General features: G+C 42.4%; 1 protein-coding gene and 2 long non-coding RNA genes across 4 annotated transcripts; all 3 read left to right on the top strand.

The window, feature by feature from the left end:
* Window positions 1-10,394: 10,394 nt before the first annotated feature.
* On the top strand, window positions 10,395-17,622 carry LOC105948546. 2 transcript variants are annotated; one of them, XM_031893446.1, is made up of 4 exons: window positions 10,395-10,425; window positions 14,586-14,903; window positions 15,037-15,090; window positions 16,747-17,622. In XM_031893446.1, exons 2-4 carry the CDS (start codon window positions 14,621-14,623, stop codon window positions 17,544-17,546), a joined length of 1,137 nt encoding a protein of 378 aa, XP_031749306.1. In that variant the 5' UTR covers window positions 10,395-10,425; window positions 14,586-14,620; the 3' UTR covers window positions 17,547-17,622. The 2 variants fall into 2 exon arrangements, with proteins under 2 accessions (XP_031749306.1, XP_031749307.1); XM_031893447.1 differs by lacking the exon at window positions 10,395-10,425 and having other exon boundaries at window positions 14,534-14,903.
* Window positions 17,623-24,146: 6,524 nt separating this feature from the next.
* LOC116407711 lies at window positions 24,147-37,132 on the top strand. The gene is made up of 3 exons (XR_004220515.1): window positions 24,147-24,180; window positions 30,667-30,756; window positions 36,671-37,132. It is a non-coding gene; the product is annotated as an uncharacterized LOC116407711 (long non-coding RNA).
* An 8,002-nt stretch (window positions 37,133-45,134) lies between these two features.
* LOC105948445 lies at window positions 45,135-53,442 on the top strand. The gene is made up of 3 exons (XR_001171859.3): window positions 45,135-45,168; window positions 51,656-51,745; window positions 52,956-53,442. It is a non-coding gene; the product is annotated as an uncharacterized LOC105948445 (long non-coding RNA).
* Window positions 53,443-60,948: the final 7,506 nt, after the last annotated feature.

Below are 60,948 nucleotides of genomic sequence, written 5' to 3'. Positions count from 1 at the left end.
GTTGTCCCGGTTAACTAGCACCAACCAGTGGCCTAGTCTAGGGGTGTCTGTCCTAAGGGCCCATTTTTGGTAAACCCCTACATTCTACCCCTGCTGGAAATTGTCACCTCCTGGCTGACACATCCCATCACAACCCAAAAATCTTACACAATGTTTTTACCATACTGATAACATCACGCTTCACAGTTCCTCCAGGAGACTGCCAGGGTACAATGGATGATCTGGAAAGGAAAAGTGAGACATGACAACATTCCCACCCTCCAAAGTCTTGGTGAAAGTCCCCACAAGAGTCTCTGTCCCTTTTAGACATTTCACAATCAAAGAAACAAAAAGGACAAATTATTGCCCAAAAGCAGCATTTCTTTATTACACAGCAAAAAATATGATTTTCTTGAACCCCCCTCCTCCTCGAGGGAGTCCGTTTCCCAAGGTGATCCCACCTTGGGCCTTTTCATCCACCAGCGGGTGGATATCCAACAACTTTGCCCCAAGATGGGCTAACTTCAGCGACTCCCGGCCGGAAGCCATGACAGGAGCGGTCCTCGCCTCCCAACCCGCCGGCTGGCTGTGGTGTGGGTTAGCCTCACCCACCTCCGACAGTTCCTTCGTGGAAGAGAACAAGTCCCTCCTGAGGGTGACACCAGAACCGTAGGTTACTCACCCTTTAACCGATGAACTCCCCTCCTGGGGTAGACAAGTCCCTTAGGAGACACACACTCAGACCATATAGGCAAACCTCATCTGTACATCAATATATGAGGCATAATAATTAGGATGTGGCTTTTCTACTGTGACACCCGCTGGTAACTCTACCTCGGTGCTGAAGTAGCGTGGCTTGGGATTTTTTCGTCCGCAGCTGTATACGGTATGGCGTAAGACTGTACGGCCCCACCACCATTCTTTTTCCAGCGCACGAATGAACTTCCACACTGCCATTTTCTTTATGGAATCGGCTTTATGCAGACACTTTCCTGCCCATTTTTCTTTAGCAGCTATTTCGGCCACAACCCAATCATCCATTAAGGTCTCCATCTTGTCATATACCCATAGAGGAGCGTAGGGCATATAGTACCCCCATAATATAAAGATCTTATAGTTCATGACTCGCTGTATGCGAGACACGCGGCAAAAGATGTCTGGGTCACCTCGACCAGGCAATACCCAAAACTCCTTTTCCTCCTCCTTGGGAATTTTCCGGGGAGCTAGGAAACCATTGGGCAATTTAAACACGGGAGGGCTATAGGCATCCTCCTCCTCAGCTTCATCCATTGGTTCCCACCCTGGGTTGGAGTGGCTTGCGGCCCCGGAGGCCCCTTCAGAGGCTTCTCTGCGCTTTCGGAGAACCTCTATATAATGGGGTGGGTGCTTAACTTCGGTCTTCTCTCTATCATCACCATCATGCATGGGACCACACTCTGCCACTTCTGAACAGTTCGACACCCCTGGGGGTTCTATCTCACAGGCAGATGAGACCGGGTTGGGGCATGTGGCATCGGGTGGCATGGCGGCTGGCCCAATTTCCTCCCTCTCGGTTGGGAATACCCCGCCCTGTGGCTGATCACTTACCCCTTGAAGTTTCTCGGCACTCTCGGCACCGCCGGCCACGGACCCTGAGGTCTCCGCTTTCCACTGACACATCTGCAGGGGTCCCGATACCAAGGAAAGCTCGCCTTCCCCCTGGTACCATCCATACAAAGCTGCACTTGACTTGTCAGCATTCAGCATGGTCATCATGGTAATCGTTGCACCGGGTCCCCGGTTCAATCTCTCATCCCTCAATGGGCCCATCCAACATAAGTGTCCGCAACCTATGCAGCGTCCCATGGCCTGCTTCAGAGCTAGGTAGGCCTCAGCTCCGCAGTCGCCACAGATGGGGACCATGGTAATATCTCCTTGTGATGTAGATCTCTCAGCAAAGGATCCCAACCACAGATATCGAATTCCATCCTCTGGATTCTCATACAGAGATAGTACACTGCCCTGCCCAGGTCCAGACTTGGCAGACATTTTGGCGGTTATCAAACAGAGGAGCTCACTCGCTTGACTCATGCCAAAGGCTAACTGGGAATTTCCCAAGATGGCCGCCGTGACTTTAACTGGCCACGTCACTTCCTCAGCTCTTGGCACACTTTCTAACATTTCTTATTGGCCAAGCCACCTCACAGGGCGGTCAATATGCAAAATAGGTAGGCGTCACCATCTGGCACACCTCAATCTCAGGTGTAGTCCAGGCTGACTTTTGGTGCCAGCTATCCTGCAATCCAATTGGCTAGGAGCTGCCTTGCTCCTCTTTCGTGCCAAATCCCAGTTGGGGATGTGGATCAGGTTGGCTCAAATTTAGCCCGGTCGGAAGAAAAGGTCCTACAGACATTCTAGGCCACAGTTCCCTTAGGGCCCTGTCTGGTAACCAATTCTCAAATGATCTCAGCAGTGCCTCCAAATGTAGCCCACTTTATGAACGGTTGTGGCACTACCCGTTGGAGCACGATACTTTGGCGCTACAGGAGTCCTGAGCCCCCGCTTACTATGGGGGTTTACAGGGATTTCTCCCCTTAATGGCGTGCCTCCACCCAGGGATGGTGTTGTGGAACTATAATCCAACCCCTGGGAAACGATCAAGATGCTATGCCCCTTTGGGACCCACGTACTCCCGGTTTGATGTACTCACTCTTTGAGTTATTCCTTACCAGCGGAGTAGTGGTCCTCTGGGCTAGGTAGATATTCACAGCAGACGCAGTTGTATATGAAAGGAATGCTATGGTTTATTCAGGCAGAAACCTCTCCAGGAGCGGCATATCATTTATACACACGGCAGGGCATATCTCCTTACTTCTCATTGAGAACCTTTTCCTGTTGGTACTACCTCACGGGTTTCCCAGATGTGCTCCCATCTAGGTGCTATCCCCGGTACTATCGGTGAGACCCTCCCCTATGGAGTTCTCAGTACCCATGCTAGGAGTTACACCACAAGGACCCACACCGGTACTAACGTATGGCACCCTCAGATCCAGACTCCTGGACTAGCGGGGAATTGTCCACCTACCTAGCCACTTAATGCCCTGCACTCCAGCAGATGTAATGCTGGGGGGTCTTAACCCCACTACCACTCCTGGAGGGGCAATATCCGCCCATTCTAGCTTGGTGTCCTACATGACACTCCTAGAATGTCCTATTACATAAACTACTATCTAGTAACACTATCAGGGGAAGCTCCTGGTCCCAGGAGCTATCCCAGCCTAAGGTGGCTCAAGATGGCCCACAGCACATGGCTGCAACCCTTTATATGGGCCTATGCACCACCCGGTGGCCATAACCCGAACTACAGGTATCCTCCCTGTTAACTATGTAGAACCCAGTCATCCCGTTGTCCCGGTTAACTAGCACCAACCAGTGGCCTAGTCTAGGGGTGTCTGTCCTAAGGGCCCATTTTTGGTAAACCCCTACACTTACGATCCAAAAGTTCCAAAATTTTTGTATTGAAATGATCGTATACACAATTTTCGTATCCCAACGACATGAAAAACCTTTCTGACTTTGAAACTTCAATGCATGATTTGTGAAGCCTCCCATAGGGCTCAATGGCTCTCCAGCTCCAACCTGGCCCAAGGAAAGTCTCCCATAGGGCTCAATGGCACCCTGCAGCTCCAACCCGGCCCAAGGAAAGTCTCCCATAGGGCTCAATGGCACTCTGCAGCTCCAACCTGGCCCAAGGAAAGTCTCCCATAGGGCTCAATGGCACCCTGCAGCTCCAACCCGGCCCAAGGAAAGCCTCCCATAGGGCTCAATGGCACTCTGCAGCTCCAACCCGGCCCAAGGAAAGCCTCCCATAGGGCTCAATGGCACTCTGCAGCTCCAACCTGGCCCAAGGAAAGTCTCCCATAGGGCTCAATGGCACTCTGCAGCTCCAACCCGGCCCAAGGAAAGCCTCCCATAGGGCTCAATGGCACTCTGCAGCTCCAACCTGGCCCAAGGAAAGTCTCCCATAGGGCTCAATGGCACTCTGCAGCTCCAACCCAGCCCAAGGAAAGTCACCATACCCAAGCTTGAATGAATCCGAAACTTTCGTACTCGTGTCAATTACGATTTTGTTGCATAAATTGTTGCACAAATTGTCGGAAAGCATGAAAAAGTCATGGAAATTAATAAAAAAATCGCAGAAAAGATGCACAGTTCTAAAAGTTAGAAAAACTACAATTTTTTTGTAATCGTACATTGATAAATGTAAGCTGTCAAGGGTATGATTGGCTATTTGTACCTTTCATATAATATGTAATACAACTCCACACAATAAAGATATTTTGTTATCACCTTGGTGAGTGGTACTTTGACCAGAGTACTTACATGAAATTGTATAATAAATAATTGCTGTTTTTCATGATATAGGGATTTATACCAGAAAATTATTTTATTTCATGTACAAAAATCAAACTGATGTAGAAAGGCCCTCGTCTCTTGAAAGTGCAAATAGCAGATATGTATAGTTTGGAAAGATTTATGACATATATAGATCAAAAACTCCCAGCAGTATATTACCAAATTCTCCAAGCACTACAGCAGAATACAATAAACTTCCAAAGCCAAAAAGTCCTGGGACGGTAGGTTTACCCCCTGTTCTACCGAATTGCATTGCAGTTTGAATTATTTTGCTTGCTAGATTCTACTTATGTGGCACTTAAATGGTTAATATATTGAAACCTTTGTCTTGGTGGAGAATAAAACATGTATCCCCCGTGCATAAAATGGTTCCACACAGACCCACAGAAGAATATCCATCGGCTCCCTCAGGTCAGTGAGACACGTCTCTGGGAACTTTCCTTTAGTAAAACACAAGCAAAGCATCTGAGGCCACAAAGCCATAATGGAATTATCAGACGTATCTTTCACTTTCATTTCTGCTCATTCTCTGTCTCCTGTTACGGATTTCCTGAGAGTCTGAGCCCTGTGTACATTGCCACCTATTATCTACAGAAAAACTGGTTCAGCAACAACAAGTTCAGATGTCCTGAACTTTCTGTCAACAGGAAGAAACGTTCTGGGAGTCGGATTTCTCAAGGACAAGTTGAAAAAAAGTTTTGAATTTTATTAGAAGTTAGAAAATAAATTGTTAATAAGGTTATTTATTATTTTCTGTGGTTTCTAATGATGAGGTGAAGTAATTTTGTGGGTTTAATCCTGCTGTATTTATTTTATTTCTGGGTGAAAGCTTATAGATGGGGAATGATTGGCTTGAAAGGTAGGAAGAGAACCAGGAAGCACCTTGATTTTGGATACCAAGAGGACTGAGATTTTGCTTTAGAAATAGTGATGGGCGAAAGGTTTCAGCAGGCATGGATTCCCAAAATTGTTGCCTGCGTCAAAAGAATAGTTGCGCGTCAAAAAAGAATAGTTGCAGGCGACAAAAGAATAGCCGCGCAACAAAAGAATAGCCGCGGGTGACAAAAGAATAGCCGCGGGAGACAAAAGAATAGCCGTGGGCGACAAAAGAATAGCCGTGGGCAACAAAAGAATAGTCACAGGCGAAAAAAGAATAGCCGCGGGCGACAAAAGAATAGCCGCGGGCGACCAAAGAAAAGCTGCGTGACAAAAGAATAGCCACACGACAAAAGAATAGCCGCGGGTGACGAAAGAATAGCCACGTGACAAAAGAATATCCGCAGGTGACAAAAGAATAGCCGCGGGTGACAAAAGAATAGCCACACGACAAAAGAATAGCCACGGGCGACAAAGGAATAGCTGCAGGCGACAAAAGAATAGCTGCGGGCGACAAAAGAATAGCCGTGGGTGACAAAAGAATAGCCGTGGGTGACAAAAGAATAGCCGCGGGCAACAAAAGAATAGCCGCATGACAAAAGAATAGCTGCGGGTGACGAAAGAATAGCCGCGGGCGATGAAAGAATAGCCACATGACAAAAGAATAGCCGCGGGTGACAAAAGAATAGCCGCGGGAGACAAAAGAATAGCCATGGGCAACAAAAGAATAGTCACAGGCGACAAAAGAATATCCGCGGGCGACAAAAAAATAGCCGCGGGCGACCAAAGAAAAGCTGCGTGACAAAAGAATAGCCACACGACAAAAGAATAGCCGCGGGCGACGAAAGAATAGCCACGTGACAAAAGAATATCCGTAGGTGACAAAAGAATAGCCGTGGGTGACAAAAGAATAGCCACACAACAAAAGAATAGCCGCATGACAAAAGAATAGCCGCGGGCGACAAAAGAATAGCTGCGGGCGACAAAAGAATAGCCGTGGGTGACAAAAGAATAGCCGTGGGCGACAAAAGAATAGCCGCAGGCAACAAAAGAATAGCCGCATGACAAAAGAATAGCTGCGGGTGACGAAAGAATAGCCGCGGGCGATGAAAGAATAGCCGCGTGACAAAAGAATAGCCACATGACAAAAGAATAGCCGCGTGACAAAAGAATAGCCGCAGGTGACAAAAGAATAGCCACACGACAAGAGAATAGCCGCAGGTGACAAAAGAATAGCCACATACCAAAAGAATAGCTGCGGGTGACAAAAGAATAGCCACACGACAAAAGAATAGCCGCGGGCGACAATTTTTTTGACGCGCAACATTTTCGCCGATTCGCAAATTTTTCAGCAAAGTGAAATGGGACAGATTCGCTTATCACTAATGGTCATCACTAGAAAAGTCCAGTTAAAAAAAAAAAAAAAAAACTTGAGTCAGGCCTGTATGAATAAAGAAGGAAATGGTGATAACCATGCGTTTACTCCGAATAACTAAAGGTTAAATATTAACTATGTCAAGGTTTGAATTGTATGTCTTCCAATGTCAGTTAATGTCATAAATGAATTTACACACTGGTGTAGAGTTTCCTGCTTTGTATAAAGGAAGGACGGGCTGCCCTGTGCCACGTCATAAATAAAAGGTTTGTTGTTTTTTCTCTATAGTGCTGTGTCAGTTTCAGGGAGGGGTTAGTAAAAAGGCGCGAAGATACAAAGAAAACTAAAGCAATCATATTATAACAGCAGTCTTGAGAGAGACGGAGAGAGACGGAGAGAGACAGAGACGGAGAGAGACAGAGAGAGAGACAGAGAGAGAGACAGAGAGAGAGACAGAGAGAGAGACAGAGACAGAGAGAGACAGAGAGAGACAGAGAGAGACAGAGAGAGACAGAGAGGGAGAGACGGAGAGAGACAGAGAGAGACGGAGAGAAGGGGGTCTGCTGTGCTAGGGGAGAGAATGGTTAAGAGGTTGGAGGAGTGTTTAAACTAGACAAGGGGGGGGGTGAGCTAGAATTCCATGGGAAAATTAGTGTAGACGGGGTAGGGGGACTAGCAAAGGGTTGTGGGGGAGGAGTGAGGGGGGCATATAGTTTATCAGATAAGGAGCTTCCGTTACAAGGAAAGCAGTCTCATAATTGCCTTAGCTCTAATTCTCCCTTAGCTAATGTAAACATCAGAGGGAGAAGTAAAAATCTCCGCTGCATGCTGGCTAATGCGCGTAGCTTGTCGGGTAAATTAGGGGAGCTGCAAGCTATTGCATGTATTGAAAATTATGATTTAATAGGTATCACTGAGACCTGGTGGGATGATAAATGTGACTGGGCTGTGAATTTAAATGGTTATACACTTTTTAGGAGGGACAGAGAGATTAAAAAGGGTGGAGGGGTTTGTCTTTACGTAAAGTCAGACTTAAAGCCATGTAATAAAGACATTACCAATGAAAACGTCGAATCTCTTTGGGTAGAAATTTCAGTAGGGCTGAAGGTCACAAGGAAAATGATCATTGGTGTATGTTATAAACCACCCCGTATAGATGAGGGGGATGAGGCCCAGCTATTGTTGCAAATGGAGGAGGCTTCAAAACTGGGTCAAGTTGTTGTTATGGGGGACTTTAATTATCCGGACATTGACTGGAGTAATGGGGTGGCTAAGTCAGAAAAAGCTAGTAGGTTTGTAAATATGCTAAATGACAACTTTTTATTTCAGGCAGTTCAAGAACCCACTAGGAATGACGCTATTTTGGACCTGGTGATTTCTAATAATAATGAACTTATCTCTAACATTTGTGTGGGTGAGCATTTGGGGAACAGTGATCACAACATGGTCTCCTTTGAGATAATGCTGCAGAGACAGCGCTATAAGGGAGTAACTAAAACGCTCAATTTTAGACGTGCAGACTTTGCCAGTATAAGGGCATCTCTGCAATGTGTCAGCTGGGAAAGGCTTTTCATGGGGTTAGACACAGAAGGAAAATGGAACATCTTTAAAACATTGCTTTGTAGGTATACGCAACAGTATATCCCCCTTGTAAGCAAGGAGAGGCAGCGCAAAGCAAAACCTTTATGGCTGAATAAAAGTGTTATTGTCGAGGTTGGTAAGAAAAAACATGCTTTTAGGGCATTCAAGTTAGCTGGGACAGCAGAAACTTTCATCAGGTACAAGGAAGCAAATAAAGCAGCAAAAAAGCTATCAGGCAAGCTAAAATAGAGATGGAAAGGGATATTGCTGCTAGGAGTAAAAAGAATCCAAAATTATTTTTTAATTATGTGAATAGTAAAAAAATGAAGCAAGAAGGGGTGGGAACTTTATTATCACGGGGGGGTACGTTGGTTGATGAAAACGGGGAAAAAGCTGAAATTTTGAACTCTTATTTTTCATCTGTCTATACATCTGAGGAGCCAGATAATGAAGGCTTCCCTTGTAATATACCCAGTGCTAGTAATTTAGCTACTGACGCATGGGTCACTCGGGAGGAAATTCAAAAGAGACTTGAACATGTAAAGGGAAACAAAGGTCCAGGGCCGGATGGGATTCATCCCAGGGTATTAAATGAGCTGAGCGCTGTGATTGCCAAACCTCTTCACTTAATTTTTCAGGATTCATTGAGGTCTGGCATGGTGCCGAGAGACTGGCGGATTGCTAATGTGGTGCCGTTATTTAAAAAGGGATCCCGTTCTCAGCCTGAAAACTATAGGCCTGTTAGTCTGACATCAGTAGTAGGAAAGCTTCTGGAAGGGGTAATAAGGGATAGGGTACTTGAATACATTGCAGTTCACAATACTATTAGTTTGTGCCAGCATGGTTTTATGCGTAACAGATCTTGCCAGACTAATTTAGTCACCTTTTATGAGGAGGTGAGCAGGAACCTTGATGCTGGAATGGCAGTTGATGTCATCTACTTGGACTTTGCTAAAGCGTTTGATACAGTACCTCACAGAAGGTTAATGATCAAATTAAGGAATATTGGCCTAGAACATAATATTTGTAATTGGATAGAGAACTGGCTGAAGGATAGAGTACAAAGAGTGGTGGTAAATGGAACATTTTCTAATTGGACCAGTGTGGTTAGTGGGTACCGCAGGGGTCAGTCCTTGGTCCTTTGCTGTTTAACTTGTTTATTAATGACCTGGAGGGGGGCATAGACAGTACTGTTTCTATTTTTGCTGATGACACTAAATTGTGCAAAACTATAAGTTCCATGCAGGATGCTGCCGCTTTGCAGAGCGATTTGACAAAATTAGATAACTGGGCAGCAAACTGGAAAATGAGGTTCAATGTTGATAAGTGCAAAGTTATGCACTTTGGTAGAAATAATATAAACGCAAACTATCTACTGAATGGTAGTGTGTTGGGGGCATCCTTAATGGAGAAGGATCTGGGGGTTTCTGTTGATAACAAGTTGTCTAATTCCAGGCAGTGTCATTCTGTGGCTACTACAGCAAATAAAGTGCTGTCTTGTATAAAAAAGGGCATTGACTCAAGGGATGAGAACATAATTTTGCCCCTTTATAGGTCCCTGGTAAGGCCTCACCTTGAGTATGCAGTGCAGTTTTGGGCTCCAGTCCTTAAGAAGGATATTAATGAGCTGGAGAGAGTGCAGAGACGTGCAACTAAACTGGTTAAGGGGATGGAAGATTTAAACTATGAGGTTAGACTGTCAGGGTTGGGGTTGTTTTCTCTGGAAAAGAGGCGCTTGCGAGGGGACATGATTACTCTGTACAAGTACATTAGAGGGGATTATAGGCAGTTGGGGGATGTTCTTTTTTCCCATAAAAACAATCAGCACACCAGAGGTCACCCCTTTAGATTAGAGGAAAGGAGTTTCCATTTGAAGCAGCGTAGGTGGTTTTTCACGGTGAGGGCAGTGAGGTTATGGAATGCCCTTCCTAGTGATGGGGTAATGGCAGATTCTGTTAATGCCTATAAGAGGGGCCTGGATGAGTTCTTGATCAATCAGAATATCCAAGGCTATTGTGATACTAATATCTACAGTTAGTACTAGTGGTTGTATTTATAGTTTATGTATGTGAGTGTATAGATTGGTAGGTGTGGGTTAGGTGTGCTGGGTTTACTTGGATGGGTTGAACTTGATGGACACAGGTCTTTTTTCAACCCTATGTACCTATGTAACCTACCTATGTAACCTATACAGAATCTCCCCAAAGAGCAACAAGCAGGTAAAGTCTTTGCCCCTATTCTCTGGGTTTCTATCAGCTCTGATGTTTCAGGGGAATGTGCAATTAAATAAGCACAAGCTTTTCAAAGAGAGGAGAGAAATCCCTGCCTGGGGAATGAAAGATTCACTTCAGAGCTGCTCCTAAATCATTTCTTCCTTACGTTTTATACATTTACTATTAAAATATACACTGTAATTGCCCCCCCCCCCCCCCGGTAATTAATGCGGGCCACGTGGAATTGAGGTGACCGGCCAATACACTTATTGTAACAAATACAAACTGTGCGTCGGTTGGATGGAAGTTGTGAGCCCTTTGCTGCTTTGGGTACACAGCATGGGGGTGGGCAGAAAGCTGTAGGGCAGCGAATTGGGGGACAGGGACCAGGCTGTGTGTTGGTTATCTTACAACTATCCTAATGTGTCTGGAGTTGCTTATTTCTCTGCCTGAGGGATTTTTCTACTCCCGGTACTACTTGTAATTTGAACTTTTTGATGTAAATAGATATACAATCATGTTCAACTTAATGTATTTCCCCCCCTTCCCGTCTCCTGTGATTAGGTGTAAATAGATGAATGAATTTGGCACTGACGCTCCTGTATAGCGGACTTTCTGTGTGAAATAAATAACTGGTTATACGAGTAATTGACTAACCTTATATATATATATATATATATATATTGTAAGCGAGATCAGACATACAGACAGTCCTTTAGGTGAATACAGTCCATTTTATTATGTACAATGACTGACTCTGGTATCCAGCAGGAGCATAAGCAAAACAAAAGTAAACAAAACCCTTGCCACACTGGGCTCTAACTAATACACAGGGTGCTTCCCTCTCTATTACCGGTCCCCTACTGGGATTACCGGCTAAACCAAAAACACAACTCCCCAGAGTCACAATACCTTTTGAGAGTCCTTCTGTTTGGGAGACAATGCTCCAAGCTGCTTCCGGCAGGCACAGACCCTCACACAGCAAGTTCAGTTCACAGTCTCAGCTCCAGCCCCTCACTCTCTCTGACTGCAGGCATATCTAGCCTGCTAATTATTCCCCAGGTGAGACTCCCTTGGGGAATTAACCCACTCAGCACCGCTATACATGAGGGAGTAGGAGATGAACCTGGGGGAAATATATCTCCCTTCCACCTGTTTACCTGTTACCGGTTCACAATATGTAGCCCACTTTTTAAACGCTTGTGGCACTACCCACTGTTTTACTTGTACTTGGCGCTACAGGAGTCCCGAGCCCCCGCTTACTATGGGGGTTTACAGGGATTTCTCCCTTTAATGGCGTGCCTCCACCCAGGGATGGTCTTGTGGAACTGTAATCCACCCCCTGGGAAATAATCAGGATGCTATGCCCCCTCTGGGACCCACGTACTCCTGGTGTAATATACTCCCTCTTGGAGTTATTCCTTACCAGTGTAGTAGTGGTCCTCTGGGCTTGGCAGATATTCACAGCAGACACAATATTGTATGTGAAATGATGCAACAGTTTATTGGACGGTCACCTCTCCAGGAGCAGCATATCATTTATACAGCATGCAGGGCATATCTCCATACTTCTCATTGAGAACCTTCTCCTGTTGGCCTACCCAACGGTACTCACGCTCATGTGCTCTTCTCTAGGGGCTCTCCCCGGTACTCTCGGCAGAGACACTCTCTCATAGAGTTCTCCCCGGTACTCACGCTAGGATGTTACACCACAGGGACCCACACCGGTACTCTCACTGGGCACCCTCAGATCCGGCCTCCTGGACTAGCGGTGACCTGTTCCACCTACCTAGCCACTTGTGGCCCTGCACTCCAGCCAATGTAATGCTGGGAGGTCTTAACCTCACTACCACTCCTGAAGGGGCCATATCCACCCATTCTAAACTATGGTGTCCTACATATCACTCCTAGAGCGATCTATTATAGAACTTCTATCACTAAACTGTTCCTGGGGTACTCCTGCCTGGAGCAGTCCCCAAAATGTCTGCCTCACAGCACATGGCTGCAATCCCTTATATGGGCCTATGCACCACCCTGTGGCCATAACCCGAACTACAGGTATACTCCCTGTTAACTATTTAGCACCCAGTCATCCCAGTGTCCCTGTTAACTAGCACCACCCTGTGGCCTGTCCTAAGGGTGTCTGTCCTAAGGGCCCATTTTTGGTAAACCCCTACATATATATATATATATATATAAAGGAAATAATCATGTTAACACAGTATAGAAAATATCCGCTTTCGTTGAATCAATAGTTGAATTAAAAGTTATATTTTAATGCTAAAGGCACCAAATGAACTTTGTATATATTTATTTGTAATGTTGGTAGAAAATACCAAGGGGCCGATTTGTCAAAACACGAGTTCAAATCCCGAATGGGAAAAATTCGTATTGGAAACGAAAATTTCTGAAGATCGCAAATATCACAAAAAGGCTTACGAAAAAATCATATTAGTCACTATAATATCGTATTGGCGATCCGAAAGTCACAAAATTTTCATACCGAATGATTGTAAACAGCGGCAGAGCTTTTCCAAATATTTCGCGCGGACGTTCGAAAAAGTCGTGTAAGCGCGAAAAAATCGTCGAAAATACAATTGGATCGTTCGTGTCTTGATAAATCTCCCCCAGGTGTTTGGCAAAAGGAACTACATATCCCTCTTTTCTGTTATTAAACTTATAACTCAAATTCACTCAAAAAATCTAAAATATCTATGGACATGGCTCACTGTGATTCCAGATGAGCTATTGTTAGTGATGGGTGAAATAACTCACCAGGCATGGATTCGCTGCGAATTTCCGCATTTCGCCATTGGAGGATTTTTTTGTGAAAAGCGTGCGTAAAAAAATGATACTCGTCAAAAAAATTACACGTGCGACAATTTTTTTGACGTGTGTCATTTTCAGTGAATCGCTAATTTTCCGATGAAGAGAAACGGGACCAATTAGCTCATTACTTGCTATTGTCTGCCACTTTAGAACAGTGATCCCCAACCAGTGGCTCAGGGGCAACATGTTGCTCCCCAACCCCTTGGGTGTTGCTCTCAGTGCCCCCAAACCAGGGAGTTATTTTTGAATTCCTGACTTGGGGGCAAGATTTGGTTGAATAAAAACAAGATTTCCTACCAAATAAAGCCCCTGTAAGCTGATAGGGTGCATAGAGGCTGCCTAATAGCCAATCACAGCCCTTATGTGGCTCCTCCATGAACTTTTATGATGCTTGTGTTGCTCTCCAAGTCTTTTTACATTTGACTGTGACTCACGAGTAAGAAAGGTTGGGGGCCCCTGCTTTAGAATGTTGCATTAATATCAGATTGATTGCTGGTTTACACAGGAGAGGCTCCTCTAAAATTGTTCAGTTTGTTGTGTTTTTCCATAGTTGTTTTAGGCTAAACCATAGTCACGAGTGAAAAATTTGTGAAACTGCCGAACACGCAACTTTTTTTCATGCCACCATGATGTCTTTGGCTTGACCGTGACTTATTTGGCACAATCATTTTGACATGTGACTTTTTTTTACATGACCGCAACATTTTTGTTTTTAAAGTACGTTTCAAACTCCAAAAACATAGCAGTAGGCAATAAAGTTTAACAACAAAGCAAGCTACTGCCTTGGAGCAGCTAAAATCCTGGATGAACCTGGATATGGATAAGTTTATGGAAAATGTTTCCCCATTAATTTCTCCTAGTAGTGATGAGCGAATCTGTCCCGTTTCATTTCTGCATGTTTTTTTGTGTCGCCCAAGTCTTATTTTGTTGCCCGTGACCCACGCAACCCACAACTTTTTTCATGCGCAACGAATTTTCCGGTGTTGAATTTTCACGAAACAATTCAGCAATGGCGAAATGTGGAAATTCACTGCAAATCTATGCCTGGCAAAAAAAATGTGTTCATCGCTACTCCCCAGATCATGTGAGCATCATCACAGACTCCCAGAGAGCACAACCTACTGTCCATTCACTGTTTACATGGCACCACCAGAAAATACTTTTCTCAACATCCCCTCATCTCTGCTCGGCTCTTGCTACATATAAACTGCTTATTCCTGGATTAAATTTGTCTCCCCGGGGTTCCTCCTGTTATGCACCAATAGGATTTTTGGTAAAACAAGTTTTTGTTCTTTTATGTGTCTGCATTAATCCCAGTTTTTCTTTGATCCAAACAGATCCCCTAGACAGAGAGATAAAGATTGGATAGAAGATGCCTGCGAAGGGCGAACTGGTAAAAGTACTGGAGGCAGCGCTGGAGAATTTGCAGAGAAGCAGCTTTAAAGCCTTCAAGCACAAACTCAAGGACTGTGAGGTGCCCAAAAATCACAAAAGGATTCCATGGAATGAATTAGAAGAGGCAGATGCACCACGCGTGGTTGATCGCATAATCAATTGTCACACGTATAGGCACGGACCATCAATTGTTATAAAAGTGCTGGAAGATATCAGTGAAAGGCAGGCCAGTCTAGACTTGAAGATAGAATTAAAGAAAAGTGAGTACAATCTTACGTGGTAACGATATTATAACACTTTTTGTACTCTGAGTCTGTGGTTTTAAGTGCATGAAGCCTTGATCCTCTATAAACTCTAGCACTTTGCTCTAAATTGTCTCTCATGTATTTTCAGTTAATAGTAAAACAACAAGAAGTGAGAAGACCCCTGGAAGCCAGAAGAAAGCAAGTAAGTAGGAGGAGAAGACATAATTTACATAGAAAAGTGTCATTAGATCTTGGGTGGGATGAGATTATTGGATCAGTTCTTGTGATTTGGTCACTTGGCAGTTTTGGGAAGCTCAGTGGAGGGCTCTCCAGCTTCTCGTGAAAACCTTTGGGTAGTTGTTAATAGAAGTCCTTAGGCCAATAGATACGTCTGCCAAACTATACAACATATATTGAATGTGTATCCTGCTTACTGGTCTTACAACCCCAAAGCTTTCTAAAATAGCAGAAACTTCAGGATCATCAAAAGTGTTTGAATTTGATACATGAACTTATTGCAGTCAGTTGGTGAAGATATTGTGACTGTGACAATACTACAGTGACAATGAAGAAGGGCTTTGTCTTCTTCTGGGTATGAATTCCCTCATAAAATTAAAAAATCAAGAGAAAGGATAGCTCAATGATAGACATATAGATAGATGATTAGATAGATCAAAGGACTAAAAGACAAATAAATGCATGTATCGTGATGAGTAAGCCACAAGAAATCATGGCGTGCCATTGTGCACAGTTATCAGGGACCCCATATGGGGGGCCTAGTTATTATACCAACACCTTTCTGGGCCCCTGGGTTATGGGCACTACCCCCAAAGTATAATTGGACCCCAATAAACTATAGAAAACTCCCACAATCCGCCCAAACCCTGTCTGCTCTCCAGGCAGAGACATTCACATCTTTTGGGCCCCCCCGCTGCCATGGGTCTCCTAATTGAGTTCCCCCGCTGTCCTTCCCCTGATGGCAGTCCAGCAACCAATAGATACACAGCACAGAGCATACAAGAAAACTAAAATTGTTTGGAAAAAAGTGACACATTGCAATGTGAAAAAGATGAAGCAAATTTGCACAGACTTGAGTAGACTAAATTCTAAATATGCTTCATTCAGACATACAGATGCAGCCAGGTTCCTTTACCATGTTGTCATGATATGTCTCTTCCAAAAAAATAAAACTAAATTCACCACAAGGTGGCGAATGGTCTATTGCATTTTCTATTGTGTTTAGCTGGAAAGTCTTTCAATTCTAGCACCATCTAGAGGCAGAATTTAACACTCAAAAAATGGTGTCTGGACAGGGTGAGACAAAATGTGTAAACTTGCTGGCTGCATCTGTATGTCAGGTTTCATTGGATACTTTTTGGAAGCATTGTTAGTTTGGAAGACTGATAAATGGCTGTGATGGCTTGTAGCATCCATCCCATACTAATAAATTAGGATATTTAAGCGTTTCCATAAAAAGCTTCAGTTTAGCATGCAGACAGAAGCAGCACATTGCAATTCTCCATGTGACATACAGCATAGCAATTGAATTGGACTTACCAATGCCATTTGTCTGTATGGGAAGAATAAATATCCTTTGGGTTGTGTATGTTCTGACTAATAGATAACTAAGTAGGATCATGTACGTTCCTGAACCATACAAAAAAGAAAGAGGGATTGATCAATGCACATTCCCTGGTCCCCTGTTCATCGTGATCATAAGATTGGTAAGCCCCCATACAATGTCAAGGAAAACCCCATATGGTGGTCCTAACTGTCATATTTCTCAAAGGCTGGCTTTTCCTGTAACATACTCTGCCCTGTGATAACACATTACATTGCATTTTTATCTTTTCTTTAGAAAAATGTAATTTACCAAGTACAACTTCGAAGCAAGAACATCATAAGGAACAATGTCAAACAACCATTTCTGAGGGTCCCTTCAATGAGGAAATAGTGGAAAGAAGTAAAATAAGCAGCTGCAAAAGCACTACACACAATTTGGAAGGGGCTACCCTGGGTGCTCAGCCAATCACAGGCCATAAAAGTCATGCAACTACACAGGCTGAAGAAACAAACCTGAATGGCCCTCAAAAAGTTGAAGTTGGCATTGGACCTGTCTTGCAATCATCTGACAGTGTTGGGCCTTCAACAGACTCTACCAGCATATTAAAAATGGAAAGTTTGTGTGTCCCAGTAGATGCGATGGTATCCAGCGAACATAACAACCAGCCAAGTGGAACCAATGGCAAATCCATACATTTCAGGCAAAAAGGCAGAAATGGATCTGTAACAAATCGTACTAAAAAATCTAATTTCAATCGTATTTGCCCAAGGGGAATGCCACTGCAAGACCTCAAACTGCCAACGCTGACGAATCCTAAACGTAAACTTTTTTTAAAACGCTGCAATAACAAGCCGGATATCTACGCCAAACTTCTATTCAAGCACTTTGTGCAGTATAACACGTATATAACATGGTTTAAAAACACTAACTTTGATGGACACGGAGGTAAAAATGCCATTCCAGAAAACCTGCGTGTTGCTATAGACGAGGAGGTGCTAAAGAAATTTGCATCGGAAAACAAGGTTAATAAAGAAATAAAAAAGGGAATTAATGGTATTCTGTCAAAAGCTAGAGGCTGGGGTGATCTCATGTAGCCACCGGGCATCTTAAAGGGGAAGGAAAGTCATTTTGGCATTTTACTGCCAATAGATTTGCTACATTAGTGCCACCTAGAACAATATACTTACTCTGCAGAAAGCTTTACCCTACCTGAGTAACAGCCCTAGAAGCTGCCATTTTAGCTTGGTCTCAGTAGCTTCCTGCTGCAGTTGTAGCCGTTGGAAGCTCAGATCACACATTCCTAAGGGTGGGGGGAATGAGTTCTTATGCACTCTTATGGGAGGGGGGAGCAGGAGAAGGGAGGGGGAGAGAGGAAAGAACTGAGCAGACTCAAGCCCAAAACCTGAAGGAGCCCGATTGTATGTTCTCTATCTGTGCCTCACTTTTTGTTTTGTTCTTCTTATTATAATTAATAAAATACATTGTAATAAATTATCACCAATTTGTATTATGATTCGTTTGAAGTTGCTTTATTTCTGCCCCATATACTTGATATGATAATGATTAAAAAGTGTTTTGGGGAACCCCAAGGACCATGGGACCCAGAGACGCTTTAGACACCAGAACCAACCAAAGTTGAACGTAGAGCATCAAGCACTCCGGACTCATGAAAACTGCTAAAATCCAAAGTTTATTCCTTCATGTTTAAAACAATAGACGCCTGACGCGTTTCGTGCCCTCTAGGGCACTTAATCATAGAACCAACCACTTTACTTCCCTCATGGACTATTCTACCCTAGGTGCAGTTTTAGTTTTGCTTTTGTTTTGTTTCCCTGTTCCAAGTACACCCTCCCCCACCCCCTAACAACCCCCCTCCCCACCTCCCCCACTACCACCACCCCCGCCCACTACCTCCCCCCCACCCCCCTCTCTCCCTCCCCTTCCCCTCTTCTCCCCCCTTCCCCTCCACCTCCCTCCCCCCTTTTGTAACATGTTTACAAAAATAACTGCAATCTGAAAAAAATTGTGATCTCAAAAAAATCACATTGTTACAATTATTTTTGAGCCTGAGTATTTTTGTGAATTCTCATGAAAATTGGGGGCAGGGTATATTGGGTAAATAGTACATACTGTTTTATGGCTAATTCACTCTCTACACCTAAAGGAACACTAAACCCAACTGTAAAGCTGCCCCACTGCGCCCCCTAGTTCTCTATAGAAGTTGATGAAAAACGTAATTACACATGGAAACCCATTCCCCAATGAGAATTCTACTGACCCAAAACTTAATTATAGATGCAAGAGAAGTGACCAATGAGAATGCTGATTCCCAGCACTGTGTCAGGCCCCTTGCTGGTACCTTACATATAGAGATAATGATGTCATTTTCCCGTCATTATATGGCACAGGAATCAGACATGGGGATAAAGGGACAGACTTGTTCAGTGCTGGGAAACTGTGCTTAATGCTCCCAACTCCAATTGCAGGAACAGAGAACAGGGAGCCAGATTTATACAGATCAGCTGGGATTCTCATTGGAGGATTCTTTTGCATTTCAATGCTGCCAATGCGGGCCCTAGAGAGCTGGGAAAGTTTAATTGTGCAATATTGCTTTAAGAATACAGCCCTGATGTTGCTGGACTACAGCTCCCAGCATGCCTCACCCTTCAGTATATGTTACATTATTCTGGGATTTGTAGTCCGGCAACAGCCGAGTAACGTTTGGTTGAGCAGCGCTGTGCAGCAGGGTTTAGTGCCCCTTTACCACTAGAAGACTGTATGATAAAGTAAATAACTTTAGTATGGAAGGTTCTAGAAGGGGTGGTTCCTCAGTGCCAGGGGGAATGGATTGCTATGAGTAGGACATGGGTTTCCCTAGGTCCCTTTGGTCAATACACTGCAGGAAAGCTATAAGCCAAAAGCTTGCAAACAGCATCTTTGTTGGAGATGTCCAGGTGAGAGCCAGCAACACCATTACACCCAATAGCTTGGTCAGCTTTCATAAGAACAGGCCTTGTTTAATTGAATGGAACATAATATTATTTACTGGTCATCTTGAGACAGGGTGTGGATGGGGTACTGGCTTATAATCGGCTCATCTGAAACTGTCTGAGCTACGGGGGCTTCTCTGAGATGCAGGCTTTGCATGTTGCTAGGGAATAATTGGGTAAATTGTAGGATTGTTGTAAGGTTTATTCAGTTCCTATATTTGGCCACTAGATGGCCATAGGCTACAGGGAATCATTTTAGGACAGAAGCTTCTGAAACAGCTTCAGCTTCAAGGGGTGAGGAATATTAGTGGATTGTATTCAAACCGTATGTGGGAGGGGCTTCAGCTGACCTGTAACTGCCAGCTGTGGGGGCTGCTCTGAGTTGCAGGCTTTGCATGTTGCTAGGGAATAACTGGGTAAATTGTATGGATTGTTTTATGGTTTATTCAGTTCCTATATTTGGCCACTAGATGGCCATAGGCTACAGGGAATCATTTTAGTACAGATGCTTCTGAAACAGCTTCAGCTTCAAGGGGTGAAGAATATTAGTGGATTGTATTCAAACCATATGTGGGAGGGGTGTCGGCTTTAACTGCCAGCTGTGAGGGCTGCTCTGAGTTGCAGGCGAGTTCCTAGTGAATAATATTCATACAAACTCCAGAGAGTGAAGAGGATTTATTTTGTGCTGCAATAGCAGACCCTGCTGAGAAGCGCCATTTTCTATATAAGTCTGGCAAAACAGGCAGAATGACAGCTAGGGGGCAGCTTCTTATGGTTTCGTGCCTGGCCTGTTATTCTCTAGCAAAAGCTTATTCTGCCCAATCATTATGCGTTACATGAAAGAGAAAATACGTTTATTTAATTCTAATTTCTTTGCTACAGAAAATAGAGGGAGAAGAGACCAGTTTAGGGGTTAATAGGGAGAGAGCACATCTGCTAAATGCAAAGCTGACCCGCAGGCTCCCCCTTATGTGCAAGTGAGTGAAAGAAGTATCTGGTCGACCCATTTTACCCCACTTTATTAATATTATTGTTGCTGGATTAAAAATCCCAATGTATTATCAAGATTAAGGCTGGGAGCTGTAGTTCAGCAACATCAGGGCTGTATTCTTAAAGCAATATTGCACAATAAAACTTATCCTCTGTACTGAACAACAATGTCTTTTATCCTCATGTCTAATTCCACATATAATTATGATTATTAATGATGGGAAAAATGACATAATCCTCTCTATATGTAAGGTACCAGCAAGGGGCCTGAAACAGTGCTGGGAATCAGCATTCTCATTGGTCACTTCTTTAAAGGGAAACTAAACCACACTTTGCTCAGCTGTTGCTGGACTACAAATCCCAGAATAATGTAACATATAATGAAGGGTGAGGCATGCTGGGAGCTGTAGTCCAGCAACATCAGGGTTGTATTCTCAAAGGGACACTAAACCCAACCGTAAAGCTGTCCCACTGCGCCCCCTAGTTCTCTATAGAAGTTGATGAAAAACGTAATTACACATGGAAACCAATTCCCCAATGAGAATTCTACTGACCCAAAACTTAATTGTAGATGCAAAAGAATTGACCAATGAGAATTCTACTAACCCAAAACTTAATTATAGATGCAAAAGAATTGACCAATGAGAATTCTACTAACCCAAAACTTAATTATAGATGCAAAAGAATTGACCAATGAGAATTCTACTGACCCAAAACTTACTTATAGATGCAAAAGAATTGACCAATGAGAATTTTACTGACCCAAAACTTAATTATAGATGCAAAAGAATTGACCAATGAGAATTCTACTAACCCAAAACTTAATTATAGATGCAAAAGAATTGACCAATGAGAATTCTACTAACCCAAAACTTAATTATAGATGCAAAAGAATTGACCAATGAGAATTCTACTGACCCAAAACTTACTTATAGATGCAAAAGAATTGACCAATGAGAATTTTACTGACCCAAAACTTAATTATAGATGCAAAAGAATTGACCAATGAGAATTTTACTGAACCAAAACTTAATTATAGATGCAAAAGAATTGACCAATGAGAATTTTACTGAACCAAAACTAAATTATAGATGCAAAAGAATTGACCAATGAGAATTTTACTGAGAGAATTTTACTGACCCAAAACTTAATTATAGATGCAAAAGAATTGACCAATGAGAATTCTACTAACCCAAAACTTAATTATAGATGCAAAAGAATTGACCAATGAGAATTCTACTAACCCAAAACTTAATTATAGATGCAAAAGAATTGACCAATGAGAATTCTACTGACCCAAAACTTACTTATAGATGCAAAAGAATTGACCAATGAGAATTTTACTGACCCAAAACTTAATTATAGATGCAAAAGAATTGACCAATGAGAATTTTACTGAACCAAAACTTAATTATAGATGCAAAAGAATTGACCAATGCTTGAGCTGCACTGCCGATGACACAGTACTGGTGCCATATGCATATACAGAATTATATACAGCTAATGCAGGTACAGCAACTCTCTGGAAAGCTGATCTGGAGTATAGCTGATCACATTCATCTGAGGCTACTAAGCTACGCTTCTCATTAGCCAGTTCCCAGAGGTATCTACACAACAGTGCGCTGGCTACTGTTACACAATGCAGAGTGGCTGAAGGGAATTAGTGCATTGCCCAGTATAGCAGCAAGTAGCCATAACACAAAGCTTGAACCCATAATCACATTCACCCGAGGCTACTCAGTAATGCATCCCACCTTATGGCGCAGAGCAGCATTGTAGATATCCCATAGGAATGCATAAAATGTGTTTTTTGTTTATGTATTGAGCTCTAATAAATCTGCCCCTATATGTGCCATACATTTCATTTTTCCTGATCAAATTAAAAAAATAAATAATTAGCCTGTTGTTTTCTAGCAGAAGGACGGCTTATTTTTGATTTATTTGCTACAGAAGAAAACGGAAGAAGACAGAGAGCACATCTGCCAAAATGCAGAACTTCTCTTACCCACAGGCTTCCTGTTATGTACAAGCGAGAGAACATTATTGCTGCAACTACATTCTCATCCAAATTACATTTATCAATGTTAATGCATGCTGAAAGTTATGGCTCAGTAAAATCAATGTAGTGTTTTTCAAAAACAATATTATCAATAAACATATCTCCTGTATCAAACAGTATTCTTTTATCCCCATGCCTGATTCCTGTGCCATATAATGACGGGAAAATGACATAATTATCTCTATATGTAAGGTACCAGCAAGGGGCCTGACACAGTGCTGGGAATCAGCATTCTCATTGGCCGATTCTCCTGCATACGTAATAAGGTTGCATCTCAGAAGAATTCTCTTGCATTTTGGGAGAGTTATAGTTGGTTATAAGCAGTTAACAGATCTTACTCTCTGTGCTGATGGGCCATATCAATTATGAACTTGTGCCTAGGGGAGGCTCTCCAATTATCCAATGAGAATTCTACTGACCCAAAACGTCATTATAGATGCAAGATAACTGACCAATGAGAATGCTGATTCCCAGCACAATGTCCAGCATCTTGCTGGTATCTTATTTTTTTATTCTGATTTTCAAGTTGTTTTTCTTGTTGTTGTTGTTGTTATATTCTTGAAAACAATATTTGCAGATTGTATTGAGCCGGGATGTGGCTGAATTGTCAGCTTGTAATGTGCTAAACGGAAACTGAGTCAGCTACGCGGGCTCTTTGCTGGAGGTGTGGCTTGCTGCTGCTGCTGCTAAATATTTGGCCAGTAGATGACTGTATAATACAGTGGCTTAAAGGGACACTAAACCCTGCTGCACAGCGCGGCTCAACCAAACGTTACTCAGCTGTTGCTGGACTACAAATCCCAGAATAATGTAACATATAATGAAGGGTGAGGCATGCTGGGAGCTGTAGTCCAGCAACATCAGGGTTGTATTATATTAGACTCATATACACGCCCAATGCAAGATTTATTTAATGAAGAAAGTGGAGCAGTCAATATAATAACACTGAGCCCAACTACTCACCAGAACTGCCTTTATATGCATCAAACACATATGGGGGGGATTTTCCAATATTCAATTTGAATTTTTTGCTGCATAAAATCTCCCATATTCCAATGACATTTTTCAAAAACTCAAATGTCTGGTACTTATAATAGTGACGAGCGAATGTTTTCTGCCAGGCATGGAAATTCCATGTTTCAACATCAGTGCCAAAAAAGTTGAGAGAAAAACAACAGAAAATAAAACGACCGTTCACGCCCATTGACGTTAGTGCGTTGCCATAGTAACCGTTCTAAAAGGAGAACACAGGAAGGATGTGGTCAGCCTCTGAGATCATCTCAGCGAAACGCGTCAGGCGAGGGGAGATGCGTTACTGCTGGCGGAGCAGAGCCACGAGGGGGGGAGAGAACAACAGCAATCCCTGCTGTGAACCCATATTGCTTCTATTGTGTATATATATATATATAGATATATTTTTTTTGCCATTGTCTAATGTGCTTAACAGAAACTGTGTCAGCTATGCAGGCTCTTTGTTGGAGGTGTGGCTTGCTGCTGCTGCTGCTGCTAAATATTTGGCCAGTAGATGGCTGTATAATGGAAGTTTCTAGAAGGGGGTGGCAACCCATGATAGGGGGTGGGGCTGTAGAAGGGGAGGGGATTCGTGGGTAAGATATAAAAGCTAGGGAGCCATTTCTTAGGTCTCTTTCTTTGAAGAACCAGGGAACACTTGAGAAAAAAGTTGCCCAGGTAAGAGCCAGTCTAATTGCTACACCCAATAGCTTGGCAGCTTCTTTAGGAGCAGCTCTGAGTTATTTGAATGGAAAATAAAATTATTTGTAGACTTGAGACATGTCTATGTCTATGTGAATAGAGTGGCAGCTGTGGGGGCTGCACTGATTTGCAGGTGAGTTCCTAGTGAATAATATTCATACAAACTCCTTAGAGTAAAGAGGATTTATATATATATATATATATATATATATATATATATAACTGGGGAGATTGGGTTTTGTGAAAAACTCTCATAGAATTTATATTCACTCACAAACGGGCAAAAAATGATGTGACCGCACCCATTTTGCAGCAGCCACGCCCATTTTGGAGGAGCTCATTTCAGAGCCAGCACCATTTGTACACCCAATAGCTTGGCCAGCTGTTATAAGAGTAGGTCTTGTTTAGTTAACTGATCGGTAATATAACTTAACTTGCAGCTCATCTTGATACAGGATGTGGTTGGGATGTCGGCTTATGATGGGCTGATCGGAAACTGTGCCCCTATGGGGAGGAGATGGAGAGAAAGAGCCTGCTAAAACTTCTGGCAGAACTAATCTAACCAAAAGGCTTCCTGTTAAAGGGAAACTAAACCCTGCTGCACAGCGCGGCTCAACCAAACGTTACTCAGCTGTTGCTGGACTACAAATCCCAGAATAATGTAACATATAATGAAGGGTGAGGCATGCTGGGAGCTGTAGTCCAGCAACATCAGGGTTGTATTTTGTGTTGCACAAAATCTCCCATATTCGAATGACATTTTTCAGAAACCTGAATGTTTGGCACTTATAATAGTGATGAGCAAAGGTTTTCCACCAGGGATGAAAATTCCATATTTCGACATCAGTGCCAAAAACAATTGAGAGCAAAATAACAGGAAAATAAAGCATCCGTTCACCATTTGGAGTGAGAAAAAAAACGCCCATTGACGTTAATGCGACGTTAGTGCGTTGCTATAGTAACCGTTCTATAAGGAGAACGCAGGAAGGATGTGGTCAGCCTCTGAGAGTAGCTCAGCGAAACGCGTCAGGTGAGGGGAGATACGTTACTGCTGGCAGAGTGGAGCCACAAGGGGGGGGAGAGAACAACAGCAGTTTTCATTGTCTGTTGCAATCTATTGAAACGAATGGTTTCCATGATGTTGCCATGCTTCCTCAAAATAAAGTTGTGCGTGCCAAAAACTTTGTGCAGTAGTTGCATTTTGCAAATTTTGTGGTGAAGCAAAACAGGATAGATTCACTCATCAATATTAGCAAGTTAACACGTCCCACAGTGCCATCTATTGGCTAACAATGAAATTACAACCTCCATTATTAAATGCCCAATGCTGATGCTTGAAGGAGACATTTTATATAAAGTTCATATTCAGTTATAATATTCATCCTTCCTCAAAATGTGAAATGATGCAGAAAAAAAAGATGTTTTGAAAGCATTTTACCTCCTAAAACTGTCATTATATGAGAGCTGCAAAGACAACCTCTCAAGTCAGAAGCCAGAGTGGAATGAAAGGTGGGCGTGTCCCTTCAGTCTCCCACAGGAAGTGGTCAAAGCACTGATTGACAGGCTTAACGCAACAGTAGCAGGGAAAGCCCCTCCCTGTTTCCTCCTTCTGTGTCTCTCTGCTGCCTGGCTGCATAGTTTTGCTTGTGCTGCTGCCAGAGCAATAATAATAATAATAATCTTAGTTGTAAAATGTAAAAAAAATATAATAGTAACATTTTACTTTGTTTATAGTGGAAGGGTATTTTTCAAAGCAAATGTGAATGATTCACAAATGAACGTGGGGGGAACCAATCTGAGCACAGAGAGGGAGACAGAGGGAACCAATCAGTTGGGGGGAGGGAACAAGCAGAAAACAGAGAGAGAGGAGGGATCATAGCAGGCAGGCAGGGAAGGGAGGGGCATGAGCAGAGCAGAAATGACTGCCTCTGACATCACAAAGCCCCACCCACTCTATGCATATTCACTGCACTTTAAGTAGATGTTGTGGCTCCCACCCACATACTGAAGAGTCCTAAACAGGAAGCTTGCAAAAAGGGGATGAGTAGCACACAGTTTTCTAGCAGTTATGGACAAATTTGAACCTAAAGGTAGAACAATAAAAGCACTTACTTTTATTTTACATTATTTTACATGGTTTAGTGCATTGTAAAACTTTATGGTATATATCCCCTGGACTACAAATCCCAGAATAACGTAACATATAATGAAGGGTGAGGCATGCTGGGAGCTGTAGTCCAGCAACATCAGGGCTGTATTCTTAAAGCAATATTGCCCAAATGTCTGGGCAATGCGACCACACCCATTTTGCAGTGACCACGCCCATTTTGGATGAGCTCATTTAAAAGCCAGCACCATTTGTACACCCAGTAGCTTGGCCAGCTGTTATAGGAGTAGTCCAGCAACATCAGGGTTGTATTACATTAGACTCATATACAAGCCCAATGCAGATTTCTGCATGTAGCCGGATAGTGGAGCAGACAATATAATAACACTGAGCCCAACTACTCACCAGAACTGCCTTTATATGCATCAAACACATATGGGGGGGATTTTCTAATATTCAATTTGAATTTTTTGTTGCACAAAATCTCCCATATTCGAATGACATTTTCAAAAACTCAAATATTGGCACTTATGAATTGCATAAGGCATGCACAGAAATTCCATGTTTCGGCATCAGTGCCAAAAACAATTGAGAGAAAAACAATGGAAAATAAAACGACCACTCGTCACTGTATTTGGAGTGAGAAAAAAACGCCCATTGACGTTAGTGCGTTGCTATAGTAACTGTTCTAAAAGGAGAAAACAGGAAGGAAGTGGTCAGCCTCTGAGAGTAGCTCAGCGAAACGCGTCAGGCGAGGGGAGATACGTTACTTCTGGCAGAGCGGAGCCACGAGGAGGACAACAGCAACCCCTGCTGTGAACCCATATTGCTTCTATTGTATATATATATATATATTATTATTTTTTGCCATTTTTTCATTTTCTGTTGCAATATATTGAAACTAATGGTTTCCATGGTAATGCCATGCTTCCTCAAAATAAAGTTGTGCGTGCCAAAAACTTTGTGTGGTAGTTGCGTTTTGCATATTTCGCGAAACGGGATGGATTCACTCATCATTATAACTAACTACTACGTTAACAAGTCACACAGTGCCATCTATTGGTTAACAATGAAATTACAACCTCCATTATTAAAGGAGAACTAAAGTCTAAAATAGAAAATCATTAGAAATGCTGTATTTTGTATACTGAACATAAACATAAACATTATGAACTTACTGCACAAGCCCAGGGATTGAGAGGCCTAATTAAAATAATGATTTATGCTTTCAAAGTTGTCCACAGGGGGCTGCCATCTTGTTACTTTGTTATACCATCTTCTATAAGATCTGGCTCCTGCACATGCTCAGTTTGCTCTGGGCTGCTGTTGGGAGGCGGAGCTTAGGGAACGTAGTAAATTATCAAAACCACAGCACAAAGCCAGTGTCTGCATAAATATGCAAAAGAATCCCCCAATGAGAATCCCAGCTGATCTGTATAAATCTGGCTCCCTGTTCTCTGTTCCTGCAATTGGAGTTGGGAGCATTAAGCACAGTTTCCCAGCACTGAACAAGTCTGTCCCTTTATCCCCATGTCTGATTCCTGTGCCATATAATGACGGGAAAATGACATCATTATCTCTATATGTAAGATAATATCAAAATGGCTGACACAGTGCTGGGAATCTAATCAGCATTCTCATTGGTCAATGCTCTTGTGTATATATTTTTTTTTTTCAACCTCCATAGAGAACTAGGTGGAACCTAAAAATGATCCCATTGGCACAGAGACACAGGTGCATCATGGGTACAGGTATATATAAACTAGCGCTGCCCTATTATACACATTTTATTACAGGATATCAATAAAAACAAGCTTTAGCTTAAAGGACAACTAAAGCCTAAAAAAGAATATGGCTAGAAATGTTTAGCTATGAGTTTTGAGCCCATGTACCAGCCCAAAGCCACCAAAGCTCTATAGAAATAAAGCCCCATGCCCCTGAAGATGCCCACAGTAGCTCTCCATCTTTTGCCCAACTACTGCACATGCTCAGTCTGCTCTTGGCTGATGTCAGTGACCTGAGCTTAGGGATCGACTCACAATATTCTTCTTTCCCCTGCCTGCTTGGTCTGGTCTCTGCCTGGTCACTATTAAACATGCATACAGGCCAACCAATCACAGTCCTGTCTGGCTGCTCCCTAAATAACTGAAGTCCTGCTCTGGCACTTTGAGCTTGGGGAGAGACTTTAGCTGAATCCTTATTGTGTGACTGTTCTTTCCACCTTGTAATGATTCCAAATACTGAGCTGTGTAACAAATATAAGTTACAAAGGTTGGAAACAGAGGCAGAAGCTGTGACAAAAGTTTCAGTCACTTTGCTATTACCCAACAGCCCCTCTGGGAATAGACTTTCCCATTGGAAAGGTTTGTCTGTATGTAATACAGTGACTGTATATGCACCTTACACTCCCCCCCATGGCTAAGGTACAGAATATTACTGGCTTTAGCACTGGGGCTTTCTTTCTTTTTTCTTTTTTCTTTTTTTTTTTTATATGCAACCACACAACAGACCAATAACTTCTCTCAAAGTTGTTTATGAAGCAGTTGCATGGGGGTTTGTGTGCATTACACACGGGGAGAGGCCAAACTGTGCCAGTAGGTGTATAGGCAGAACAACATGATATGTACAGGGGAACCTCTGCACAAACACTATGTTCCTTCCCAGGATGCAAAGTGACTGACACTGAGCTCAGAGTTTGGGCTCTCACTATTATAAACAGGCTGTGTATGGAACCCCCAGGCTGCTCAGCAACCCTTTGCTTTGGTCAGTGTAATGCAAGTGTTAGAGAGAGTCATTTGTAGAAGGATAGAATTCAGAATGTGTTTTGCTTAGAAAAAGCCACAATTATCTTCTGAGCTGATATTTTGGGGGATGGGGATATGGGAATATTTGGGAGTCTGTTGTAAACAAGTTATGTCTAAATACTGAGCTAAAGCTTGTTTTTATTGATATCCTGTAATAAAATGTGTATAATAGGGCAGCGCTAGTTTATATGTACCTGTACCCATGATGCACCTGTGTCTCTGTGCCAATGGGATCATTTTTAGGTTCCACCTAGTTCTCTATGGAGGTTGAAAAAAAAAATATATACACAAGAGCATTGACCAATGAGAATGCTAATTAGATTCCCAGCACTATATCAGCCATTTTGATTTTATCTTACATATAGAGATAATTATGTCATTTTCCTGTCATTATATGGCACAGGAATCAGACATGGGGATAAAGGGACAGACTTGTTCAGTGCTGGGAAACTGTGCTTAATGCTCCCAACTCCAATTGCAGGAACAGAGAACAGGGAGCCAGATTTATACAGATCAGCTGGGATTCTCATTGGAGGATTCTTTTGCATATTTATGCCGCCACTGGCTTTGTGCTGTTGTTTTGATAATTTACTACGTTCCCTAAGCTCCGCCTCCCAACAGCAGCCCAGAGCAAACTGAGCATGTGCAGGAGCCAGATCTTATAGAAGATGGTCTAACAAAGTAACAAGATGGCGGCCCCCTGTGGACAACTTTGAAAGCATAAATCATTACTTTAATTAGGCTTCTCAACCTCTGGGCTTGTGCAGTAAGTTCAGAATGTTTATGTTTATGTTCAGTATACAAAATACAGCATTTCTAATGATTTTCTATTTTAGACTTTAGTTCTCCTTTAACCATGGGGGGGGGGGGGGGGGAGTGTAAGGTGCATATACAGTCACTGTATTACATACAGACAAACCTTTCCAATGGGAAAGTTTATTCCCAGAGGGGCTGTTGGGTAATAGCAAAGTGACTGAAACTTTTGTCACAGCTTCTGCCTCTGTTTCCAACCTTTGTAACTTATATTTGTTACACAGCTCAGTATTTGGAATCATTACAAGGGGGAAAGAAAAGTCACACACTAAGGATTCAGCTAAAGTCTCGCCCCAAGCTCAAAGGGCCTTTAGTTTTTTTAGGGAGCAGCCAGACAGGACTGTGATTGGTTGGCCTGTATGCATGTTTAATAGTGACCAGACCAAGCAGGCAGGGGAAAGAAGAATATTGTGAGTCGATCCCTAAGCTCAGGTCACTGACATCAGCCAAGAGCAGACTGAGCATGTGCAGTAGTTGGGCAAAAGATGGAGAGCTACTGTGGGCATCTTCAGGGGCATGGGGCTTTATTTCTATAGAGCTTTGGTGACTTTGGGCTGGTACAAGGGCCCAATACACATAGCTAAACATTTCTAGCCATATTCTTTTTTAGACTTTAGTTGTCCTTTAGCATCCCCTTAATCATACTGTACTGAGATACTCAGGCTAGCGTTTGACTAATTTCATCAGTAACAAGTAGCGCAATAAGAATACCTGAATATATTTCTCTCTCCCATGCAGCAAATCAAGAGAGATCCGAGCTTGAAAGGAAAATCCGAGCAAAACGCCTCTAACCAGAGCACCGCCAGCAGGGTGTGGCCAGTACTGCGGGTAAGTGGTTACTTAGCATGTATATTGCTTAGTAGGAATCAGCATGCAACAGTACGGAAAGTACCAGGGCCACCAAAAAAAAAAATTCTGGTGAATTATGAGTTTTAACAGCAGGTTTTGTAGAAAGAAAAAAAAATCTGACTCTTTAAAAAGTTATAATTATTATGAGTTTAAAAGGTATAATTCACCAGAATTTTTCTTTTTTTTTTGGTGGCCCCAGTTACATAGTTACATAGTTACATAGTTACATAGGGTTGAAAAAAGACCATTGTCCATCAAGTTCAACCCATCCGAGTAAACCCAGCACACAACCTATACTAACCAATCTATACACTCACATACATAAACTATATATATACAACCAGTAATACTAACTGTAGATATTAGTATCACAATAGCCTTGGGTATTCTGCTTGTTCAAAAACTCATCCAGGCCCCTCTTATAGGCACTAACAGAGTCTGCCATTACCACATCACTAGGAAGGGCATTCCACAGCCTCACTGCCCTCACCGTGAAAAACCACCTACGCTGCTTCAAATGGAAGCTCTGTTCCTCTAATCTATAGGGGTGACCTCTGGTGCGCTGATTGTTTTTATGGGAAAAAAGAACATCCCCCAACTGCCTATAATCCCCTCTAATATACTTGTACAGAGTAATCATGTCCCCTCGCAAGCGCCTCTTTTCCAGAGAAAACAACCCCAACCTCGACAGTCTAACCTCATAGCTTAAATCTTCCATCCCCTTTACCAGTTTAGTTGCAGTCTCTGCACTCTCTCCAGCTCATTAATATCCTTCTTAAGGACTGGAGCCCAAAACTGCACTGCATACTCAAGGTGAGGCCTTACCAGGGACCTATAAAGCGGCAAAAATATGTTCTCATCCCTTGAGTCAATGCCCTTTTTTATACAAGACAGCACTTTATTTGCTGTAGTAGCCACAGAATGACACTGCCTGGAATTAGACAACTTGTGATCTACAAAAACCCCTAGATCCTTCTCCATTAAGGATGCCCCCAACACACTACCATTCAGTAGATAGTTTGCGTTTATATTATTCCTACCAAAGTGCATAACTTTGCACTTGTCAAGATTGAACCTCATTTTCCAGTTTGCTGCCCAGTTTTCCAATTTTGTCAAATCGCTCTGCAAAGCGGCAGCATCCTGCATGGAACTTATAGTTTTGCACAATTTAGTGTCATCAGCAAAAATAGAAACAGTACTCTCTATGCCCACCTCCAGGTCATTAATAAACAAGTTAAAAAGCAAAGGACCAAGGACTGACCCCTGCGGTACTCCACTAACCACACTGGCCCAATTAGAAAATGTTCCATTTACCACCACTCTTTGTACTCTATCCTTCAGCCAGTTTTCTATCCAATTACAAATATTATGTTCTAGGCCAATATTCCTCAATTTGATCATTAACCTTCTGTGCGGTACTGTATCAAACGCTTTAGCAAAATCTAAGTAGATGACATCAACTGCCATTCCAGCATCAAGGTTCCTGCTCACCTCCTCATAAAAGGTGACTAAATTAGTCTGGCAAGATCTGTTACGCATAAAACCATGCTGGCACAAACTAATAGTATTGTGAACTGCAATGTATTCAACTATCCTATCCCTTATTACCCCCTCCAGAAGCCTTCCTACTACTGATGTCAGACCAACAGGCCTATAGTTTTCAGGCTGAGAACGAGATCCCTTTTTAAATAACGGCACCACATTAGCAATCCGCCAGTCTCTCGGCACCATGCCAAACCTCAACGAATCCTGAAAAATTATGTGAAGAGGCTTGGCAATCACAGCGCTCAGCTCATTTAATACCCTGGGATGAATCCCATCCGGTCCTGGACCTTTGTTTACCTTTACATGTTCAAGTCTCTTTTGAATTTCCTCCCGAGTGACCCATGCGTCAGTAGCTAAATTACTAGCACTGGGTATATTAAAAGGGAAGCCTTAATTATCTGGCTCCTCAGATGTATAGACAGATGAAAAATAAGAGTTCAAAATTTCAGCTTTTTCCCCGTTCTCATCAACCAACGTACCTCCCCGTGATAATAAAGTTCCCACCCCTTCTTGCTTCATTTTTTTACTATTCACATAATTAAAAAATAATTTTGGATTCTTTTTACTCCTAGCTGCAATATCCCTTTCCATCTCTATTTTAGCTTGCCTGATAGCTTTTTTGCATGCTTTATTTGCTTCCTTGTACCTGATGAAAGTTTCCGCTGTCCCAGCTAACTTGAATGCTATAAAAGCACGTTTTTTATTACCAACCTCGACCTTAACTCTTTTATTCAGCCATAAGGGTTTTGCTTTGCGATGCCTCTCCTTGCTTACAAGGGGAATATACTGTTGTGTATACCTGCAAAGCAATGTTTTAAAGATGTTCCATTTTCCTTCTGTGTCTAACCCCATGAAAAGCCTTTCCCAGTTGACACATTGCAGAGATGCCCTTAAACTGGCAAAGTCTGCACGTCTAAAATTGAGCGTTTTAGTTACTCCCTTATAGAGCTGTCTCTGTAGCATTATCTCAAAGGAGACCATGTTGTGATCACTGTTCCCCAAATGCTCACCCACACAAATGTTAGAGATAAGTTCAGTATTATTAGATATCACCAGGTCCAAAATAGACTCATTCAGAGTAGGTTCTTGAACCACCTGAAATAAAAAGTTGTCATTTAGCATATTTACAAACCTACTAGCTTTTTCTGACTTAGCCACCCCATTACTCCAGTCCGGATAATTAAAGTCCCCCATAATAACAACTTGACCCAATTTTGAAGCCTCCTCCATTTGCAAAAGTAGCTGGGCCTCATCCCCCTCATCTATACGGGGTGGTTTATAGCATACACCAATGATCATTTTCTTTGTGACCTTCAGCCCTACTGAAATTTCTACCCAAAGAGATTCAACGTTTTCATTGGTAATGTCTTTATTACATGGCTTTAAATCTGACTTTACATAAAGACAAACCCCTCCACCCTTTTTAATCCCTCTGTCCCTCCTAAAAAGCGTATACCCATTTAAATTCACTGCCCAGTCGCATTTTTCATCCCACCAGGTCTCAGTGATACCAATTAAGTCATAATTTTCAATACATGCAATAGCCTGCAGCTCCCCTATTTTTCCCGACAAGCTACGCGCATTAGCCAGCATGCAGCGGAGATTACTACTTCTTCCTCTACAGCTTACATTAGCTAAAGCACAGTTAGAGCTAAGGTGAAAATTAGTCTGTTTCCCTTGTAACAATGGAAGCTCCTTATCTGATAAACTATATGCCCCCCTCACTCCTCCCCCACAACCCTTTACTGGTCCCACTGCCCCATCTACACTAGCTCTCCCATAAGAATCTAGCTTACCAACCCCCCCCTTGTCTAGTTTAAACACTCCTCCAGCCTCTTAACCATTCTCTCCCCTAGCACAGTAGACCCCCTTCCATTGAGGTGCAATCCGTCAGGGCTGTATAGATTGTACCCCAAAGAAAAGTCAGCCCAGTGCTCTAGGAACCCAAACCCTTCCTTCCTACACCAAGACTTTAGCCACGCATTTAGCTCCCTAAGCTCCCGCTGTCTCCCTAAACTAGCACACGGCACCGGCAAAATTTCCGAAAAAATTACATTGGAGGACCTTTGCTTAATTTTAGAGCCTAGATCCCTGAACTCACTCTTTAAGGTCCCCCACCTACCGTTCATTTTGTCGTTAGTACCGATATGTACCAAGACAGCCGGATCATGCCCAGCCCCTCCCAATAATGTGTCGACCCGATCAACCACATGCCGAACCCTGGCACCAGGAAGACAGCAAACTGTCCGGTTGAAGCGATCCGCTCGACAGATTACCCTGTCCACTTTCCTAATGATTGAATCCCCTATAACCACCATCTGTTTAGGCCTAGCTCTGCTCTCCTCCCCACCACTACTAGAGAAACTGGTCTCCCGGCTGTTAGAGAGATCAGCCTCATCAAGAACCGCCAGTCCAGAGTTCACACTCCCATCTTCTTCACACAATCTGGCAAATCTGTTGGGATGCGCAAACCCTGGAGCAGCCTCCCTTTTTCTTTTCCCCACACTCGATTTTCTAACTGTCACCCAGCTTACTGCCCTATCATCCTTTCCTTGCTCCCCTCCCCCCATACTATCTGACCCCGCTAGTTCTTGTTCAGTTAGCAAGAGACTTCTTTCAAGATTGTCAATAGAACGCAGTGTTGCAACTTGTTCCTCTAGTGCTCTAACACGAGCCTCTAAAGTGGCAACTCGCTCACATCCACAACAGAGGTATGCACTTTGGAACTGTTGTTCCACAACTGCATACATGCGGCAGGCTGTGCACTGTGTCAGACCTTCAATGTTGCTACCACTCATTCTCCCAGTTACAGAAACAGTTAAACAAAAATTGGTGAAAAAAGGCTATTAAATAAACAAAAAAATTTTTTTTTTTTTTTTTTTACCTTGTTTTAACTCCCTTAGTTTGTAACTCCTGTGATTATAACTCCACTTATAGAGCCCCCACTAACTCCTGTGATTATAACTCCACTTATAGAGCCCCCACTAACTCCTGTGATTATAACTCCACTTATAGAGCCCCCACTTAAAGAGCAATCACTTACAGAGCACCTACCACCAGAGCAAGCTCCACTGGAGTGCCAGTGGTTCTATTTCAACAGTCTGTTAAGGTCAACTAATCAAACCCCACCCCCTCAAACTGAGGGTAATTACAAAGGAATGTAACTCTGGCAAACCTGCTGTAAGCCTTATAGTTAACCAAACTTTGTAAATTGGCACCAAAAAGAGCAAATACTTTTGAAAAAATTTAAACCCAACAGTTAGAAAACACAGTGATTCTGAATAAAGTTAATAAAAAATACTTATCCCTTTTTTTTGTTGAATTGAAAAAGCAGTTGATTCAGTCAGCCACCAGCCCAGTGCTAGCGATGAGTGAATCTGTCCCATTTCGCTTTGCCTAAAAATTTGTGAAACCACAGCAAAATTTGGGAAAAGTGTTTGTTGCGAAATTTTTTTGTCATCAGCATCTTTTTTGTCGCCCACGCCCATTTTGACACAACCACACCATTCTTTTGTCATCTGCATCTTTTTTGTCTCCCGCATCATTTTTTTGTCGTCCATATCTTTTTTGTCGCCCGCTCCAATTTTGACGCAACTACACCATTTTTTTTGACACAGTGCAGGCACACTCTTGTTTGTCACAACTCCACCCTTTTTTGACGTGACCGCAACTGTTTTTGATGCGCGACAAACTTTTTCAGCGGAGAATTTTCGGTGAAGTTTCGCGGAAAATTTGCTGCCAATCTTTGCCTGGCGAAAAAATTTGCTCATCGCTACCCAGTGCTCTTCCGTACAACAGAGAGTACCAGTGGACAAAAATTATGAAACCAATCTCTATCCCCATGGTGGGTCCTGCAACCCCCAGTCCGACCCTGGAATACAGATCTGCATTTTTCTATACACACACACACAAAATAATTGAAGTAAACTATCAGACTGTTCCAGAAAAGCAGTCAACCTATTAGATCATTTATCTAGAGTTTATATAACAAGATGAATAGCTGCCAGCTCAACATGCCTGTCTCAACCATAGTGCCGAGGATACTAACTGGCTGTCTATAGAGGGCGCCCTCTAATGTCAGCAGTCTAGCATAGCAATAAATACAAACAAAAGCAAAACCAACATTTCCTTGAGAGAATACTTGGCACACAATTCTATAGCTGCAAACAGTGTGGGCAAACACACAAACCAAAACATCCTTCAAAAATGAATAAAGAGAAGTTGAATAAATTCAGTACTGTTTAAAATATCAAACGAATGAGTTATGTGCCAGATAATACATTGTCACCCAGTAATCTTGCCTGGTTAAACGTTTGCATTGAACTCATTATGGTTTGTTTGACAACAGATTACATAAACCAAGAGAGACTAATACTGAACAAAAGATGACTGAGGCTGGCGAACTGAAGAAAATATTGAAGGCCACACTGGAGAATCTGCGGAGAAGAAGCTTTAAATCCTTCAAGAACAGTCTCCTGGACTGTGAGGTGCCCGACGGGTATGAAAGAGTTACCCTGAGTGAATTGGAAGAGGCAGATCGAGAGAAAGTGGTTGATCTCATAATCAGCTACTACACAACAAAGCACGCACCCCAAATCGTTACAAAAGTGCTGAAAGATATCAACGAAAGGCAGGCCTGTCTAGATCTGGAAACGGAATTAAAGAGAAGTGAGTACAACACTCTCTTGAAGACCATCCTTTAAACTACAGTGGTCTCTTTCTATTTGTTATAATACACTCCTATGTATTTGCGCATACACAGAAGGTTATAAAAGCTATGAGCATGTAACAATAAATTGAACAAGTTTGAACTGCGTCCATGGTTGCCTCCTTCTTGTTGCCTCGCTCGTCTTTGTCCTGGCAGGAGAGTTCCACAGGTCCCTACACTTTAAGTGAGTGGTTAGGAACCCCAACAGTTTTATGGTACTAGAAGTGGGGTGTCGTCAGCTGGATGGGTGAGTATAACTCTACTACATTTGAGTCTCACCCTGTCCTGCTACGGCACTGCCGTGTGTCTGTGCTTAGGCAGCACCCCCTTGTAGTTTGCATACAGAGGTTGTATGTGTGCTTTGGTAGCACCGAGCCTGCCACTTAGATTTATTTGCATACGTTCCACTGGGAGTCTCCTTAAGAGATCTTCTTACATTCTCTATCTGCCGATATTGCTGCTAATTTTGTAAATAAGTGTACAGGGTGTTAGTTTTGTTTTGTGCAACATGGGGAATACTCTCGGTAAGGTGGAATCACCCAAGGATAAAATTAATGACGTAGATATTCACTTTAAAGGACAACTAAAGCCTAAAAAAGAATATGGCTAGAAATGTTTAGCTATGTGTTTTGGGCCCTTGTACCAGCCCAAAGCCACCAACGCTCTATAGAAATAAAGCCCCATGCCCCTGAAGATGCCCACAGTAGCTCTCCATCTTTTGCCCAACTACTGCACATGCTCAGTCTGCTCTTGGCTGATGTCAGTGACCTGAGCTTAGGGATCGACTCACAATATTCTTCTTGGAGAGGCCACAAAGGCCCGGGCCTAGGGTGGCAGAAACGTAGGGGTGGCATGCCGACGGAATTTTCAAAGTTTTTTTCAATACGGAGCAGTGGTAACTTCTCCCCACTGCTCCGTATGGGGCTTTAAATGTATGCGCATGCGCGCTAGCAGGCGTGGGGATGCTCGTTCACGCATGCGCATTGGGGGGGCGGGTCGATCAACAGGGGTGGCCTAGAGGCGCCCAGAAAACAAATCTGGCCCTGCCCTGCCTGCTTGGTCTGGTCACTATTAAACATGCATACAGGCCAACCAATCACAGTCCTGTCTGGCTGCTCTCTAAAAAACTGAAGTCCTTTTGAGCTTGGGGCGAGACTTTAGCTGAATCCTTAGTGTGGCTTTTCTTTCCACCTTGTAATGATTCCAAATACTGAGCTGTGTAACAAATATAAGTTACAAAGGTTGGAAACAGAGGCAGAAGCTGTGACAAAAGTTTCAGTCACTTTGCTATTACCCAACAGCCCCTCTGGGAATAAACTTTCCCATTGGAAAGGTTTGTCTGTATGTAATACAGTGACTGTATATGCACCTTACACTCTCCCCCATGGCTAAGGTACAGAATATTACTAGCTTTAGCACTGGGGCTTCTTTCTTTCTTTCTTTCTTTCTTTCTTTCTTTCTTTCTTTCTTTCTTTCTTTCTTTTCTTTCTTTTCTTTCTTTCCCACACAACATACAAATAACTTCTCTCAAAGTGTTTATGAAGCAGTTGCATGGGGGTTTGTGTGCATTACACACGGGGAGAGGCCAAACTGTGCCAGTAGGTGTATAGGCAGAACAACATGATATGTACAGGGGAACCTCTGCACAAACACTATGTTCCTTCCCAGGATGCAAAGTGACTGACACTGAGCTCAGAGTTTGGGCTCTCACTATTATAAACAGGCTGTGTATGGAACCCCCAGGCTGCTCAGCAACCCTTTGCTTTGGTCAGTGTAATGCAAGTGTTAGAGAGAGTCATTTGTAGAAGGATAGAATTCAGAATGTGTTTTGCTTAGAAAAAGCCACAATTATCTTCTGAGTTGATATTTCGGGGGATGGGGATATGGGAATATTTGGGAGTCTGTTGGAAACAAGTTATGTCTAAATACTGAGCTAAAGCTTGTTTTTATTGATATCCTGTAATAAAATGTGTATAATAGGGCAGCGCTAGTTTATATGTACCTGTACCCATGATGCACCTGTGTCTCTGTGCCAATGGGATCATTTTTAGGTTCCACCTAGTTCTCTATGGAGGTTGAAAAAAAAATATATACACAAGAGCATTGACCAATGAGAATGCTGATTAGATTCCCAGCACTATATCAGCCATTGTGATATTATCTTACATATAGAGATAATGATGTCATTTTCCCGTCATTATATGGCACAGGAATCAGACATGGGGATAAAGGGACAGACTTGTTCAGTGCTGGGAAACTGTGCTTAATGCTCCCAACTCCAATTGCAGGAACAGAGAACAGGGAGCCAGATTTATACAGATCAGCTGGGATTCTCATTGGAGGATTCTTTTCCATATTTATGCAGCCACTGGCTTTGTGCTGTTGTTTTGATAAGTTACTACGTTCCCTAAGCTCCGCCTCCCAACAGCAGCCCAGAGCAAACTGAGCATGTGCAGGAGCCAGATCTTACAGAAGATGGTATAACAAAGTAACAAGATGGCAGCCCCCTGTGGACAACTTTAAAAGCATAAATCATTATTTTAATTAGGCTTCTCAACCTCTGGGCTTGTGCAGTAAGTTCAGAATGTTTATGTTTATGTTCAGTATACAAAATACAGCATTTCTAATGATTTTCTATTTTAGACTTTAGTTCTCCTTTAAAGGGGAAGGAAGGTCATTTTGGCATTTTACTGCCAATAGATTTGCTACATTAGTGCCACCTAGAACAATATACTTACTCTGCAGAAAGCTTTACCCTACCTGAATAACAGCCCTAGAAGCTGCCATTTTAGCTTGGTCTCAGTAGCTTCCTGCTGCAGTTGTAGCCATTGGAAGCTCAGATCACACATTCCTAAGGGTGGGGGGAATGAGTTCTTATGCACTCTTATGGGAGGGGGGAGCAGGAGAAGGGAGGGGGAGAGAGGAAAGAACTGAGCAGACTCAAGCCCAAAACCTGAAGGAGCCCGATTGTATGTTCTCTATCTGTGCCTCCCTTTTTGTTTTGTTCTTCTTATTATAATTAATAAAATACATTGTAATAAATTATCACCAATTTGTATTATGATTCGTTTGAAGTTGCTTTATTTCTGCCCCATATACTTGATATGATAATGATTAAAAAGTGTTTTGGGATATTTCAGAAATTGTCTAGGTTTTACAAGTGACTAAACAATTCTGAATATGTAGTAAATAATTCATTGGCAATTTACAACCCCCTATGGACAATTTAAAAAAATTGTAATTGTTTTTTTTCTAAATATTGAAGAATCTTCAGTAATCTTGACTCCGATTTCACTAACGTGTTTACAAAAATAACTGCAATCTGAAAAAAATTGTGATCTCAAAAAAATCACATTGTTACAATTATTTTTGAGCCTGAGTATTTTTGGGAATTCTCATGAAAATTGGGTAAATAGTACATACTGTTTTATGGCTAATTCACTCTCTACGCCTAAAGGGACATAAACCCAACCGTAAAGCTGTCCCACTGCGCCCCCTAGTTCTCTATAGAAGTTGATGAAAAACGTAATTACACATGGAAACCAATTCCCCAATGAGAATTCTACTGACCCAAAATTTAATTATAGATGCAAGAGAAGTGACCAATGAGAATGCTGATTCCCAGCACTGTGTCAGGCCCCTTGCTGGTACCTTACATATAGAGATAATGATGTCATTTTCCCGTCATTATATGGCACAGGAATCAGACATGGGGTAAAGGGACAGACTTGTTCAGTGGTAAATTGTACATATTGTTTTATGGTTTATTCAGTTCCTATATTTCACCACTAGATGGCCATAGGCTACAGGGAATCATTTTAGTACAGACGCTTCTGAAACAGCTTCAGCTTCAAGGGGTGAGGAATATTAGTGGATTGTATTCAAACCGTATGTGGGAGGGGCTTCAGCTGACCTGTAACTGCCAGCTGTGAGGGCTGCTCTGAGTTGCAGGTTTTGCATGTTGCTAGGGAATAACTGGGTAAATTGTATGGATTGTTTTATGGTTTATTCAGTTCCTATATTTGGCCACTAGATGGCCATAGGCTACAGGGAATCATTTTAGTACAGAAGCTTCTGAAACAGCTTCAGCTTCAAGGGGTGAGGAATATTAGTGGATTGTATTCAAACCATATGTGGGAGGGGCTTCAGCTGACCTCTAACTGCCAGCTGTGAGGGCTGCTCTGAGTTGCAGGTTTTGCATGTTGCTAGGGAATAACTGGGTAAATTGTATGGATTGTTTTATGGTTTATTCAGTTCCTATATTTGGCCACTAGATGGCCATAGGCTACAGGGAATCATTTTAGTACAGAAGCTTCTGAAACAGCTTCAGCTTCAAGGGGTGAGGAATATTAGTGGATTGTATTCAAACCGTATGTGGGAGAGGTGTTGGCTTTAACCGCCAGCTGTGAGGGGTGCTCTGAGTTGCAGGCGAGTTCCTAGTGAATAATATTCATACAAACTCCCGAGAGTGAAGAGGATTTATTATGTGCTGCAATAGCAGACCCTGCTGAGAAGCGCCATTTTCTATATAAGTCTGGCAAAACAGTCGTATCCAGCTGGGATTGTGTTAATCGGGAAATCCCTTCCATAATTTACACTCACTCACAAACAGGCAGAATGTTAGTAATGACAGCTAGGGGGCAGCTTCTCATGGTTACGTGCCCGGCCTGTTATTCTCTAGCAAAAGCTTATTCTGCCCAATCATTATGTGTTACATGAAAGAGAAAATACGTTTATTTAATTCTGATTTCTTTGCTACAGAAAATAGAGGGAGAAGAGACCAGTTTAGGGGTTAATAGGGAGAGAGCACATCTGCTAAATGCAGAGCTGACCCGCAGGCTCCCCCTTATGTGCAAGTGAGTGAAAGAAGTATCTGGTCAACCCATTTACCCCACTTTATTAATATTATTGTTGCTGGATTAAAAATCCCAATGTGTTATCAAGATTAAGGCTGGGAGCTGTAGTTCAGCAACATCAGGGCTGTATTCTTAAAGCAATATTGCACAATAAAACTTATCCTCTGTACTGAACAACAATGTCTTTTATCCCCATGTCTGATTCCACATATAATTATGATTATTAATGATGGGAAAAATGACATAATTATCTCTATATGTAAGGTACCAACAAGGGGCCTGACACAGTGCTGGGAATCAGCATTCTCATTGGTCACTTCTTTAAAGGGAAACTAAACCAAACTTTACTCAGCTGTTGCTGGACTACAAATCCCAGAATAATGTAACATATAATGAAGGGTGAGGCATGCTGGGAGCTGTAGTCCAGCAACATCAGGGTTGTATTCTTAAAGGGACACTAAACCCAACCGTAAAGCTGCCCCACTGCGCCCCCTAGTTCTCTATAGAAGTTGATGAAAAACGTAATTACACATGGAAACCAATTCCCCAATGAGAATTCTACTGACCCAAAACTTAATTATAGATGCAAGAGAAGTGACCAATGAGAATTTTACTGAGAGAATTTTACTGACCCAAAACTTAATTATAGATGCAAAAGAATTGACCAATGAGAATTCTACTAACCCAAAACTTAATTATAGATGCAAAAGAATTGACCAATGAGAATTCTACTGACCCAAAACTTACTTATAGGTACAAAAGAAATGACCAATGAGAATTCTACTGACCCAAAACTTAATTATAGATGCAAAAGAATTGACCAATGAGAATTTTACTGAACCAAAACTTAATTATAGATGCAAAAGAATTGACCAATGAGAATTTTACTGAACCAAAACTTAATTATAGATGCAAAAGAATTGACCAATGAGAATTTTACTGAACCAAAACTTAATTATAGATGCAAAAGAATTGACCAATGCTTGAGCTGCACTGCCGATGACACAGTACTGGTGCCATATGCATATACAGAATTATATACAGCTAATGCAGGTACAGCAACTCTCTGGAAAGCTGATCTGGAGTATAGCTGATCACATTCATCTGAGGCTACTAAGCTACGCTTCTCATTAGCCAGTTCCCAGTGGTATCTACACAACAGTGCGCTGGCTACTGTTACACAATGCAGAGTGGCTGAAGGGAATTAGTGCATTGCCCAGTATAGCAGCAAGTAGCCATAACACAAAGCTTGAATCCATAATCACATTCACCCGAGGCTACTCAGTAATGCACCCCACCTTATGGCGCAGAGCAGCATTGTAGATATCCCATAGGAATGCATAAAATGTGTTTTTTGTTAATGTATTGAGCTCTAATAAATCTGCCCCTATATGTGCCATACATTTCATTTTTCCTGATCAAATTAAAAAAATAAATAATTAGCCTGTTGTTTTCTAGCAGAAGGACGGCTTATTTTTGATTTATTTGCTACCAAAGAAGACAGAGAGCACATCTGCCAAAATGCAGAACTTCTCTTACCCACAGGCTTCCTGTTATGTACAAGCGAGAGAACATTATTGTTGCAACTACATTTTCATCCAAATTACATTTATCAATGTTAATGCATGCTGAAAGTTATGGCGCAGTAAAATCAATGTAGTGTTTTTCAAAAACAATATTATCAATAAACATATCTCCTGTATCAAACAGTATCCTTTTATCCCCATGCCTGATTCCTGTGCCATATAATGACGGGAAAATGACATAATTATCTCTATATGTAAGGTACCAGCAAGGGGCCTGACACAGTGCTGGGAATCAGCATTCTCATTGGCCGATTCTCCTGCATACGTAATAAGGTTGCATCTCAGAAGAATTCTCTTGCATTTTGGGAGAGTTATAGTTGGTTATAAGCAGTTAACAGATCTTACTCTCTGTGCTGATGGGCCATATCAATTATGAACTTGTGCCTAGGGGAGGCTCTCCAATTATCCAATGAGAATTCTACTGACCCAAAACGTCATTATAGATGCAAGATAACTGACCAATGAGAATGCTGATTCCCAGCACAATGTCCAGCATCTTGCTGGTATCTTATTTTTTTATTCTGATTTTCAAGTTGTTTTTCTTGTTGTTGTTGTTGTTATATTCTTGAAAACAATATTTGCAGATTGTATTGAGCCGGGATGTGGCTGAATTGTCAGCTTGTAATGTGCTAAACGGAAACTGAGTCAGCTACGCGGGCTCTTTGCTGGAGGTGTGGCTTGCTGCTGCTGCTGCTAAATATTTGGCCAGTAGATGACTGTATAATACAGTGGCTTAAAGGGACACTAAACCCTGCTGCACAGCGCGGCTCAACCAAACGTTACTCAGCTGTTGCTGGACTACAAATCCCAGAATAATGTAACATATAATGAAGGGTGAGGCATGCTGGGAGCTGTAGTCCAGCAACATCAGGGTTGTATTATATTAGACTCATATACACGCCCAATGCAAGATTTATTTAATGAAGAAAGTGGAGCAGTCAATATAATAACACTGAGCCCAACTACTCACCAGAACTGCCTTTATATGCATCAAACACATATGGGGGGGATTTTCCAATATTCAATTTGAATTTTTTGCTGCATAAAATCTCCCATATTCCAATGACATTTTTCAAAAACTCAAATGTCTGGTACTTATAATAGTGACGAGCGAATGTTTTCTGCCAGGCATGGAAATTCCATGTTTCAACATCAGTGCCAAAAAAGTTGAGAGAAAAACAACAGAAAATAAAACGACCGTTCACGCCCATTGACGTTAGTGCGTTGCCATAGTAACCGTTCTAAAAGGAGAACACAGGAAGGATGTGGTCAGCCTCTGAGATCATCTCAGCGAAACGCGTCAGGCGAGGGGAGATGCGTTACTGCTGGCGGAGCAGAGCCACGAGGGGGGGAGAGAACAACAGCAATCCCTGCTGTGAACCCATATTGCTTCTATTGTGTATATATATATATATAGATATATTTTTTTTGCCATTGTCTAATGTGCTTAACAGAAACTGTGTCAGCTATGCAGGCTCTTTGTTGGAGGTGTGGCTTGCTGCTGCTGCTGCTGCTAAATATTTGGCCAGTAGATGGCTGTATAATGGAAGTTTCTAGAAGGGGGTGGCAACCCATGATAGGGGGTGGGGCTGTAGAAGGGGAGGGGATTCGTGGGTAAGATATAAAAGCTAGGGAGCCATTTCTTAGGTCTCTTTCTTTGAAGAACCAGGGAACACTTGAGAAAAAAGTTGCCCAGGTAAGAGCCAGTCTAATTGCTACACCCAATAGCTTGGCAGCTTCTTTAGGAGCAGCTCTGAGTTATTTGAATGGAAAATAAAATTATTTGTAGACTTGAGACATGTCTATGTCTATGTGAATAGAGTGGCAGCTGTGGGGGCTGCACTGATTTGCAGGTGAGTTCCTAGTGAATAATATTCATACAAACTCCTTAGAGTAAAGAGGATTTATATATATATATATATATATATATATATATATATATATATATATAACTGGGGAGATTGGGTTTTGTGAAAAACTCTCATAGAATTTATATTCACTCACAAACGGGCAAAAAATGATGTGACCGCACCCATTTTGCAGCAGCCACGCCCATTTTGGAGGAGCTCATTTCAGAGCCAGCACCATTTGTACACCCAATAGCTTGGCCAGCTGTTATAAGAGTAGGTCTTGTTTAGTTAACTGATCGGTAATATAACTTAACTTGCAGCTCATCTTGATACAGGATGTGGTTGGGATGTCGGCTTATGATGGGCTGATCGGAAACTGTGCCCCTATGGGGAGGAGATGGAGAGAAAGAGCCTGCTAAAACTTCTGGCAGAACTAATCTAACCAAAAGGCTTCCTGTTAAAGGGAAACTAAACCCTGCTGCACAGCGCGGCTCAACCAAACGTTACTCAGCTGTTGCTGGACTACAAATCCCAGAATAATGTAACATATAATGAAGGGTGAGGCATGCTGGGAGCTGTAGTCCAGCAACATCAGGGTTGTATTTTGTGTTGCACAAAATCTCCCATATTCGAATGACATTTTTCAGAAACCTGAATGTTTGGCACTTATAATAGTGATGAGCAAAGGTTTTCCACCAGGGATGAAAATTCCATATTTCGACATCAGTGCCAAAAACAATTGAGAGCAAAATAACAGGAAAATAAAGCATCCGTTCACCATTTGGAGTGAGAAAAAAAACGCCCATTGACGTTAATGCGACGTTAGTGCGTTGCTATAGTAACCGTTCTATAAGGAGAACGCAGGAAGGATGTGGTCAGCCTCTGAGAGTAGCTCAGCGAAACGCGTCAGGTGAGGGGAGATACGTTACTGCTGGCAGAGTGGAGCCACAAGGGGGGGGAGAGAACAACAGCAGTTTTCATTGTCTGTTGCAATCTATTGAAACGAATGGTTTCCATGATGTTGCCATGCTTCCTCAAAATAAAGTTGTGCGTGCCAAAAACTTTGTGCAGTAGTTGCATTTTGCAAATTTTGTGGTGAAGCAAAACAGGATAGATTCACTCATCAATATTAGCAAGTTAACACGTCCCACAGTGCCATCTATTGGCTAACAATGAAATTACAACCTCCATTATTAAATGCCCAATGCTGATGCTTGAAGGAGACATTTTATATAAAGTTCATATTCAGTTATAATATTCATCCTTCCTCAAAATGTGAAATGATGCAGAAAAAAAAGATGTTTTGAAAGCATTTTACCTCCTAAAACTGTCATTATATGAGAGCTGCAAAGACAACCTCTCAAGTCAGAAGCCAGAGTGGAATGAAAGGTGGGCGTGTCCCTTCAGTCTCCCACAGGAAGTGGTCAAAGCACTGATTGACAGGCTTAACGCAACAGTAGCAGGGAAAGCCCCTCCCTGTTTCCTCCTTCTGTGTCTCTCTGCTGCCTGGCTGCATAGTTTTGCTTGTGCTGCTGCCAGAGCAATAATAATAATAATAATCTTAGTTGTAAAATGTAAAAAAAATATAATAGTAACATTTTACTTTGTTTATAGTGGAAGGGTATTTTTCAAAGCAAATGTGAATGATTCACAAATGAACATGGGGGGAACCAATCTGAGCACAGAGAGGGAGACAGAGGGAACCAATCAGTTGGGGGGAGGGAACAAGCAGAAAACAGAGAGAGAGGAGGGATCATAGCAGGCAGGCAGGGAAGGGAGGGGCATGAGCAGAGCAGAAATGACTGCCTCTGACATCACAAAGCCCCACCCACTCCATGCATATTCACTGCACTTTAAGTAGATGTTGTGGCTCCCACCCACATACTGAAGAGTCCTAAACAGGAAGCTTGCAAAAAGGGGATGAGTAGCACACAGTTTTCTAGCAGTTATGGACAAATTTGAACCTAAAGGTAGAACAATAAAAGCACTTACTTTTATTTTACATTATTTTACATGGTTTAGTGCATTGTAAAACTTTATGGTATATATCCCCTGGACTACAAATCCCAGAATAACGTAACATATAATGAAGGGTGAGGCATGCTGGGAGCTGTAGTCCAGCAACATCAGGGCTGTATTCTTAAAGCAATATTGCCCAAATGTCTGGGCAATGCGACCACACCCATTTTGCAGTGACCACGCCCATTTTGGATGAGCTCATTTAAAAGCCAGCACCATTTGTACACCCAGTAGCTTGGCCAGCTGTTATAGGAGTAGTCCAGCAACATCAGGGTTGTATTACATTAGACTCATATACAAGCCCAATGCAGATTTCTGCATGTAGCCGGATAGTGGAGCAGACAATATAATAACACTGAGCCCAACTACTCACCAGAACTGCCTTTATATGCATCAAACACATATGGGGGGATTTTCTAATATTCAATTTGAATTTTTTGTTGCACAAAATCTCCCATATTCGAATGACATTTTCAAAAACTCAAATATTGGCACTTATGAATTGCATAAGGCAGGCACAGAAATTCCATGTTTCGGCATCAGTGCCAAAAACAATTGAGAGAAAAACAATGGAAAATAAAACGACCACTCGTCACTGTATTTGGAGTGAGAAAAAAACGCCCATTGACGTTAGTGCGTTGCTATAGTAACTGTTCTAAAAGGAGAAAACAGGAAGGAAGTGGTCAGTCTCTGAGAGTAGCTCAGCGAAACGCGTCAGGCGAGGGGAGATACGTTACTTCTGGCAGAGCGGAGCCACGAGGAGGACAACAGCAACCCCTGCTGTGAACCCATATTGCTTCTATTGTATATATATATATATATTATTATTTTTTGCCATTTTTTCATTTTCTGTTGCAATATATTGAAACTAATGGTTTCCATGGTAATGCCATGCTTCCTCAAAATAAAGTTGTGCGTGCCAAAAACTTTGTGTGGTAGTTGCGTTTTGCATATTTCGCGAAACGGGATGGATTCACTCATCATTATAACTAACTACTACGTTAACAAGTCACACAGTGCCATCTATTGGTTAACAATGAAATTACAACCTCCATTATTAAAGGAGAACTAAAGTCTAAAATAGAAAATCATTAGAAATGCTGTATTTTGTATACTGAACATAAACATAAACATTATGAACTTACTGCACAAGCCCAGGGATTGAGAGGCCTAATTAAAATAATGATTTATGCTTTCAAGTTGTCCACAGGGGGCTGCCATCTTGTTACTTTGTTATACCATCTTCTATAAGATCTGGCTCCTGCACATGCTCAGTTTGCTCTGGGCTGCTGTTGGGAGGCGGAGCTTAGGGAACGTAGTAAATTATCAAAACCACAGCACAAAGCCAGTGTCTGCATAAATATGCAAAAGAATCCCCCAATGAGAATCCCAGCTGATCTGTATAAATCTGGCTCCCTGTTCTCTGTTCCTGCAATTGGAGTTGGGAGCATTAAGCACAGTTTCCCAGCACTGAACAAGTCTGTCCCTTTATCCCCATGTCTGATTCCTGTGCCATATAATGACGGGAAAATGACATCATTATCTCTATATGTAAGATAATATCAAAATGGCTGACACAGTGCTGGGAATCTAATCAGCATTCTCATTGGTCAATGCTCTTGTGTATATATTTTTTTTTTTCAACCTCCATAGAGAACTAGGTGGAACCTAAAAATGATCCCATTGGCACAGAGACACAGGTGCATCATGGGTACAGGTATATATAAACTAGCGCTGCCCTATTATACACATTTTATTACAGGATATCAATAAAAACAAGCTTTAGCTTAAAGGACAACTAAAGCCTAAAAAAGAATATGGCTAGAAATGTTTAGCTATGAGTTTTGAGCCCATGTACCAGCCCAAAGCCACCAAAGCTCTATAGAAATAAAGCCCCATGCCCCTGAAGATGCCCACAGTAGCTCTCCATCTTTTGCCTTGCCCAACTACTGCACATGCTCAGTCTGCTCTTGGCTGATGTCAGTGACCTGAGCTTAGGGATCGACTCACAATATTCTTCTTTCCCCTGCCTGCTTGGTCTGGTCTCTGCCTGGTCACTATTAAACATGCATACAGGCCAACCAATCACAGTCCTGTCTGGCTGCTCCCTAAATAACTGAAGTCCTGCTCTGGCACTTTGAGCTTGGGGAGAGACTTTAGCTGAATCCTTATTGTGTGACTGTTCTTTCCACCTTGTAATGATTCCAAATACTGAGCTGTGTAACAAATATAAGTTACAAAGGTTGGAAACAGAGGCAGAAGCTGTGACAAAAGTTTCAGTCACTTTGCTATTACCCAACAGCCCCTCTGGGAATAGACTTTCCCATTGGAAAGGTTTGTCTGTATGTAATACAGTGACTGTATATGCACCTTACACTCTCCCCCCCATGGCTAAGGTACAGAATATTACTGGCTTTAGCACTGGGGCTTTCTTTCTTTTTTCTTTTTTTTTTTATATGCAACCACACAACAGACCAATAACTTCTCTCAAAGTTGTTTATGAAGCAGTTGCATGGGGGTTTGTGTGCATTACACACGGGGAGAGGCCAAACTGTGCCAGTAGGTGTATAGGCAGAACAACATGATATGTACAGGGGAACCTCTGCACAAACACTATGTTCCTTCCCAGGATGCAAAGTGACTGACACTGAGCTCAGAGTTTGGGCTCTCACTATTATAAACAGGCTGTGTATGGAACCCCCAGGCTGCTCAGCAACCCTTTGCTTTGGTCAGTGTAATGCAAGTGTTAGAGAGAGTCATTTGTAGAAGGATAGAATTCAGAATGTGTTTTGCTTAGAAAAAGCCACAATTATCTTCTGAGCTGATATTTTGGGGGATGGGGATATGGGAATATTTGGGAGTCTGTTGGAAACAAGTTATGTCTAAATACTGAGCTAAAGCTTGTTTTTATTGGTATCCTGTAATACAATGTGTATAATAGGGCAGCGCTAGTTTATATGTACCTGTACCCATGATGCACCTGTGTCTCTGTGCCAATGGGATCATTTTTAGGTTCCACCTAGTTCTCTATGGAGGTTGAAGGAAAAATATATACACAAGAGCATTGACCAATGAGAATGCTAATTAGATTCCCAGCACTATATCAGCCATTTTGATTTTATCTTACATATAGAGATAATGATGTCATTTTCCTGTCATTATATGGCACAGGAATCAGACATGGGGATAAAGGGACAGACTTGTTCAGTGCTGGGAAACTGTGCTTAATGCTCCCAACTCCAATTGCAGGAACAGAGAACAGGGAGCCAGATTTATACAGATCAGCTGGGATTCTCATTGGAGGATTCTTTTGCATATTTATGCCGCCACTGGCTTTGTGCTGTTGTTTTGATAATTTACTACGTTCCCTAAGCTCCGCCTCCCAACAGCAGCCCAGAGCAAACTGAGCATGTGCAGGAGCCAGATCTTATAGAAGATGGTATAACAAAGTAACAAGATGGCGGCCCCCTGTGGACAACTTTGAAAGCATAAATCATTACTTTAATTAGGCTTCTCAACCTCTGGGCTTGTGCAGTAAGTTCAGAATGTTTATGTTTATGTTCAGTATACAAAATACAGCATTTCTAATGATTTTCTATTTTAGACTTTAGTTCTCCTTTAACCATGGGGGGGGGGGGAGTGTAAGGTGCATATACAGTCACTGTATTACATACAGACAAACATTTCCAATGGGAAAGTTTATTCCCAGAGGGGCTGTTGGGTAATAGCAAAGTGACTGAAACTTTTGTCACAGCTTCTGCCTCTGTTTCCAACCTTTGTAACTTATATTTGTTACACAGCTCAGTATTTGGAATCATTACAAGGGGGAAAGAAAAGTCACACACTAAGGATTCAGCTAAAGTCTCGCCCCAAGCTCAAAGGGCCTTTAGTTTTTTTAGGGAGCAGCCAGACAGGACTGTGATTGGTTGGCTAGTATGCATGTTTAATAGTGACCAGACCAAGCAGGCAGGGGAAAGAAGAATATTGTGAGTCGATCCCTAAGCTCATTTCACTGACATCAGCCAAGAGCAGACTGAGCATGTGCAGTAGTTGGGCAAAAGATGGAGAGCTACTGTGGGCATCTTCAGGGGCATGGGGCTTTATTTCTATAGAGCTTTGGTGACTTTGGGCTGGTACAAGGGCCCAATACACATAGCTAAACATTTCTAGCCATATTCTTTTTTAGACTTTAGTTGTCCTTTAGCATCCCCTTAATCATACTGTACTGAGATACTCAGGCTAGCGTTTGACTAATTTCATCAGTAACAAGTAGCGCAATAAGAATACCTGAATATATTTCTCTCTCCCATGCAGCAAATCAAGAGAGATCCGAGCTTGAAAGGAAAATCCGAGCAAAACGCCTCTAACCAGAGCACCGCCAGCAGGGTGTGGCCAGTACTGCGGGTAAGTGGTTACTTAGCATGTATATTGCTTAGTAGGAATCAGCATGCAACAGTACGGAAAGTACCAGGGCCACCAAAAAAAAAAAATTCTGGTGAATTATGAGTTTTAACAGCAGGTTTTGTAGAAAGAAAAAAAAATCTGACTCTTTAAAAAGTTATAATTATTATGAGTTTAAAAGGTATAATTCACCAGAATTTTTCTTTTTTTTTTGGTGGCCCCAGTGCTAGCGATGAGTGAATCTGTCCCATTTCGCTTCGCCTAAAAATTTGTGAAACCACAGCAAAATTTGGGAAAAGTGTTTGTTGCGAAATTTTTTTGTCATCAGCATCTTTTTTGTCGCCCACGCCCATTTTGACACAACCACACCATTCTTTTGTCATCTGCATCTTTTTTGTCTCCCGCATCATTTTTTTGTCGTCCATATCTTTTTTGTCGCCCGCTCCAATTTTGACGCAACTACACCATTTTTTTTGACACAGTGCAGGCACACTCTTGTTTGTCACAACTCCACCCTTTTTTGACGTGACCGCAACTGTTTTTGATGCGCGACAAACTTTTTCAGCGGAGAATTTTCGGTGAAGTTTCGCGGAAAATTTGCTGCCAATCTTTGCCTGGCGAAAAAATTTGCTCATCGCTACCCAGTGCTCTTCCGTACAACAGAGAGTACCAGTGGACAAAAATTATGAAACCAATCTCTATCCCCATGGTGGGTCCTGCAACCCCCAGTCCGACCCTGGAATACAGATCTGCATTTTTCTATACACACACACACAAAATAATTGAAGTAAACTATCAGACTGTTCCAGAAAAGCAGTCAACCTATTAGATCATTTATCTAGAGTTTATATAACAAGATGAATAGCTGCCAGCTCAACATGCCTGTCTCAACCATAGTGCCGAGGATACTAACTGGCTGTCTATAGAGGGCGCCCTCTAATGTCAGCAGTCTAGCATAGCAATAAATACAAACAAAAGCAAAACCAACATTTCCTTGAGAGAATACTTGGCACACAATTCTATAGCTGCAAACAGTGTGGGCAAACACACAAACCAAAACATCCTTCAAAAATGAATAAAGAGAAGTTGAATAGATTCAGTACTGTTTAAAATATCAAACGAATGAGTTATGTGCCAGATAATACATTGTCACCCAGTAATCTTGCCTGGTTAAACGTTTGCATTGAACTCATTATGGTTTGTTTGACAACAGATTACATAAACCAAGAGAGACTAATACTGAACAAAAGATGACTGAGGCTGGCGAACTGAAGAAAATATTGAAGGCCACACTGAAGAATCTGCGGAGAAGAAGCTTTAAATCCTTCAAGAACAGTCTCCTGGACTGTGAGGTGCCCGACGGGTATGAAAGAGTTACCCTGAGTGAATTGGAAGAGGCAGATCGAGAGAAAGTGGTTGATCTCATAATCAGCTACTACACAACAAAGCACGCACCCCAAATCGTTACAAAAGTGCTGAAAGATATCAACGAAAGGCAGGCCTGTCTAGATCTGGAAACGGAATTAAAGAGAAGTGAGTACAACACTCTCTTGAAGACCATCCTTTAAACTACAGTGGTCTCTTTCTATTTGTTATAATACACTCCTATGTATTTGCGCATACACAGAAGGTTATAAAAGCTATGAGCATGTAACAATAAATTGAACAAGTTTGAACTGCGTCCATGGTTGCCTCCTTCTTGTTGCCTCGCTCGTCTTTGTCCTGGCAGGAGAGTTCCACAGGTCCCTACACTTTAAGTGAGTGGTTAGGAACCCCAACAGTTTTATGGTACCAGAAGTGGGGTGTCGTCAGCTGGATGGGTGAGTATAACTCTACTACATTTGAGTCTCACCCTGTCCTGCTACGGCACTGCCGTGTGTCTGTGCTTAGGCAGCACCCCCTTGTAGTTTGCATACAGAGGTTGTATGTGTGCTTTGGTAGCACCGAGCCTGCCACTTAGATTTATTTGCATACGTTCCACTGGGAGTCTCCTTAAGAGATCTTCTTACATTCTCTATCTGCCGATATTGCTGCTAATTTTGTAAATAAGTGTACAGGGTGTTAGTTTTGTTTTGTGCAACATGGGGAATACTCTCGGTAAGGTGGAATCACCCAAGGATAAAATTAATGACGTAGATATTCACTTTAAAGGACAACTAAAGCCTAAAAAAGAATATGGCTAGAAATGTTTAGCTATGTGTTTTGGGCCCTTGTACCAGCCCAAAGCCACCAACGCTCTATAGAAATAAAGCCCCATGCCCCTGAAGATGCCCACAGTAGCTCTCCATCTTTTGCCCAACTACTGCACATGCTCAGTCTGCTCTTGGCTGATGTCAGTGACCTGAGCTTAGGGATCGACTCACAATATTCTTCTTGGAGAGGCCACAAAGGCCCGGGCCTAGGGTGGCAGAAACGTAGGGGTGGCATGCCGACGGAATTTTCAAAGTTTTTTTCAATACGGAGCAGTGGTAACTTCTCCCCACTGCTCCGTATGGGGCTTTAAATGTATGCGCATGCGCGCTAGCAGGCGTGGGGATGCTCGTTCACGCATGCGCATTGGGGGGGCGGGTCGATCAACAGGGGTGGCCTAGAGGCGCCCAGAAAACAAATCTGGCCCTGCCCTGCCTGCTTGGTCTGGTCACTATTAAACATGCATACAGGCCAACCAATCACAGTCCTGTCTGGCTGCTCTCTAAAAAACTGAAGTCCTTTTGAGCTTGGGGCGAGACTTTAGCTGAATCCTTAGTGTGGCTTTTCTTTCCCCCTTGTAATGATTTCAAATACTGAGCTGTGTAACAAATATAAGTTACAAAGGTTGGAAACAGAGGCAGAAGCTGTGACAAAAGTTTCAGTCACTTTGCTATTACCCAACAGCCCCTCTGGGAATAAACTTTCCCATTGGAAAGGTTTGTCTGTATGTAATACAGTGACTGTATATGCACCTTACACTCCCCCCCATGGCTAAGGTACAGAATATTACTAGCTTTAGCACTGGGGCTTCTTTCTTTCTTTCTTTCTTTCTTTCTTTCTTTCTTTCTTTCTTTCTTTCTTTCTTTCTTTCTTTCTTTCTTTCTTTCTTTCTTTCTTTCTTTCTTTCTTTCTTTCTTTCTTTCTTTCTTTTCTTTCTTTTCTTTCTTTCCCACACAACATACAAATAACTTCTCTCAAAGTGTTTATGAAGCAGTTGCATGGGGGTTTGTGTGCATTACACACGGGGAGAGGCCAAACTGTGCCAGTAGGTGTATAGGCAGAACAACATGATATGTACAGGGGAACCTCTGCACAAACACTATGTTCCTTCCCAGGATGCAAAGTGACTGACACTGAGCTCAGAGTTTGGGCTCTCACTATTATAAACAGGCTGTGTATGGAACCCCCAGGCTGCTCAGCAACCCTTTGCTTTGGTCAGTGTAATGCAAGTGTTAGAGAGAGTCATTTGTAGAAGGATAGAATTCAGAATGTGTTTTGCTTAGAAAAAGCCACAATTATCTTCTGAGTTGATATTTCGGGGGATGGGGATATGGGAATATTTGGGAGTCTGTTGTAAACAAGTTATGTCTAAATACTGAGCTAAAGCTTGTTTTTATTGATATCCTGTAATAAAATGTGTATAATAGGGCAGCGCTAGTTTATATGTACCTGTACCCATGATGCACCTGTGTCTCTGTGCCAATGGGATCATTTTTAGGTTCCACCTAGTTCTCTATGGTGGTTGAAAAAAAAATATATACACAAGAGCATTGGCCAATGAGAATGCTAATTAGATTCCCAGCACTATATAAGCCATTGTGATATTATCTTACATATAGAGATAATGATGTCATTTTCCCGTCATTATATGGCACAGGAATCAGACATGGGGATAAAGGGACAGACTTGTTCAGTGCTGGGAAACTGTGCTTAATGCTCCCAACTCCAATTGCAGGAACAGAGAACAGGGAGCCAGATTTATACAGATCAGCTGGGATTCTCATTGGAGGATTCTTTTCCATATTTATGCAGCCACTGGCTTTGTGCTGTTGTTTTGATAAGTTACTACGTTCCCTAAGCTCCGCCTCCCAACAGCAGCCCAGAGCAAACTGAGCATGTGCAGGAGCCAGATCTTATAGAAGATGGTATAACAAAGTAACAAGATGGCAGCCCCCTGTGGACAACTTTAAAAGCATAAATCATTATTTTAATTAGGCTTCTCAACCTCTGGGCTTGTGCAGTAAGTTCAGAATGTTTATGTTTATGTTCAGTATACAAAATACAGCATTTCTAATGATTTTCTATTTTAGACTTTAGTTCTCCTTTAAAGGGGAAGGAAGGTCATTTTGGCATTTTACTGCCAATAGATTTGCTACATTAGTGCCACCTAGAACAATATACTTACTCTGCAGAAAGCTTTACCCTACCTGAGTAACAGCCCTAGAAGCTGCCATTTTAGCTTGGTCTCAGTAGCTTCCTGCTGCAGTTGTAGCCATTGGAAGCTCAGATCACACATTCCTAAGGGTGGGGGGAATGAGTTCTTATGCACTCTTATGGGAGGGGGGAGCAGGAGAAGGGAGGGGGAGAGAGGAAAGAACTGAGCAGACTCAAGCCCAAAACCTGAAGGAGCCCGATTGTATGTTCTCTATCTGTGCCTCCCTTTTTGTTTTGTTCTTCTTATTATAATTAATAAAATACATTGTAATAAATTATCACCAATTTGTATTATGATTCGTTTGAAGTTGCTTTATTTCTGCCCCATATACTTGATATGATAATGATTAAAAAGTGTTTTGGGATATTTCAGAAATTGTCTAGGTTTTACAAGTGACTAAACAATTCTGAATATGTAGTAAATAATTCATTGGCAATTTACAACCCCCTATGGACAATTTAAAAAAATTGTAATTGTTTTTTTTCTAAATATTGAAGAATCTTCAGTAATCTTGACTCCGATTTCACTAACGTGTTTACAAAAATAACTGCAATCTGAAAAAAATTGTGATCTCAAAAAAATCACATTGTTACAATTATTTTTGAGCCTGAGTATTTTTGGGAATTCTCATGAAAATTGGGTAAATAGTACATACTGTTTTATGGCTAATTCACTCTCTACGCCTAAAGGGACATAAACCCAACCGTAAAGCTGTCCCACTGTGCCCCCTAGTTCTCTATAGAAGTTGATGAAAAACGTAATTACACATGGAAACCAATTCCCCAATGAGAATTCTACTGACCCAAAATTTAATTATAGATGCAAGAGAAGTGACCAATGAGAATGCTGATTCCCAGCACTGTGTCAGGCCCCTTGCTGGTACCTTACATATAGAGATAATGATGTCATTTTCCCGTCATTATATGGCACAGGAATCAGACATGGGGTAAAGGGACAGACTTGTTCAGTGGTAAATTGTACATATTGTTTTATGGTTTATTCAGTTCCTATATTTCACCACTAGATGGCCATAGGCTACAGGGAATCATTTTAGTACAGACGCTTCTGAAACAGCTTCAGCTTCAAGGGGTGAGGAATATTAGTGGATTGTATTCAAACCGTATGTGGGAGGGGCTTCAGCTGACCTGTAACTGCCAGCTGTGAGGGCTGCTCTGAGTTGCAGGTTTTGCATGTTGCTAGGGAATAACTGGGTAAATTGTATGGATTGTTTTATGGTTTATTCAGTTCCTATATTTGGCCACTAGATGGCCATAGGCTACAGGGAATCATTTTAGTACAGAAGCTTCTGAAACAGCTTCAGCTTCAAGGGGTGAGGAATATTAGTGGATTGTATTCAAACCATATGTGGGAGGGGCTTCAGCTGACCTCTAACTGCCAGCTGTGAGGGCTGCTCTGAGTTGCAGGTTTTGCATGTTGCTAGGGAATAACTGGGTAAATTGTATGGATTGTTTTATGGTTTATTCAGTTCCTATATTTGGCCACTAGATGGCCATAGGCTACAGGGAATCATTTTAGTACAGAAGCTTCTGAAACAGCTTCAGCTTCAAGGGGTGAGGAATATTAGTGGATTGTATTCAAACCGTATGTGGGAGAGGTGTTGGCTTTAACCGCCAGCTGTGAGGGGTGCTCTGAGTTGCAGGCGAGTTCCTAGTGAATAATATTCATACAAACTCCCGAGAGTGAAGAGGATTTATTATGTGCTGCAATAGCAGACCCTGCTGAGAAGCGCCATTTTCTATATAAGTCTGGCAAAACAGTCGTATCCAGCTGGGATTGTGTTAATCGGGAAATCCCTTCCATAATTTACACTCACTCACAAACAGGCAGAATGTTAGTAATGACAGCTAGGGGGCAGCTTCTCATGGTTACGTGCCCGGCCTGTTATTCTCTAGCAAAAGCTTATTCTGCCCAATCATTATGTGTTACATGAAAGAGAAAATACGTTTATTTAATTCTGATTTCTTTGCTACAGAAAATAGAGGGAGAAGAGACCAGTTTAGGGGTTAATAGGGAGAGAGCACATCTGCTAAATGCAGAGCTGACCCGCAGGCTCCCCCTTATGTGCAAGTGAGTGAAAGAAGTATCTGGTCGACCCATTTTACCCCACTTTATTAATATTATTGTTGCTGGATTAAAAATCCCAATGTATTATCAAGATTAAGGCTGGGAGCTGTAGTTCAGCAACATCAGGGCTGTATTCTTAAAGCAATATTGCACAATAAAACTTATCCTCTGTACTGAACAACAATGTCTTTTATCCTCATGTCTGATTCCACATACAATTATGATTAGGAATGGTGGGATGGGATAATTATCTCTATATGTAAGGTACCAGCAAGGGGCCTGACACAGTGCTGGGAATCAGCATTCTCATTGGTCAGTTCTTTAAAGGGAAACTAAACCAAACTTTACTCAGCTGTTGCTGGACTACAAATCCCAGAATAATGTAACATATAATGAAGGGTGAGGCATGCTGGGAGCTGTAGTCCAGCAACATCAGGGTTGTATTCTTAAAGGGACACTAAACCTAACCGTAAAGCTGTCCCACTGCGCCCCCTAGTTCTCTATAGAAGTTGATGAAAAACGTAATTACACATGGAAACCAATTCCCCAATGAGAATTCTACTGACCCAAAACTTAATTATAGATGCAGGAGAACTGACCAATGCTTGAGCTGCACTGCTGATGACACAGTACTGGTGCCATATGCATATACAGAATTATATACAGCTAATGCAGGTACAGCAACTCTCTAGAAAGCTGATCTGGAGTATAGCTGATCACGTGATCAGGTAAGTACTCATTAGCCAGTTCCCAGAGGTATCTACACAACAGTGCGCTGCTTACTATTACACAATGCAGAGCAGCTGAAGGGAATTAGTGCATTACCCAGTATAGCAGCAAGTAGCCATAACACAGGGCCACTGCAATCTCAGGAAAGCTTGAACCCATAATCACATTCACCTGAGGCTCAGGAATGCATCCCACTTTATGGGGCAGAACCATTTTGTCCTCCCTTATGGTGCAGAACAGCATTGTAAATATCCCAGAGGAATGCTATAGGAGTACCCCGGGTTAATGCAGGGCCTCCCTTGTGTAGGCCAATTCAGTCAGCCAATGCTGACTGAATCTTTTGGCTGCTCCCTCTTCCCCTTGCCCATTCCCTCCCTCATCCTCTCTCCATTACCAATCATCTTCTTCCCACCTATCCCCTCCCCCTCCCTCATCCTCTCTCCTTCACCAATCATCTTCTTCCCACCTATCCCCTCCCCCTCGCCAGTCTTCTCCCCTTTGCCCATCTTCCCCCCCTTGCCCTTCCTCTCCTCTTTACCCATCCTCACCCTCTCGCTCTACTCAAAGTGTTCAGAGGGAAGAGGGCTGGTCTAGGGTGGGTAAGTCTAAGAAGGATAAGAAAAGGAGGGGTAAAATAAAGCCTGGCATAACCAAGGGGAAGATTAATGTTGTGCCCCTTGTGGAGAACAGGTTTGGGCCTTTATGTTGGGCTGAACAAGTAAAGTTAGAGGAGGAGGAGGAACGGTTAGCTAATGAACTTGGGGAGGATTCCTATGATGTCAATAGTCCCTCTTCCTTTGAGGAAGGCGGAAAGAGGCAGGCAAAAGCCTCCAGAATTTAATCACTCTGTAATGGCTGTCCCCCCTCCAATTCGCTTTGCGACCATTAATGTTGCGAGTGTGAGGTCTGTAAGTGCAAGAGAATCGGCCTATTTTTTGTTCTCCCAAATTGAGGCAGAAGTTTTATTTTTGCAAGAGACCAGGCTATGTCATCTGGCCGATATACATAAAGCTAAAAAAGAATGGAGTCACGGTCCCTCCTATTGGTCTCTGGCGGCCGAGCCTTACAGTGGAGTGGCGGTCCTTTTTAAGACCGATAGGGTGACAGTCAAATGGGTAAATGAAGTAGAGATGGGTCGTTGCATGGTCCTTGATGTCCTGCTGAACAGGCAAGATCTTTGCCTAATTAATATTTATGGTCCTCAATCAAACGGGGCGAGGAAGTTTTTGGTGGTGATTTTAACACCGTGACTAGGCGTATGGACAGGGGAAGTGCCGCAGGCCAACTGGGCTCTGATACTCCTTTCCTAAATAGCATAGTCAGAGAGGACGGTCTTGTGGATGTGCACATTCGCCACTACCCAGACCGCACGGGGTTCACCTTCTATAGAGGTATATGTAGGAGTAGGATAGACAGGTTTTTTGTTAAAGAAGACTCTGTAACATCGCCCACCGAGGCGATGGCTGTGGAGTTTTCTGATCAGTGTATGTTGTTCGTTTCCCTGAATGTCTCTCAGACCCCTCAGAGGGGTAAGGGTTTATGGCACTTACATTCGGCCCTCTTGGGGGAGGAGTGGGTAAAACAGTCTTTCAGGGACTTTTTTCAGGCCCAGGAATCTTTAATAGATGTCTGCAGCAGTAAGGTTGAGTGGTGGGAGATGGTTAAAAGAAGGATCGCAGGACTCTTTCGAGGCCTAGCAAACAAAATACAAATTGATAAATATTGTGCTTATCTTGCCCTCAGGAGGAAGCTTGACAGACTGGTGTCTGACGGCGGTGATTGTGGGGAGATCACCAGAGTTAAGGCTCTGATAAAGGAGTATCAGTATGACAGGTACTCTTCCCTGGTTCTGGAAAGGGATTACGGGCCTTACCACTCACCTGACCCTTACCAGAACTGTAGGGAAGCAGCTTCCCACAAGTTTGTACATGGCTTGCGAAATGAGGCCGGGGTGCTTGAGACTTCGGTTCCAGGCATCCTAGGCATT

The sequence above is a fragment of the Xenopus tropicalis genome, chromosome 9 (genome assembly GCF_000004195.4).
Source record: "Xenopus tropicalis strain Nigerian chromosome 9, UCB_Xtro_10.0, whole genome shotgun sequence".
In the NCBI taxonomy this organism is placed as follows: Eukaryota; Metazoa; Chordata; class Amphibia; order Anura; family Pipidae; genus Xenopus; species Xenopus tropicalis.
Note: the sequence above shows the minus strand (reverse complement) of the source record. Positions and strands in the feature narration are given on the sequence as shown.

Bases quoted from the DNA above. Each gene is read 5' to 3' on its own strand.
- LOC105948546 (XM_031893446.1), top strand. From the start codon at position 14,621: ATGCCTGCGAAGGGCGAACTGGTAAAAGTACTGGAGGCAGCGCTGGAG. The intron at 14,904-15,036 runs GTGAGTACAATC...ATGTATTTTCAG, and splicing joins GAAGATAGAATTAAAGAAAA to TTAATAGTAAAACAACAAGA. The intron at 15,091-16,746 runs GTAAGTAGGAGG...TCTTTTCTTTAG, and splicing joins TGGAAGCCAGAAGAAAGCAA to AAAAATGTAATTTACCAAGT.